Genomic DNA, 72089 nt, shown 5'->3' on the forward strand with positions numbered 1-72089 from the left:
AAAAACAAAAAAAAAAAAACAAGAAATGAATGAGTCTGCTGTCCATTCAAACAAACAGCAAAGTTAACATGCTGCCAAACACGAAAACTTGTGAAGTTGTTATCGCGTTATTCCTGGGGGGTTTTAAAAGTGACACACAAGAGCTAACTTGTACAAGATTTATTCTGGTAAAATTAAAGTAGAACATTTCTGCCGTGTTTACCAGGCTACAATGAAAACCTCTACTATTTTCTTATACAATAACGCACAGTTTTATCAGAACCTCTTCTGATATCGCTGTCGACTTCCTCGGGGAGCTGTGGTGGTCCCCGGACACCAGAATGGGAGCTCCCCAACATTCCCACATGGGTACCAAACTGACGCCTAGATATTGGCTAAATGTACAACACTTTCCATTATGTTAACCGACTGAATGAGAGCTGCCTTCATAGTAAATCCACACTTAAATTGCAAGCGCTTGTATCACCTTTGAGATCTGTTTAAGTGCGAAAGCAGCGTGGCAGTAGCTCGGTCTCCGGAGGAGGTCTGGGTTTTCAGGCGGCTGGGAGCGCGTATAACTCGGGGGTAAATCTCCATAGACGCCGGACCCTGGGACCCCGCGATCCGAGGCCATAGTCCAAAGAGGGTGAGCGACAGAGAGGCGACAGATAATCGTTGCGAGTTCACGAAAAGCGACAATAATAATCCAACATAGAAGAGGAGCGCATCCAGCAGAGCCGGCGACAAGTTAGAGGAACCGAGTCTAGTCTTCCGTGGACCCAAACAAGTCTCGAAACTCCATCCCAACATTATGCGCCCAAATCCGTAAAGGTCCTCCAGTCTTCATTCGTCCCGATAGTTTGTGAAACGACGTCTCAGAGCAGCAGTAGTTCTCGTAGGAGTAGTAGTTGTAGTTGTAGTAGTAGTAGTAGTAGTAGTAGTAGTAGTAGTAGCCTGTGTCTGAGCCGTCCGTGTCAAGTCTAACTCCCGTCCCGTAGCGGTAACATTTGGAGAAGTTCGCCTCTCGGCAAATCCTGAAAAGGGAGGTTTGATGGAAAAGTGCTCCGGCTCCCATTGGCCAAGGAAGAGGCAAATTACTTTGCAAACATCGCCTATTATTAGCTGCTAAGCAACAGCTCACCAAAGTGGAGAGAGAGGGGGACCACCCAGGCTGCTGCTGCCTGGGCTGGAGGGGAGGGGGAGGAGGGACAGAGGAGGGAGGAGGAGGAGGGGGGAGGGAGAGAGGAACTCTTTCAATAAACTCTGCACAGCCGCGCACACACGCACGCACGCACACACACACACACACACACACACACACACACACACACACACACACACACACACACACACACACACAAACACGCACGCACGAATACACGCACATGCGCACACGTTCACGCACTCAGCGAGCAAGCTGCCCGCCTCACTTGCTCTGTGAACATTAATCCCAGCACCCTGAAACCCTCCAGTTTGTTAGAAGCCATCACACGTCATCTTTTGATATCACGCACACAACAGCTTTTCTTTCCTTCAGGTCTAAAGACGTAAAGAAAAAGAAGAAGAAAAACAAACAAAAAACACGAATGTAATGTAAACGTAATTATTTTTGTTCTGTTCTGTATGATAGAATGACAGATCTGTCCACACTGCTCATATCTCTTCATCACATCTCATGCTTGAAGAGGTTTTTGAGCCTCACATTTGTTACAGTACATCCTAAAAAGACCTTTTTTTTTTATCCTCCCAACTCTCCGCTGTGAGTGCACTTTGTAAAAGGCAGCTGAGGAGAAGAAGAAGTAGCCTGGGCCTATATGTGTGCAAGTTTTTAGCACTAACAGCTGTAACCTCAACTCTTGTGGCCATGCTCTAAAGTTAGGTTGATAGGCCTTCTTACACCCTAGAAAATATCACCTTTAGCCCTTGTAAAAGTACCCTTAAAAAGATGGAAGGAATTATTCCGCATAAGCATCTTTTTCATAGACACTTAAGAGCTGCATGGTTCAGAGTGACACCCTTATCTCTGGGGGGATTTTTGGAAAGTTTCCACGCCTTGCCATGCATGATTTCATGAGTCAGAAAGAGGTTCACCTAATAAAGAAAGAAAGACGAGTTGGTACTGTATAGGGGCGAAGAACAAACAGAATCTGACCAGATTACATGAATTCTCTGCCTAAATACTCACCTGTGTTGCTGTGTAGAACATTTGTCATGTAGCTAGTGCTCATTTTGGGGCCTTTAGGTGCTAAAGTGAAGTCATTTGAATAAAGGTGATCCTTGAGTTTGTGTCATGGAGAGCGGCTAAAGGTTCTATCATCACCATTAACGTGCAGAAAAGGACACAAGGAACCAAGTATGGATTAGTGCTAATAGAGCCTAAATATTAAGGTCATTTGTAAATGCCATCCAGTTTATTCTTTGTGGGCTACTAAAATTGAAAATCTGAATTGAAAATCTCAATCACGTATTGAGTCCATTGTGACATCTGTAAACATCTCATTTTAATTTACAGTAATTAAATATTTTTTAAAAAGATGCCTATAAAGCATATATGATTGTCTTACATTATCATGACCTCGACAGATTTGATCAACTCTTACAGTTGTACAAAGTTCTCTGGATAATCTTGTTTAGTACACCACATATACTTTATATACTTCATACAGAATGTTTACAAAATGCACATATCAAAGTTGTTTAAAGATGCAAAGCAGATAGGGTGAGGTGGGAGTTTTGTTATCATTAAATTGGCTGTCGGGATAAACGTTAAGACCAAATGTTTACAATAAACGTGCATATAGCACATTTCATAAAAGTCGATCAGCAGTGTGTCTTAACCACGATCAGCTTAATGTGTTATGTCTTCTTTTCAGCGACAGAAATATTTAAAGACAGTGATGTCTAATTTTAGGCATCTCCTTTTCAATTTACACTTTAATAAGAAAATAAAAGAATTCCAATTAATTTAGTCTGAGCTGTATGTAGTTGTTCATTTGCATGTTTTTATATAACAAAAAACGTGATCAGCTCATATGAAACACTGCGATTCAAACTTAAAACATAATGACCATGACAAATTAGTATTAACAATCTAATGATGTTAAAGTTGGGGTACTTTTATCCAAAAACAGAACTCTATTGTGTCCATTTTGCTGCTGGTCGATCAATGTAATGCCTTTTCTTACTCAAGCTCATCATATTAAACCTGTTTGATCCTTTTTGTCAGATCTTGATCCTATTCTGTGTTCCCATCCTACTCAATGAAAGGTGAGCAGAAATTGGCATTTTGACTGTAAATCCTTTCTTCTTTAAAAAAAAAAAAAAAAAAAGGGACACTTTATTCAGTAAAGGTTGCCTGTTTGAAGTCCAAAAAAAATAAAACCAGAGAGAAGAATTTCTGCTGGCTTTGGATCTTTTCAGATCTCTTGTTATGACTTGATAACACAGGATTCGTCAACTGACTGTATAGTATCTATGTTTTCGAAATATATAATCCCAGGTTGTGTTGTTAACTTCTTCTTCACCACTACGCCGCAGCGCTCTGCAGTTAAATGATACTCCTATACAGATTCTCCTCCATCTGTCCAAACCGAGGCGACCAGACGCTCTTACAACCCTCTCACATTTCCAGACCAGTACCAGCCAGCCTGTTTCACTTGGTCTTTGTTGGACCTGGTCTAGTTTTCCTGGACTGGACTGGACTGGGTTGGGTCGGGTTAAGTGGTGCAGGGAAACAGGCAGCTGGAAATGGGAGCTAATGTGGAATGTGAGGAATTGGGTTGTGTGGTAGGGGGCCCCTTCAAGCCTAACAAACTCAGGGAGGTCCGAGGCCTGGTCTGGAGGCCTTGGATAAATAAACCATGTGAGATGACCATGCTCTATGCAGATATCTGCCATCACATCGCCCCAGCCTTCAAACACAAACCACCCTAGACCATTCTCTCTCTTTCTCTCTCTCTCTCTCTAATGTCCCTCCATCCGCTCTTTATCTCCCCTACTCTTCACTTTATCTGATTTTCGTCTTTACACCTCCACCTTTCCCCCTGTTTCATCTGCTTATGTACTCCTGCTCTTCTTCCCTCCCCTCCGTCTCCATTCCTCCATTTCATGTCTCCCCAGCGACTCCATCCATCCATCCGTTCATCCGTGCATGCATGGCTGCCTGTCCGTCCGTCCGTCCGTCCTTCCAGGTTCTGCATGCGCTGTAGGCAAAGCTACGGAACCGCTCTGGCATTCAGCCATCATCACACAGCAGCTGAGACGCCCGGGGTTCAGTCCTGAAGAGTGTTTATTTATCGAAGAGAGAGGGTGGGAGACCACTCACCAATGCATTCGTTCATATTCTATCTTATGGAATAAAGGAAGATGGAAAAATTAGTTGAAACACATAGAGGGATAAGATATATAAAATAGAGTTGGTGGATTAAGGTTAAGTGAAATGCAGCAATTTAATACTGTACATCACATGACCTAACATTGATGCTGTGTATCCGACAACACTGTTGCATTGTATTTCACTGTTAAGGTTGCACAATGAAACAGGAAATTTACCACAAACTTGCCTCAAATGTAGCTTCTTTCATTGGTGTAAAGATGAGCTTTTAAGATTAAGGGATTGATATTGTAAAGGACATACATTAAACTTACTAAGGGGAGTTTAAGGACATACTTTTGATAAGAATTTGAATAGGCAGATCATTTACATAAAACAAGAAGCAAAACATTTTGCATCATGGTTAAATGTGACATTATGTATTCATGTATCACATGGTGATGGTAACATCTGAAAATTCAAATCTAATAGGCCTATTCATTTTAAATCTATTTCAAAGAAAGGCACACCTTTGCTCTAAAAGTAGCTTTGCTCTCTTTTAATGTTCATTCTTCGCGCCTCATTAAGTGTGTCATATGATATCAGTGTGTCCCGACTGTGTTTGTGTGTTCTGGATGTCTAACCTGGATCAAACAGTTGTTGCACATAATTACAGAAACATGTTTTAATGTGCTTTCCAGTGGGTCCAAAATAACATATTCTAAGATAAGTATACCTTTGCACAATTTCCATGACTGTCTGAATGAATCATAACTCTTATACGATTAAAAAAAAAAACGCAACTCTTTGGAGCTGTGCATCAATGAAACCGGACAAGATGGATGAGATGTAAAGAAGAACTGATCTAGACATTATTCCTTATATGAATATATCATCAAAGACCAAAAAATGGAAAATAGAGTGTCGAAAATGATTTGTGAGACAAGTCTTGAATGAAAACAAATACTGTGTTCACATTTAGAATCATCAAGCAATCTGAAGGCAGTTGAGGTGAAAAGATTATAATTCTTTACCATTACACCCTGTGTGTATGCTACTTACCTTTGTTTCAGAGCAAATGACAAGATTTCCATTATGCAAGCAAGTTTAAAGAAGGGGAAAAAAAGAGAAAGAATCACAAACACACATCTGGTCAAGTCTTATCCAAATGAACAAAGAATTCTCTTGATAACCAAACAGAATATTTGACCACAGGCCGACTGACAAGACAAATAAAGCTGCTCGATAAACACAAAGAGTTGCGTTATTTGATGATGAGTGAAAATAAGCAGTAAACTCTAAATAAACCCAAAACTTCAAACTCTTTTTCTGTGTTCAATCCCAAGTTCACAGAGTTCTCTTACATATATCGGTGAGGTGCGTAGATTTTCTTCTATATGTAATTACACATTTGTCAGAAATCAGTCAAAAAGGCAAAAAAGTTTTTCCGATAGCAGAGTGACACTTTGTGCATGGAGCTCCTCTGTCAGTCTCAGTTCAGAGCTGAAGCTGCCACCCACAGACTCACACAAGATTAATTATGATAATGCATTTCTTTAGCCCTTTGTCATCGTAATGAATGGTTGCCTTTCTGGGGGAAAAACACACAAAACACAGAGAGACACAGAGAAACAAACTTTTCTTTAAGTCTTTGTTTGTGTGCTTGTAACAGAGGTATTGTCAGACACAGCTAGCAGGTGGTAACGCAAACTCAGACCTGCGGTTTTGAAAGAAAGCAGGGACCCTCACTACTGCGTTGGTGTGTTTATATGTAAAAAAGAATACGAGCACACAGGGCAGAAACAGTGCAGCTTCTCAAACAAACTCTACACTATTGTGTTCTGTTACAAATGACGAACAAACTCATCAAAAAAGCTAGTACCCAAACACTTTGAGACAACACACAGCTGTCTTTCCATCCACAGAAATTAAAACTAGACACATTTTTAATCAACAGCTGATCTGTTTGCATTTCCAGCTGCAGATGTTGCAAAGATTCAGATTAAAAAGGTTAGAGACAAAAGGTCACTCAAGGGTGTCAAGCAGGTCGGTCTTTTCGCCTTCCTGTGATTTTACTGCGAAAGCATTTTAAGATGTGATCCCAATCAACCACCCAGTCAATGTTTAGTTAATTAGCCGGGGGCCTCCACAGTGACAGACAGGGATATCTGGCTCAATGTGTGTGTCACTGAGGTTGTTATCCCATACATGGGATCTGTGTCTTTTTGTTGGCTCCGCAACTGTTGTAACTCTAAAGCTTGTGAAAAAGACTGTTTGTGTGTCTATGTATTCACATGTTTAAGTTGGAGATGGGGTGGTGTGTGTGTTGGGGAGGGGGATCTTGAAAGGTAATGTGTGGAAAAAAAAAAAAAAAGGAGAGGGAGGGAGGAAATTCATTTGTGGCCGGAGAACACAGAAGACAAATTGAGGAAGTGTTGTGCTAATGTGTAGGGGTCAGCAGCAAACACACAGGTTTCTGACTGACTGCCACTTGGGTGGCCTGTTCGCTCGCTGCCTCTCTCTCTCTCCTTTGCTCACCCACGATCAGCCCTCAAGCCATGAAGCCACCCAGCTACTCAGGCAGCCACCCCCCACCCCCCACCCCCACCCAACCAATAACCCACAGCTCCACCACACCTCTCTGAAAATCTATGTGCATCTGTGTATCACCATGTCTCCATGATCTTACCAGTTCATCTAACAGGATGTTTCTGTATTTTCTGTTTAACCTCCTTTAGGTTCAGTAGAAATTTAGATATCGTACATACATGAGGGTATCTCAGTAAAAAGCATGTGTTAAAGAACTGAACATGTAAAAAAAAATTTAAAAAAATAATTCCATGTGAATTGAGAGCCTCATTACATGTTACAACTTTCGTCAGCTATGATGTTTCACACAGTCCAACCCAAGACTCCACATTTTTGTGGCTGAAACTTTCAAACAAATGGGCATATGGATGTCTTTTGCATAATTTTAAACACAATTCCCCCAAACTCCAACATGACGTATTGGATATCATAAGAAACACTGTGATCTCCTTTAAAGCCTTAGATTTATTTGTAATGATCTGGAGCAAAATTTGGCTGAAATGATTGAGTTCTTTGTTGATTAACAGTCATTGTTTAACTGATTAAAATTCTATTTGACTTGAAAAGCAAAAGACACAACAGGAAATTGTGTTCCATGTGTTCCTTTGTTGTTCCTGTTGGTCCTTTATTCACCTCTCACTTCGTTTATCAAAGTTAAGAAAGGTCAAACACTTCCTCCCAAACGTTATCAGACTCTGTCTAGATATTCATCACACTTTACTTCGGACGGTTTTCAATGAAAGTTATTCCAATAAATACAATAACCAATCAAACAATTTCATATTTGGGTTATACAAAGTAACTGCAATACTTTAGTTAAAAATACAAAGCTGATTAATTTGTCAATGTGACTATTACCTAGTGCCCTACAAACAAAACTTAGCTGGGCAAAGCAGTGTTTTTTTCAGGGCCAGAAACGTTGCAGAAAAAGTTACATATCAGTGATCAGTGTGAAAATATGCTTGTTGAGATTTGGGGAAAATGAACGTTTAATGACTAAACAACCTTTGAGACAGTATCAAGATAAAACGTCCACAAGTGTCATTTGATGCATTTGTCTTGACTAAAGGCACCCAAAGATGACAGCCACTTGAACTTCTTCCAATCCATTTTGGGTCCCAGATTCCGAAAGTCTCTCAATCTCCAAACTTCTGTCAACTTTGAGGAAATTAATGTTCTAAATAAGTGATGTCTTTATGATTCACTGTGCACACAGTCACAACGACACTTCACACAAGAATCAGACACAAGCACCCAAGAAAAAAACAAAGAAATGTTAGAAAATAAAAATTGCTCTGCCGTTTTGCAAGAGCATCTACATTTAATTGATGCTTCATCCTTGCTAAACAGATCTTGTGGGCCAACGCTAAGCCAGCAAAATGATTAACTGATGATAATCTATGCATGAAAATGTTGTATTTTACAGATCACTTCTCTGTACTCTGATAGGTTGATTTGTTTAGGATGCATATTTAGATAAAAATCTTAGAATGGTCAGAACAGTCCATGAGACTGCAAAACCTCATGAAACTCCACATCTGCAGAGCAAACATTCACGTGTGCACTCAGTGCGCACAGACACACAGACACGCACACACACACAGGTAAGCTTGCCCATATGTGTATGCACACACAACAGCAAACACATGTATGTGCTGGGAGGCAGGCCTCCGCCATGGTGGCGTTGTATTGAGGGGACTCAGGGGTCTTTGGACAAATATACAAACCTTTACCCAAACACACCCGGCTGCCAGATCTCATCATGTGGTTGAAAAGAGAGGTCAGAGTGTGAGAGCGCTAAAAAGGTTAACACAGCAGAGACAAAGAGTATGGACAGAGTCGGCCTTAACTGCGGTTTTCACAAATTTAAACTTAAAACTCAGGTTACAAAATGTGGTTTTTCATTCCCTTATTTGGACACAGTTTTAGAGTAAAACAAATGAAGCGCCAGTTTGAAAAGCTGTTAAAAAATGTCTGCCATTCTTTTAACCAAAATTGCAATATAGAGGAAAAGGTTAGGACACATCATATATTCAATGCAGTGTGATGAAATGCGTAAGCCACGCCAATAGAGTAAAAAACAAGTCCAAAGTTACTTTAAATAAACAGATTACTAAGTAAAAGTAAAGTCAAGAACAAATGTTCATTTAAGAGTAAGATCTGTTCCAATGAATAATGGAACAATGCAACAGACGGACAAACACAGGTATGATAATGGAAATGGAAAAGTAGTGAACTTTGATGTATTTCAGTCTGTGAGCTGGGGCCACATCTGCAGTAAACAAACTAGGACGACAATTCTGTGGTGGGACCCAAAATGCTCTACAAAGAGACTTTGTTCCCTAAGCAGTTTTTTTTTCAGTTGAGGTTATACATTTATGGAACACAATATTGTAAGGAAACAAGTCAACCGAATGGTGACTGTGTTTGCATTGAGTCGGAAAAATGTAAAAAGCAGAAATCTGTGATGTTGTCAAAGTTGTATAAAATTGAACGGATGCACACCTGTTCCTGTGGCACATTGCCACTCTCTCCGTCAAAACCAATATTTAGACACAAGTTATACGAATTTAAAAAAAAAAAAATTATTTGCAACTTCTACAGCTATTAACATGCACGGTGTCTGTTTGTATGCTGAGAGATACGATCACCATCCTGCATGACTAGTTCATCCATTACTCCTATTGAACACATCTTCAATTGTATTGTTTGATATACTGTATATATTATTATTTACTGTTTACTTTTTCATATTTAAGTCAACTAACATTTGGAGCACTGCTGCTCACTAGTTTTCTACTTTTATATTCTACGTTTAAGTTCTTTTGTACCTGAAACACTAAGACTCATACCTTGGATATGTAATCCTAATTGGCAAAAAAAAAAAAAGATTCAGACTGTACGAGGTTTAAGTAGCTTTATCCCAAACACACATTACAAACTTGTCATCGTCATCTTTTAAAGTTGCTAATAACCAAATATCTCTTCATACTTCAACTTTCTATAACAAATGGAGAAATGATAATGGAAGATCCTTGGATCGTGGGTGAAGCTGTCCCACCAAAAAGCTACCTCAACTTTACTGTGGTGAGAAGGTTTTCCTTTTGGTTTTGTGGAAGAAAAAAAATTAGACAGTACCTACTGGTTTGAGTATACTTTAATTAGTCATTTATCAAGATGTGCATGTTTTTCAGAAATTAAGAGCCTGAATAAAAACTGCTCTCAGAAAATGATGAACTTTTGAACCTTCTCCCAGTAATTATGACATTAGGATCATGTTCTCATTATTACTGGGAGAAGGTTCAAAAGTTGCATCCTTCATTTCTATAATGCATAATGCACGTGTAGAAGTTACAAATGTCGCTACAAGGTTTTTTTTTTTTTAAATAGTGAAAACTGAGTTTTCCCATAAACAAAAAAAACATCATCAAGTTCTACTTTCAAAGATATCAGGGACGGAAATTAACTCAGAATTTGAGTTCCTGACTTACACTTTAGCACAGCATATTGTCCGTCATTCTAAGCAGTACATACCAGTACTGTCACGTTTTAAGAAATCTCCACACAGATAGAAGGTAGACCACATGACATCATAATCTCGCTCTCTCACACTCGTGTGCACAGACAGCAACATCACATAATAGGGCCACAAGAGACAGTCTAAATGACTGTTTCAAGGCCACAGACACAATAGGTAACAGAGGACCCTAAATCACACACACGCGCACACGCACACACACCAAGCAGCCCCACAGGCAGACATCCTCGTCCTCTTCCTTCGTGATTCAGGAACTTCAGACCTGTAATTTAAGAAATGTTCTGCTGAAGGAATGCAATAAATCTTGGGACAGCAAAGGCAGCAGAGAGGGGAAGAAGAGGAGAAAAAAGAGAGAAAAGTGTCAGGCGCGACTCAGCTTCCTGCTCTGCCGTGTGAGTGTGTGGAAGGGCGGGGTGTCGGTGTTAGTTGATACAGGATCAAACTGGGTGGTCCAGGGCCTGCACATACACCATTTTTGTGTACAAATAAACTTAACCCCCACGCTATTGTGGTCACCCCTCCCACTGCTTTTTTTTCATTTCTGGTCCTCACAGCTGCACAACGTGCACGTGTAAACAGAGATACACAATCTGACCTGTATTACCCTGCGCTCTCCACTCTCACACTAGAGAAGCGGGGTAATTGAGACCTGCTATTAGGTGTCAGTAACGATCCGATAATAACAAGGTTGGGAAAACTATTACAAAAATCTAACAAAGACTGACAGTCAATGAATCTCAGCCAAATGATGACATCATTGATATCCGTCTATATGCAATTTAGTGTACTGTTGAGCTGAAAGCTGAAAAGACTTACTCATTTTCACAAAGTTATAAAACATATCAATAATTTTTAAAAATGAAAACACACTGTTTTGTGGGTTAAAGCATTTGTCTTTATTTGGACACAAAGTACAAAAAAAACCTAGGAGAAGATCGGTTAGAACCTTCAGGCAGCATCCAGGCTTTCGATTGGGTAGTCAGCCAGTGTATCCGTTGTCCTCTGTGTTTTGCTGCTCTCTGATTGGTTAGTGAGATGATATTGTTCTGTCTTATGGGAGTTAGATCTCCATCAGCTGGTCCGTTCCAACGATGACCTCGTTAGTCCTCTCAGCTAAGGATGAAAGAGAGAAAGGGAGAACAATTGTATGAATTATCAAAGGCAAGAATGTAAAGCACCCAGGCCAAAGCTCTAAGCTCACCTTTGCCAAAAGCAGGTTTAATCATTAAATACTAGCACTTCCCACAGCCCTATTCAGATTTTCAAGCAATATTTAGTTTGTTACTAAAGATAAGACTGAACAAAAAAAATTACAAAGATGTTTCTTCCTAACCATGGATAGACTATAAATATAGCATTGGATACAAGTAATAACTGCAGTTACATTCACAGCTCTCAAGCTTTGTCTTTGGGAGCATTTTGGGGTGTAGTTTCTTGCCCACAAACACTTTTATACATTGGCTATAGGAGCCAGGGACTGAACCCCTAAACTTCCTATTGAGAGACAACCAGTTCTTTGCTGAGCTACAGCCGACCTGAACATTTTCACTAAACATATCTTAAAGGGGATCATCCCAGCTGGATACACAGTAGCACCTTAGTGATATGTATATCATTAAGGAGAGTTCTTTGCTTACAACTTGATCACAGTAGGGAGACAAAACATGTAGAAAGTACTGAAGGGTTTTTAATGGAATCCTCATTAAGTAATATCTATGTTTTCACTCTGATACAATTCTTGGATTGAGAGGAAACAGTGGTTGCCTGTAGGTAGGTAATACATGTATTTAGTAGTTAATGAGCTAATTGCATACCCATTGTATAAGGCTTTTTTTTCTAGATTTATTTTTGGGCTTTTCATGCCTCTATTGTAGAACTAGAACATTGGACAGAGCCGGAAACTAGGGACAGAGAGAGTAGGTAAGGGTGCGCTGGTGATACAGTGGCCTTGGTCCTCCAAGCGGACAGCCCAGGCTCGATTCCAACATGTGGCTCCTATCCCGCATGATGTTCCCTACTCTCTCTCCCTGATTTCCGACTCTATCCACTGTCCTATCTCTCCATTAGAGGCGCAAAAAGCCCAAAATGAAAAGAAAAAAGAAAAAAGAGAGAGTAGGGAATGACCCATGGGAAAGGAGCCACAGGTCTCCATAGCCTCCACACAAGAGGCGCACGCCCCGACCACTCGGCCACCGGTGCACCTGTACAATGCTTTTTAGTGGCAAAATGGATCAACCCTCATTGGTTCAGGCTACATGTGATCCGTGATGATGGAAATTCCTCAACATGGTGTAAAACAATGTACTGCTGTTAAATCCCTGTGCAGTCACAGTGTAAAGAAGGCAGTGTTTAGGTAGTGCATGTAGGTGCCATAAAGACCTGTTGTACAAAAAAGAGGAACATTCTGTGTTCTAAATATGTATTTATACTTTCCACCATCAACACATGTCGATATTTTATCGTGTCAGGTTGAATTGTTTTTCTAAATGCTGCTTTGACTTTTCTCCGTTTCATCTCACAGTGTCGGCATTTATCATGCAGGTATCAGCTGTTGGCTGTGTTTTAAATCAGAAACTTAACTTTAGCACTAAACGGCCTGCTGTATTCTGTAGCTGTTAACTAAAAAATTTTACAGAGCTCTGTGTTTGGTCCAAAAACTAAAAGGTACAGTCCCTAAACGTACATTTTCTGTTTGTTGTTTCCAGTGCATGGATACACAAATGTGTGTGTATGTTACCTGTTCATCATTGACAAAGCTCATTCCCTGAGTGTCATCTGGATTTGTAATGCTGTTAAAATGCACAGTTTGAGTCATGGCTAGCTGAGGAGTAGAACAGGTATATTATAAAAAGCCTCTTTTTGGGGGAGGTGTGGGTTATCTGAGAAACCATCCTATCCGTGACAAAAATCAGTGACACAATCCAAACCGTGAGATTTTTACCACTTATGCTCTCATTTATTTCAAATCATTTACAGAATGTTCAATGTGGGAAATCTTAGGTCACTCTGACCGCTACCGCTTGGACTGCCAACATTTTCTCGCTCGACGCAGCTGGGAGAGCTGCTGCTGCTGCTCCTCCACCCTACAGCTCTCAATCTGCGAGCATTTGTACCGATCCAAAGCAAACGGTGGCAGAGAGAAATGTTCCGTCCACACAGACAGGTTTTAGTGTGAAGGAATCTGTGGCTCAAAACGAGTTTATGCTCCTCTGTGTGGAGAGGAGCACAAATGGAGCATGGGACAGCCGGGGAGGGAAGGAGATGGAGAAAGAGGGATCTGAATTTGGGTCTGTCAATTCATCACTTACTCATTAGGTCTTTAAATGTATGAACACTATTTTTACCTGTGTCTCTTCAAACCAAATATAGCCGTTTGTCTGATAAACTGTTAAAAGTAATGAAAATGCGTTGCTGATCATAATATCATCTTTAAGAGACAGTGGAAAGACAAGCAGAAACAGCGAGTACTTCACTGAAATGTTCGCCGACTGTTTTAAAACATGCATTCAGTATGTGTGTCTGTAACTTTTAAATATAAACACCTGACATCTTTGTGTCTCTGAGAGTGTCTCTGTGTGTGTGTGTGTGTGTGTGTGTGTCTCGCTGGCAGGGTGGTCCTTAGCTGCTAGCAGGCTCAGCAGTAGAGTGGGTGTGTAATGGTTTTAGCAGCCTAACATTAAAGAGCTAGATTGGTGGAGAGACAATACTGTGCTTTCTTACAATATAAAATAAGCAAGAAGGCAGCTTTATAATCGGTGCAATGCATTTTATGAATCAGTTTAGTCTGATGGATGAAAGGTCTGAATCTACAAACAACTGTGACTTTAAGTCGGGATTACAGTGGACTTTTTTTTTTTTTTTTTTTTTTTTTTTTTTAAAGCAGCAGTGTCAACTTTTTAATTCAAAAGCAGAAAATAAGATTCATAACGTCCCCATAATCTCAGTTTCTGACAAAGTCACATTTTTAAGTATGAGTGTATTTATAGTCACATGATAGTAGTCGCACATGCTCATCTATTGTCCCAGATGAAGAGGAAAAAAAAAGATTATTTTATGTTTTTTGATTCTGCTGAGGGTGAAATGGTTATTGATATCAACCTCATGTTTCTGGAGGTGCAAGAAAGTTGACTGGCTGAGTTTTTTTTTTTCTCATGGACTCGAAGGTTATCAATAGAAGGCTGTTCAATGCTGTACATATTGTAAAGCCCTTTAATTGACAACTTGTAGTTTTTAGCGTTTTCATTATTTTGATATGAACTAGACTTTACTCAACTTTATACTTTGATTTCTGTTTAACATTTATTAAAGAGACATTAAGGCATTTTCTCAAATCATGATGGATGACAGAAAAAAATCGGATAAAACAACAGAGTGTCCGTGAGAAAGAAACTCAGATCTTCTGCCCGTCAGAGACACATTAACTGGAACTTTGTATTTGTGTGACTGAACTTTGGCTTTACAGTGTATGCAAACCAATTATGCAGCTCCAAGTTTCCAGTGTTCAATAAGTAAACAATAGCAGCTCATTGCTCGCCAGTCAGAAACATTTGCCAAAAACATCTGAAGCGAGATCAGTTTTGTTGCACGGTTTGCTCAATTGATGCTACAAAAAGCCTCGACCGTTTCAAACATTTTCGGACGAGTTTAGCTCATTTAGCTTGTAGCACGTAGTTGTTACTTAAAGAACCCTGTTGTTCACTCAATTAGGCTGCTCAGCCTGGCAGCAGAGCTTGTTCTCTCGTTCTCTATATGTGTTTGTGTGTGTGTGTTGGATGTGGCTGCAGGCTGCTGCTGTTGAATTCCGGGTGGTCCTGTTCTGGCCCTGCTCTCTAACCTCTCCATCAATGTGACACACACATACACACACACACACGCACAAACTTACACAGTGCTAGCTTTGGGGACAAGAGGATTAAGGAAATAAAAAAACTCTGACAAATCTCTCTATCACACAGACTCCAGAATTAAGAAACTTTCCTGGTTGGCTTGAATGCTTGGCACTTCCAACACATACCACACACACACACACACACACACACACACACACGCACACATTAACACCTTAACTGAGTCAGCTAGGAGAAGTGCCATGGGTAAACAAAATAACAGTAACAATAGAAAAAGTCTTTATTTGAAAAGAGGTGGTGTTGAATGGTTGCATAATGTAAGATGTTTCTGCTATTTTTTTCAGATCTTTGTAGATTCGGCTCTTTCTTTCAGAGTATAAATGATTTCATTTGGGTTGGTTGACCTCTGTTAGTTTTACTACATTTTAAAGCCTCAATCACACAAATGTCTTTCCAGTTGCTTTCTCAGTAAGTGAGAAGACCTTACACATCATGCACAATCAGTAAAAATAAATAAATAAAATAAAAACAGTAGGAATCCAACATATTGTTTGTGTATTCATGAGAGTCGACCTCACCCTCTGGTTCGATCCGTTGCCCGTTTCCCACCAGACAGTACTTGAGGTCTGCTCCTCGACCGATGACAGCATTACTGCAGATCACACTGCCCTGGATATTACACCTTGAAAACACACACACACAGATAAGACATGAATCAAATTTATTCCTTTACATTCCCGTTGTGGTAATGGTTCCAAAACACAGTGTTTGCACTCTCCAGAGAGAAAAAGATGAGTCTGAAAGCTCCATTTATTTCTCTTAAACAACCTCAGAAGAGAAAATCATTCATTGGTTGAACTGCTCATGTCCATCATGGTGGACTTAACCAGCACTGTGAGGACACAAGAAAATACTGCTCCATTTAAAGTCATTAAAAGCCTTGAACATCACTGGTTTATAGACTACATTATACCAATAAACACTTCCATCAGGTACTCCTGGTTACAAAATTAAACAAACCTGGTTCATCCCTTGTGCATAGAGGTTTATTGTTCAGTCTCTTGTTTCGTTTTCAAGAGGTATTGATTGAGTTTAATGGTAGAAAATGTACACATTAATCAGGAAATAAACTTTCACAGCCAATTAGAAATTTTCCAGAACCTTGAGTTGCTTCACGTAGATCTTAAAATAGTGAGCAGGTACCAGTAGCTCATTTCTGGTGCTAACTGATACTTTATAAACTCAAGAGTAATTAAAGAGTAATATTTAGCTGGGATGGCTTTGGTTCTGGTGAAACGGAATCTTTCTGACTGTTTATGTTTGAAGCCTGCTGGAGATTCAAAACATGTTTATGGTTCACATTCTGTTTTCTACCTCATACCTTCTGTACACACTCATACTGGGAGCTGCCCAGTAAAACCACAGCCTTCCTCTGTTGGCTGTTAAGCTTCAGTATTCACAGGGTTTTGGAGCGAGTGCCATACTGAAGGTCAAACTGACAGAAGCAACATTCAGCCTGTCTCCCCTTTAGGAATCCTACCACCTGCTCCAAAGACTCACAGTATCCAATCAACTGGTCTTAATGACTTGACATTAGCATTTATATTAAAGAACAGCAGCGGACCAAGTCGTTTCCACATGTGTGTGTGCGCGTGTGTTAGGACATTGTTGGCTGTGTTACACCTGAACTGGCAGTGCCAACCCACTGAGCGCTTACATTCAGCCAAACCATCACCATAAAATTCTTGGAGGGGAGACACAGACAGTCCTGACACAGACAGTGTGTCCTGTGTCAACTGACCATGGAAGGCGTGTATGTGAGAGTGTGGGTAAGACAACGTGTGTTTCAGTAGCTCGGGGAGCCCGGTGGAGAACACATGTCGGTCTTGCCCGGTCAGTGACGCACACACACTTGGCCCTCTGCGCCTCACACAGACAGGTTTGTGTTGGCTCATTCTGTTCAGGTGGTTAGGCCTGGAGGGCGAAGGGAGGAATGAGTGTGTGCGTGTGTGTGTGTGTCAGTGTGTGTGGTGTAAGTAACTACCTAGGAGGTGGCGGTGGAGGTAGTTGGTGATGGGAGATTACAAGATTCAAAGTTTTGTAACATTAGAGAGAGGAGAGAGAGAGAGACCACCAAAGAAGCCTCAGAGCTGAAACACCACTAATTACTAACACCAGGGCTCCTCCTTGCCATGACCCCCCCCCCCTCCTTCTCGCACACACACACACACACGCACACGCACACACACACACACACACACACGTACTCACACACACGTCGACCCCCATCCCCTGTGCCAACCCCCCCACCCCCACCCCTGTAAAGTTGACCCCTGCTATCCCCCTTCCCAAACACGCAGCGCTTTGTCAACAAGTTCTGGTCAGCTCCAAACAAAGAAAGCAGAAATGCAAGGGGTTTCTGCGACATGGCCGGGGTCTGCTAATCCCCTCACACTGGCTCTTTCTTTCCTTCTTTCGCCTTCCTTCTTATGTCTTCAAAAAAAAGAAAGAAAGAAAGGAAAGAAAGAAAGAATTGCAATATCTTTCTTGCGTGCTAGCTTGCTTTCCACCCGCTTCTTTCTTCCCTTCTTCAGTCTCTCTCATTCTTTCACGCCTTTGTGCGTGCACCTACATGGGCATGATGAGGGTCCCCATGCTCACTGGCTGGGGTCCCTGAAAGGCTTACGAGAGAAGAGATAGAGAGACAGAGCGAAGGAGGACGAGAGGAGGAACATGACGTCGAGGACTTGGTGAGAGAGAAAGGAGAGGGAGGAGTAAGATATGAAGATAAAAGAAAAGGAGTGAATGAGTGCATTAAAGTCCAGACTTGAGACGGAGATGAGTCTGTTTCCAGCAGAGTTTCTGGTTCAGCCTCTGAGCAAATCAATCAAAATGTTAATTCTACAGTAGCTAATGTGCTCGCTCTACAAGTCCTCATTTGTGGCAACTTTGACCACTTCAACTACTGGCTACATCGTGACACACCCCACCAAGACTCTTTTCTCTCCCAAAGTTCATTCACAATGAGGCAAATACACTTAAGCTCATGAACTGCAGAGCCCTTCTCATATCCCAAATCAAGTCAAAGACATTACTGCTTAAATTCATTGAGGTGTTATTCAGTATTTAAAGGTATAATATGTAGAATTTTGTTACAATGTTGATACATTGTGATCTATGTTAAATCATTTTTTTGTAGAGCACTTACTGTACATTACTCTACCTTTTCAACAGATTAATGCCTGTTTCATTTAGCTGATAGCTTGTTAAATTTTCAGTCTATCTATATATATGTGTGTAAGTGCGTGTGTATGCATATGTGTGTATATTTTATTTTGTTTTGAAATTGTGTAATTCGATTTGCTTAGTTGTTTTATTTGTCTCTTAAGAGGCGAGGTCCCTTGTATGAGCCTGTTGGCTTCTTGACCTCTCCTGACACACCTTTTATATTTTTGTTAATCCTATTTGATGTATTCTTATATGTGTGCTAAATGAATAAATAAATAATTACTTCAAATTGTTCCAACAGTTATCAAATTCAGAGAAATCCGTAACTGTATCGTTGTAATGGGATGTGGGAAGTGGCAAGCAGCCATGATGAGCCGCCATGACAGACATGACATGTTTATCGTTGCCAAGGAAACACAGGATGTTACGTCAAAGAACGCTGCATAAGGAAGTGGGAGCTGCTACTGAAAGCCGCCTCACTGTTGCTGTATGTGCTGCTGTGATAAAAACTTCAGGTAAATAATACATCGAAGGTAAACATATTGTCTTCCTCAGGTCGGTTCTCACCTGCTCGTATTGACTACAGTCAACTCGGAGTTTGTTTTCACCAAGGGTTGGGGGGGAGTAGCAGAGAGAACTCCCATGATTACCCGCCAGCCTCAACGTCATCTTATTGTTATTGTTTTGATTGAGATCCCCCCGGCGGCGGAATGTACATACAGTGCGTTTAAAAAAATTACAACGACGATTATGAAATAGAAAGTTAGGAAATGTGTCACATCTTTAACATGTTCTTTGGAAATATGTAGGAGACTATTTCTCTTCAACTCTGAATGTAAGAATATGTATGAATATGAATTACATGTTTTCAAAAGAGCATTCAAATGATAACGCACAACAAGGGGGAAAAGCAGGCAACAATACACAGTATTGTTTTAAACCTCTATTACCACCGTAATGAAGGTTTCTTAAATTGCACAGAACTTTATTTCCTCTGTAGAATCATCAACCTATAGGATACTAAATATCTCAACCTGGATTTTGAAAAAGACATAGACACATGTGAAATACTAATTTAATATTTTGGACTCATGAACTCATGTCATGTCTCTGTTTTTGATTGTCATTTAGCCTTTGGGACCTTTAAGTGACCCATGACGCAGAACCTGGAGAGTATCTAACTGCCGTGTCGAGACATATCTCCTACTGAAACGTGATACAACCATTCAGAAGATGAAAGGCAGGACATAATGTTGGGATGAATTTGATTGGATCAATTAGACAAAGCTTTTAAATTGGTTGAAAATGAGTAAACTCCCCTGGAGGCAAGATGAGTCAACATCTGAAACGTTTTACAGGAAGAGAAAATTCATCAGTTCGATGTAAAAAAAAAATACTCAGGTAACACTTTTATGATGAATGTATTTGGCAGATAAATGAACATTTAACACAAAAATGCTGGATTAAACACCGGAACATTCATTTTTTATTTCATGGGGACTTTAAGGTCCCCTTAATTTGAATGTAAAAGTTGTAACCTATAATGGATGACTTCTATGATGATTGTGACATTATGGTATGTTACCTCTCCATCAGGGAGGTCATGTTTGTTAATTTGATGATGTGTTAGTTTGTCTTAATTGATGATGATTTCTTGCAGGCTTGCAGCCACTCCTGGTTTAACATGGCCTGCCTCTTTAACCAACGGTTTGCCTGATGAAGGTCTAGTAATGAAATGTTGCCAATAAAGGGTTTTTTTGGCCATTTTTGATGGACTGTTTCTTCTCCTATATGTACGCAAATTATTTTTCTACTTTGAGGAAATATATGCAAGACCTGATCGCTCATTTACATTTAATGGCATTTCAATGAAACATAACTTCTCAAGAGAATGATCAAATAGCTCTGTCTGAAGTAGTCAGGACTATACCTTCAAACCTCTATGGTGATCTTAAATTCCATAACCAGTGGGAGCTTTAGTATAGGCGAGTAAATAAGCGGCTAAATTAAATATATGGACGTTGTGTGTTTCAGTTCAGTAACTTGGTGTTTGTTTGGAACTAATCTCTGGCTGGTTGCACACCAATAGATGTATTGTTAACTCAGCGCTCTCTGTTTGACCCCATAGAGGCCAGAAAACAAAACCTGCTACACCTCCCATCAATGGACACACACATCTATAAGCATCTGCCCAACACACACACACAGGTTTGCATGTAAACACACCAAAGAAATGTCATTGGACTGATATGCAATGAATGAATATCAAGTCAATTCACTACTTTCAAATGTTGAAAAAGTGTGAACAGATCAAGGGAGAATCTTTGTTTACCAGTCTCAGTCAGCATGTACTGATCAAACATCTAACAAAAGCCGCTGTGAGCATCAAAACGTTCATCTGTAAACACGCCTGGAGGTGAAATTCTTTTATAATCGTAATTAATGGTTATGTGAAACACTTCAAAGGTAATGTAATCAACAAGTGCGAACACATTTGTGTGTGCATGTGTGTTCTCACCCCTCCTCGATGGTAACTCCGTGCATGATGATGGAGTTGGTGACTTTAACCTTCTCTTTTACAGTGGTGGAGTTTCCGATGGTGGATCTCTTTATGGAGGTCTTCTCTGCTACCTGACACAGAGCTCCGAAGATGCTGTCTGATCCCATCTGAGGAAAGAGTGAACACACTGACTGTTACATTACAAGGACATAAAGACACACACGCACACACACAGACACACACACACAGGCGTCTCGAATCATGAAAAGGGCCAATAATACTCTGAGTGATTAAATGGAACTAGTGAAACTGCTTTTGAAGTGGGAAAACAATGAGAAGAGAAAAATGAGAACACACATAAGTGTAACTTCAGGACTGACTTCTACTATTTGTACAGTACATTTACCTGACATCTCTCAGAAATGACCGCTGATGGATGGACTGCTGGTTCGTCAAACAGTTTCGGGGCCTATAACAGAAAATACAAAGGACAGGGGGGCATGAGTCTGAAATCCCATTGAATTTATTGATGATTATATAACTGTAATCTTCTCTTAATGTGAACGGTGTGTATAATAAGAATAACAAGACATCCAAAAACTGGATACAACTCTGTCTTAGACCAAACAGAAATGTCATAATGTGAAAAAAGAACAAAGTAACATCTGATAGATAGATAAGTGGTCATAAGAGATACAGAAGATATTACTATTAGATATTTGGGACTGAAATAAACAAACATTTTCATTATTGTTGAATCTGACAATTATTTCATAGACATTGTCAATGAAGGCAAAATGGTTATCACAAAGAGGAAAAGTAAACACCTGTTATATGCTTTTTTGGCCAACTTAGAATCAAAAATTTCAACATATTCATCCCACAGAGTCATAGAGGACGGAGAAAAACAAAAACTAGATGTCAAATTTAAGTGGCTGGGGTTGCCGATAGCGCAGTGGTTAGTGCACGCCCCATGTATGGAGGCTGTGGTCCTCCAAGCGGGCGGCCCAGGTTTGAATCCGACCTGTGGCTCCTTTCCTGCATGTCTCTAACCATTCTCTCTCTATCTCTCTCCCTGAATTATGACTAGCCACTGTCCTATCTTTAAATAAAGGCATAACAAATGAAGAGGCTGGAACCTGTGAATGTTATCTTTCTGTGGTTTGATCATTTCATATTCAAACAATCTTTGAATTCCAGTTATTTCTTCAGATAAAGAAAAAATTCATATCTTGGAAATGAATCCCCTCCACAGTATGGTGTATCAAAGTACGTGAAATCTCCTTAAGGAGATGGAGTGTGCCTGACTCACCAGGCGGTTTGCGTCTATGTAAGCAGCCAGAGTGTTGACGCGGTAGCAGAGACCCTGGTCCATGATGTGAACATAGCAGCGCAGCTTTCCTCCATGGTAAGCCTCGCTCATGTCTCCCCGGTGGTCGTTCCAACACGAGCGCTCCTGGGCCAGCTGGATGAGAGACTCGTCTCGTGATGAGATAATGAGCTCTGGACAATAAGAGGAGACAGCAGGAAAGGTTTCAAAACAAAGTAACTGTATGAATTAAGATGATGATGATACGAACCTGCTGTTTGGGAGGGATGTTTTTTCTTCTTCTAATCAGACAGTTCTACTTTTTAGTCAACTTGCTTTATGGTTTTTGTTGACTTACAGAAAAGGCTAACCCCAGATGATCTCTAACTACAGTATAGACCTTTATTTCCAAAAGGTCACAGTGTTGTGAGTGACTTTGAGTTCTACAGTATGTGATGAAATGTGATGCTTTCAAATACTGACCGTGGTTTGTAGAGCCCTCGTTCTTCTTCTCGTTCTGTTCCTCTGCGTCGTCTTTGATTGTCTGATTGGTGGTCGATTTGGAAAACTGCTTCCGCACCATATACGGTACCAGCTCACCACGGATGGACGAGATGGACCTATGGTACAAGAGAATGAAACATTTAATGAGATGTATGCATGCTGCAAAGTCATCAGCATCACTCAGAAACATGAAGCCAATGATTCATGTGCTGTCTTCTTTTCTTTAAGAGGGTGTTATGACTGCAAACGTGTGGTATTTTGAATATTGAATGAACATTTAAATTGTCAATGTCAGTTGTCTCAGTCTGTTTCATAGGCAGCTTTAAATTGTTCATAATATGTTGAACAACTTTTAGGAATAAAATCAGTCAATGCCTCTGTATCATTTTACAAACTACCCAATGTGTGCTATCATGTTATTAAGTAGATTGTTAGAAGAGGACACATAAAGTGATAATGAATCACACATGATTCAGCTGAGCGCTGCTCTTATGTCTCTTACTGCGTCAGCCAGGAGGAAAACTCCCATCTTAATATCTTCCTTTTCTTTTCACAGCGCTCTGCTCAGTGTTCCTTTTTACCAGCCCACACATTCCCCCCCTCATCCCTTCACTCGCCCTCTCTTACTTTCTTTTAAAGGGAGATTAGAATTTCCATGTGAATGACAGGAGAAAAAACAACAGTTACTCTGTCCATTTCTCTCCAGCAAGTGACAGAGGAGGACGAAAGAGAGAGAGAGAGAGAGAGGAGCTGTTATAAGAGAGTCCAGGAGAGAGCTGAAGAAAGAAACAAGTGACCTAACAAGGGGGATGATATATGGTGGCAGCAGTGGTCATGAGTGATGTAATGATGTGAGATTTATGTCTGTGTCTCTACAGCAAATCACTTTTCTAAGTTTAACATTAATTCAGCAAGGATGACGAGATGAAGTAGGTAGGAGATAAGTGTTAGCTTGAAGGCAGGATTTAGGATTTATTTGTCTGTAAACTTACACTTGATTGATTGACACATCATTGACTTCACTTGTAAACTCAAAAGGGCTGACCAGAGTCTACAATAATTTTACTGCTCAACAAAATTGTAACTTTTTTTATAAAGTGATGTGTAACAGTGTCCATGGTGGTGCTTAGTATGTATTGCAGCATCACTTAGAAATCCATGTTTGTTTTCACGCATGGTGAACATGCTGCTTTTAAATCAACAGTACATTTTTTGCATCGATTTCTGGTTATGTTATTCAATATGTTTTTTTCCCCGAACAGCAGAAAAAATATGAGATCTTGGATTGATGTTTGCAGTGATGACAGGCAACTTAACTGACTTCCCCTTTTCTTTTGTCTTGCAATAAGGTCTGAACAATAATAACAATTCATTTTTCAATTCGTTTTCTCGACAAGGAAGTCTGCTACATATCTCATCAGTGCATGTCTTCATCCGAGCGTTGCATGCACAGTCTGTGTCTCATATTACTTTAAAATAATATTTTAGATGAGTTTTAAATTGATACAATGCTGTACAAAGTTTGAAGTTTTCTTCAGAACCTGAAATCGAGGCCTGGCTGACCAAGTAGCCTAATATTTTTGAGCGAGGAAAAATATATTTTCTTTTATCTACAGACTTTTGTATAAACTACCCCGTAGATGCGTTATCATTATTGTAGTTAATTAAGAGCATATCTAATTTTGAAAACTCCAGAGACACCGCCTGAGATCTTTGGTGACCCCTCTAGGGGGGCCTAGACTCAGTTTGGGAACCAGTGATCTAGGCAGACAGTTACATGGGATAACTTTTGAGTGATTGTATTCCTTATTGTTATTAGCAGCACGTCCCGTGCTGGTTAAGATGTGACTACATATGAACCTTGTTAGCCGAGTGTAGCGTTTACTTTAAGCGGCTACAACTCCAGCACGCGTATAGGTTTGGTGATGTGTGAATCGACAGGAAGTAAGAGACAGGGAGCTTCTGCTTTATATCAAGTTACAGTCACAGGGCTGGACACGTTATTAAACATACAAATGAACAATGTTACAAATGGTTAATACAACCTACAAGTCTGCTTGTTACGTTTTATTAAGAAACATGTCACTTCATGTGAAAAAAAGTATCACAATGTCGGATTATTATAAAATCATGCAGCCCTACAGGCAATCATCGTGCTTTTAAAGGTCAGATTATTATTTTAATTTAGGAAATTACTAATTCGTTTTTGAAGCATTCCACCTTCCAAGTTCCAGGGAGGATATTATTATTTTATTTTCTTATTTGTGATGAAGGTGGGGTAAAAAAATAAATCATTTTAAACTATAATTATACCTGAAACATTATGGGACTTTACGTACACTGATTTTTAAAGGAAAACATTTAATGAAAGCTGAAGTCATGTGATTCCTTTGTTTGTTCAGACACTAACCATGTGTGTATTGCTGGCTGGCTACAATAGTCTCCCTGTGACACTGCTACACTTCAGAGGCTAAAGGCCTAACAGCCTGCCTCAGTGGCACATAGTAAAACAAATTAACACCTCGCTAGAATACCCTGCTAACAGGACCGTTCAAAGCCTTACACACCGTGTTACCATGTTTAACACTTGCTTCAGATTAGGCAGCCAATGTGAATGTCTGTTTGACTGTGTGGGTTCACGTCCAAGTGTATGTCTGAATACCAACACTGCGAATAGAAACAGGTAGCTAAAATGACGCAAAAAACAGCTTGAAAGTTGGGTGTTTTTTTTTGTCGATCACTTCTCATACACAAACTGTTTAAAGTGAAAAACTCACTTGTTGTCAGCAAGGAAATCCACAACAGCTTTTTTCAGACAGTAGAGGTGAGCATCCACCAGGCCTGTTTTGATGAGCATCCTGGGATGTCTGCGGGAAAAAAGGAAAACAGACAAAAGACCAGAATGAGAAACTATTAAAAAAAGATATGCATTACATAAATGCCCATCCATATGCTATGAATACAAGCTAGCTCCAACTACCACTTGGAGGACAACTTGCTTTGATTTTTTTTCACCTGCTGTGTTTTATCTTCGCTTCTCATTTACTCAAACCATTTTAATTTACATCTGCTGAACAAATAAAACAGGAGCATTTGATGAAAACCAGACACCGCCAGAGGCTATCATTAAAGCTTGAGAACAGTGACATCTGTCTATTGTCCTCCGTTAGCCACCGTAGATATTGCCCCACTGAGCGGCTTGCTATGAGACAGGTTTATGTTGACTGGGCGGGCGGGCAGGCGGGCGGGGTTCTCCCACACACTCACTGAACCCATGCATTCACTCACTCACACATTAACTGGCACACAGACGCACGGTGGCTTGAGTTGAAATATGTGACATTTATGAAGCGAGAGCCAAAGAAAACCATTTGATCCTCCAGGTTTCAAAAAACAAATCCGCCGTCACTCCTTCACCCTCTGTGACTTCTATCCTCTTCTTCCTCTGTCCTTTTTTTTGGACAGTGAGTTGTTTCTAAAAGGTCCTCACTTCTGCTTTTACATGTTTCAGCCTATTCACGTTATTCAAAGCATACTGCACTGATTTTAGGTTTTCAAAGTTGTAAAAGTAGAAGGATTGGCTTAACATTTCTTTATGAAAATGTTCAATTAAAAATACATTTTACGTTAGGTATCTTTAATGACCCACGGATAGGATATTGAGTGAAAAGTGATACATGACACGTGATACCTGATTGTGATTGAAAAACATCTCCCTCTTTAATTCTACTTAAGTCTATTTCTTCTTCCCCCCCTGCTCTGTTTTCCCTGCTCTCTCCCTCTCCTCACCAGGCCCACAGTATAACTAGAGTGACTCAGGAGGATTTCTTGGTCACACGTTTTTAACAACCAGATGCTGAAAGCCATAAATCAAACTGTGTGTGTCCGTCTGTGTAAAGGTATTTCATTCAAAAGTATAAAAACACATGTGCATGCACACACAGACACGCTCTGTGGGAGTTTGTCAAATGTATTTATTCATAAAACATTTCCCAGGTGTGTGCCTGTGTGTGTGTTGTATGTGTGTGTGTGTGTGTGTGTGTGTGTGTGTGTGTCGTAGGCTTAATGTGAATTTCTGGGAACACCCAGCATGTGACATCACTGTTTGGCACTTGCAGGTGGGCAGCAGAGAGAGCGAGCTGGAGGGAGAGGGAGTGAGACAGAGAATGAAAGCAAGACCAGGAGCAGGTTCCCTTAAAAGGCTTTAGGGAGGCAGGGCCTTCTCTGACAAGACTTTGTCTATTTGAAAGCATACGTTGCTCCAAAACCTGTGTATATGGTTCTGCATTAAGGGTGCCTTCATTAATGTGCAGGTTAGCCATGCCAAGTGCACTAATGCACCACTTTAAATGGTAGAGTTTCAGCTAGCATTTTGTGAATTCAGCAACGAACTGTGTTTATAGACAATGGTTTTGGGATTGTTTCTGAGCCAATGCAGTGATGTCCACTACAGAATCATGTCTGTTTTTTAAATGTAGGGCCATCTGAGGGCCCCAACACCACAGCAATCCAATATTAGTTTTTGGCCTTGAACCCTGCACAAACAAATTTCTTCAGATTCTCTGAATCTTTAAATGGTATTATGTACTAAACATGCTTATGGTAATTCCCTAGATTCTTCGCATCTCTATGTAAAAAAAAAACAACCTATTCCTAAAATGTTGCACAATCTTTCACAAAGTGATGAACCCCTCCCCATCATTATTTCAGAAAGACTCAGCATTTGATGCTCTTTTTTTTTTTTTTACATGTTACTGACCTGTTGCCAGGTAACCTTACAAACTGAGATATTCAACCAGGTTTGTTTTTAAAAGCATTTTACAACTTTTCCAGCCTTTTGTTTCCTCTGTGCCAGCTTTTGAATCAGGCTGTGGGTTTCAATGTTTTGCAAACCATCACATTCTGTATTTTATTCACATTTTACAAACCAACCCGACTGAGCAGATTCATAAGATTTCAGATCTATTCAGACTGAAGCTCCTTTCACACATGATTTCCTGACAATTTCAAGACCAATTTCCGACAATCAAGGCCTGACGTTTTGACTTCTACTTCAATCGTCCCAAACATCAGAAAAATGTCTGAATCAGATGCCTTCCTATTGTGGTTTGATGAGGTGATTACGGGTGCGTGGTTAGAGCGACAAGTTTAAACTACAATTTTATCAGTTTACACTTTTTTGCATCTAAATCTGATTGCTGCAGACATCTTAAATTTCCCTCTAAATGCAGTTAAACATCTTGCTTTTCCTGCAGCACCATGTCATTTCTGGTTACTGTGAGTGCTGTAGAGCTTGTTGTGCAGGAGAGCTGGAATTTAGTGCCTCTGCAGGCAAGGATGACTCAACCCCTGGATTAACGACTGAATACTAAAGCACCACTAAAGTCCTCAGTGGGAGAGAGGAGTCACTCTCTCACTCTAAAACACATACACACAGCCTAATGTCTTATTTAGTTACAACTAAAACCCCACAGAGGAGGATGACTCAGAAGCAGCAGATTGACTGTTAATACCCTCATTAGTCAGCTTTCCACCACAGAGCCAACAGGCCTGAAGGGCTTGCGAATTATTTGGGGCCTTCGATTTTTGGCACCAAAATAAAATGTGTGAAACCCTTAAAACCATCCCAGTCCGATGGATCCTTTCCAAATTAAGATGACTCACATATTTGAACCTGTGTTATAAGTGCAAAAGGCTAACCTGCTATAGTAAGGTCACTTTACAAGACTGACAGAACCAGTACAGTCGGCAGGTGCTATAAAAGACACACCCTTCAAGAGAGCTATTTTTTTTAAGTCGAAAATGTTAAGATATATGAAAGAGGAAAGCAAAAAATAACAATAAATTGATCAACAGCATGCTTACCTACCAATTGAAAAACATATATTATGCATGAATTTTGTGTATTTAAATAAACTTAAATACAAGGAAAATAAAGATCAAACAAACATGTATTCTAGGTCTTATATGTTAGATTTTTTAAACCTGATATATGATGCAGATGATCTGATATTTTCATTCAACTATAAAGAACAGGCAGAAAATTCTTAAAATAAATAAAGCAGGCAAAGAAAAACTTATATTGAGTGTGTAGATACACCACACTGGACACCAACTCATCTGCAATGCAAACATTTAATGGATGATACTTGTGAGAGTAAGTAAAAGGTAAAAAAAAAGTACAATAGGTACTTCATCAATTACACCATATATCTGCTTGGATACATTTATATTGTTCCTAATATGTGCAACTTGATTGATGTTATTCTTCTCTTTTGTTAGGCTTTTTTTTTTTGGAAGGTCCATCTCATGTGTGAGTGTGAATTTCTGGCACAACTTCACCAACTACCAAGGTACCAGCGATGACCCTGATGAAGGCCACAAGCTGAAATGTGTAAGACTAATTTGTTAATAAAGCTGATCTTCAAACTACAAGTGCGGCTGGAGCTTTTTGACCTCTTCTGGTCCAACTCATGCAGAATTTGTGTTGAATACATTTTAGGCCCTCTGTCTAATGTCATCATTGCGAACAGCAGGCTATATGCCAAGTGTGGAAGTACATTTGTGATTTTATGCAGAACACAACTGAGGGCACTATTCAAATATGAAGCTCAGAGGTTTTGCTTTTAGGTGAGAATTATCTTTTTTTGATTCATCCTGCATCCAAGAGGATCTGACAGGTGGATCTGTAATGTACGAGGGGAAGCTCAGCTTGAGTCCTTTCACACTGTTTAAGCCAGTTCCAGGTCAAATTATCTCACATGTGCAGAATGTATTGAGCTAACACACATGAACCATGAGGACGTTGAAGAAAAAAAGAGAAGAAAGGAAAACATTACACAGGACTGAGAATGAACCAGGATGGATGGGCAAAAGAAAGAATGGATGAATGGCTTTACCGACGGGTACAGAGAAGAAGGAAGGAACAGCTTAAAGAATCTAGGAAAGTCCTAAAACTTTACAAAGAAAACAACGACTTTGAACAGAGACAAAATGAGTTAAAGACAATGTATTCATGTTTGAAGAGTGGATTAAAAGACATCTCTGAAAGTTATACATTATATACATATATATGAATCAAAAATCCCTGTTGTCTTTTTGTGTGAGTGGCTCAAGATTTCCCTGTGCAGAGAAGCAGAAGCATGCGAGCAGCTGCTCTGGCCCCCCTCTTATTGGCCAGAATTTACAGTGGCTTTGGCTCCATGAAGTATTTACGAGCTCCCAAAACACCCGGTCTCACACATACATGCATATGAGGACTAAGAAATGAACACTGAACGAAAAGAAAGGAATTAACCTGCTGTAGAGTACTCTTCCTGTGACAAAGATCCCCCCCCACACACACACACACACACCACAAACCTTCAGACTAAAACACACACACTGATTACAAACCAAAACATATACCCTCCTCCTAAATCTAACTTTAAACTACACATGTACAGATCATAGTAACCATCAATCAGACACCAGCACCAGGTGCTTATATCCACAGAGCATGTGATGAGAAGCTTTCACTGATGACATACTGCACAGGTAGAGCAACTTGTGATTTATTTTCACTAGATACAAGTGATATAATTAGACCTTGTTATTTCCACTCGCGCTGATATTTGGCAACAGCATTATCATATGTAGTGTCAACGATTACTGCTTATTTTCACTTAGAACGTTAAATAAGAAATACAGACACAGCCGCCCCAACAGTCTCTTATCACAGACACATTGATTATCATGAAGTCATTGTCAAAGGGTATGTGCGACTAATTGTAAACTTTTTTTTCCAGCAATAGTCGGCCTTAAAAAGAAGCACAAAGCGGAACTTCAAACCTACACATAGACTGCAGAGAACAGATTTGATTGGAATACCTTTCTACTGAAGATGTGCTATCACAATAAAACAAGGAGTGTGGACATTCTAGAGAATGGGCATTTAAGTTTTTATGTGATTTATAATGTTGTGAGCACAGCAAACAAAATTCCATTCTCCCATTTTTTTTCTTTTGGGATAGCGAGATCTGTCAGAGATGCATTTTTATTAGGCTTTTAATACGACTTACTTCCTCATGATAGACTTCCTAATCGACAATCCGTCCTCCAGATCTGCTTCGTTGGCCATGAACAGCAGCCTCTTGCCCGACTGGTCCACTCCCACAAAGTCTCTCTGCTCAGCTGGAAAAAACACACAAACACAAAACACAAAACTATTAAAGGTCAACTGGAAGTCAGACATTAAGCTCACTCATATCAATGAGGAAGCCTGTCTCCTTTCTTTGATATTTGGGGAGAGAAAAGTGACATATTATGTCAAAGCTTTACTGACAATTATTGAATGAATATCTGAGGACAAGTCATGCATCATATCAGAATCATGTCAAACGTGTTAAAGCTTCTGTAATCTACACACACAATATCCTGTGATTTATCTCTCCTGTTACCTGTCTTTTTCTTGCCCTTCTGTCCTGGGACAGTCTCTGTGAACTCATGGGCTTTGCTCATAAGCATGGCCAGCGTTGCATTGTGGGCTCTGAAGAGATCGACTACCTCGTGGAGAGCCACATCTGTTATCAGGTCACAACTGACCACCAGGATGTCCGTCTGAGAGGGGAGATTAGAAAGAGAAAGACAATGATTAAGACTGACTCTAAAAAGCATGTTCAAGGTGCTGCGTAATATTCAGATGTGTCAAAACATCCAGAACTAGCTGGATACGCTGTAAAGAGGTTTCTGGCTCATATTCTGTTTTGGAACTAAAACTGCCTACCTGTTGTGATTTTAAAAACATTTCCAACTTCACTCCTGCACACACACATTAAAGTCTAAAAAAAGAGAAATGCGTGAAACATTGTTTTCATGGTGTTTACAAAGTGAGGTCTGCTTACTCACGACAGTCGAGCACCCAGACTATACAATAATGAAAGTGGCGACATTGTTCCACATAAACAGCCCAGGACACGAGAGCTTGGATTAAACTATTTATCAATATTCAGTACAGTAACTAGCTCATGGTAGAATTTTAAAATAAACATATGAAGGATGGAAAGTGAAGGAAGGACTGTTCTTGGTCAATACTGAGATATTCCAACTTTAGCATCATATGTATATAAGCCAAACAATAGATAAAATGATGACAGGAAGAAATGAAACCTTCTTGGTTTATTCTTGTTTTGTTTAAGAATGTGTCTGTTTCTCTTCAGGTGATCAGTAAGCTTTATTCTAAAATGTTAGAATGAGAGTTTCCTTATATATATATATGGCTACAGGTAGAGTAAGATTATAACTGAGTGGAAACAAAATGTTAAACTCAAAATAGTGTGGAGCGCCGATAGCCAAGCGTTTATGACATTTACAGAGGCAGTGGTCATCAGTGCAGCGGCCGTTGGTTTGAATCTGACCTCAGCCCTTTGCTGCATGTCTCACATGATGCTCCCAACATTTCCTGTCTCTCTTCAGGCAAATGGACCAAAAAATATATTTTAAAATGAAAATAGTGACAATACTGAAGAGTTAAGAGTCAAACACAGGTTACAGAAGTATCAGAAAAACAAGCATAAAGGACGTTTTTAGATGTTTAACAGCTGTCGGCCGTCTAGCTGAAGAGAACTTCATAGAAATAAAGGCATCAAACAAGAACATAAATTGAACAACCCATATTTAGCTTAATTTGTAGAACAGCTGCAAATATTTATTTTTTGTACTTGTACTCTCTTAAATATTGCATGACAACCACAAACGGTAAATAAAATAATAACTCTTTATACCAAATAATTTCCCTTAATTGTAGAGATGTCTTTCATTATGACATACAAATACAAACTCACCTATTGAATAAGTTCTGGACAGAAGTCAAGAGAAACACAAAATCTTATCATGATGTGGGAGGAAACAGCAAACCTGTGTTTGATATCTGTATATAAAATCTTCATCCTCTCCAGGACTTGTAAGCATCAGGCCAAGAAACTGTGACAGCGATATGTAAAGGTACAAGACCAGCTTAGCAAAAAAAAAGGAGATACTTGGGAACCAAACCAGTTGCTGAACCAGTAGATGTTGTTGAGACTTGGGATGTTCTGCTGTTGTAGAATTGGATGGAGAAGGTGAGTAATGTTAGCTTATTGCTAATTGGATGTTTTTTTTTTAATGCTAAACTGTTGTAATTAAACTGCCTAGCTGTTTTAATCTCTATTACTATCTATCTACGAGCCTTCTACTACTACTACTGCTAGCAACTTATACCATCACTACAGCTTACTACTACTTTACTACCGAGTCAGCCAGTTATTTTTTTCTTGTTGCTGCGTTGATTGCTATCTCACTGCAAACAAACACCTACAGGGTTTCGATTGGAAGTGAGCTGAGACCACATCATATGGGCAATCTCGGCTCACTTGCTTTGTTACACATCGGAGTGCAATTGCAGTGTTCACATACTGTATGTACAATCAACAAGGGCCAAAGGGGGAAACACGTCCTGATTCTGATCAAGTTCTCCAAACGATCCAGGTGTGAAAGCATCCTAAAATTGAACTATTTTCAGCATCTCAGCTATGTAATAATATACAAACCTTTAAAGTGAATAACAATACACAGCCTGTGAATTCCATTGAAGTATCACTTACACTTACTCCAACAACAGGGAGCACAAAGCCTACATCAGTTATTTTAACTAGCCTGTGCTGATGTTACATGTCTGCATGTGTGTATGTGTGTTTATATGCGAGTACATCCACATTTGTGTGTGTCTATGTGTGTGCGGTATCCATCTGTCTGTCCAGTGATCAAGGCTGTCAGCAAGGGCACTAATCCCACCATTAGCACCGGCTGCCTAAATGACAGCAACATCTTTACTCTGTCTTTTAAGGAGAGGAAGAAGAGAATGGAAGAGGAGGGTGAAGGGGGTATAAATATAGCATGAAAACTTTAAAAGGAAAGAATTAACAAACACTCTCAAAAGTTAAGGAAATTCAGAAAAAGCAAAGATGGATGTAGACTGAAGTGAAAAGGGTTGAAGGAAGGCAACCCTGGACTAAACTCTATCTCTCTGTCTCTCTCGCTGATTTTTATTTGCATTTCCGTGGATCTGTGTGGATGTATAATGTGTTTGTATTAAATCTTTTACTGCAATCTTTTACCCCATACTTTGAATGATGGAGACCCGTTTTTGGATGATCTGGAGAGTACAGTAAATCTTCAGATGGTAAGGAAAAAGTAAAAATCGTTGTTTGTTTGTCAGTGCCTGACAGATGTGTAGATTGTGGCTGCTGTGGTGGTTTAATCTGCACACACTGGGCCGTCAATGTGTGTGTGCCTTCTGTATTGTAAATGGGCATGTTTAGTATGGTTATAAGGTCACCATAATGTAGACTTAATGAGTGAGATAGATGGAAGGATGGATCGAGCCCTATCATACAGTAAATGTTAATCCACGTCTAGAAGACAGATAGTTTAAGGATGTGGTTAATCTTTTATGTTGCAAATGAGAATTATGATCAATGAGAAGAAAAAACCAACAACAATAAATTAGAAGATCAGTCGACGACGGGAATAAATCTGACTAATCCTGTTCGATAATGTAAGTCCTTTGTCGGGGAAAGGTCTAAGAAGGCGGTAAAGTACTTGGTGATTAATGGGAACTTTTGTTTAATGTTGAAGAGCTCAGTAAAGTTTTCTTTGTGTGTGTGTGTAGAGAGTGCTGGTATCCGTCGGGGTCAGGGATTATGTAGTTGACCTCGAGGTAACTCCCAACATAACCTGGTCTGGACCTGGCGACGGGAAGCTGCCACGGCAGAGCTGGAGTTGTCTGCAGGAGATCTACTGACACTGAGACTCTAAGACCTTTCAACTCTCTCCTCCCTCTGACACACACACACACACACAGGCAAAATTTAGCGTCTGCACAAACCACACACACAGTCACACACACAGACGGGCGACAGCAGAGTGGAGTCAGCTGGAGAGACAGAGACACTTTAGCCTTTCAACAGCCAGAATCTCTGGACAGGTCAGGACCACACACACAGCCACACACTGGGGTGGCTGACAGAACTACTGCTTACACAATCCAGTTCCACTTTCTTTGAATACATGGTGATGGTGGCTTTTTTGTTTTAAGCTCGCCTGATGACGGTTGTTCATTATAATCAAATAATGCTCCAGGTCTGTTGTCTCACCATTTATGGTTAAAGAGTATTTAAGAGTGCATTCTGTAATCTTTAATATTATTTGTCAGAGTTCATATTTTATAATAATATTGTAAAATAGACTCCAAATAGTAATATTGTCTCTCTACTAACACATGTAGAAATCCATGACAAATTGCTTCCTCATTAAGTCCAATCTCTTCTTAGTCATTTGTTTAATGCCCATCAAGCTCAAAACTGCTTAGACAAGGGGAAAAATGATCTGATGGTTTATATTTGAATGGGAACTGGTATCGAGTATTAATGTGAGTCAGTTTTACCATGCTGTACCAATGGATCTGATACATATTGGTTTTTCATGTCTCTAGCAGATTCCAAACAAATGCATTTTAACCATATCAGATCATTTTTAAGTTTGATTGGCTTGTTATAAAACAGCTTTACTCCTTGATAAGGAAACGTTTTATCCCCACCTTTAAAGTTGCTTGTTTGAAAATACAGTATATGACTAGGTAGCTTAGTGCTAAGTGCACGAGACCCATATACAGAGGTTACGGTCCTCCAAGGGCGCGGCCCGGGTTCAAATCTGACATGTGGCTCCTTTCCCGCATGTCATTACCCACTCTCTCTCTCCCCCCGAATTCTGACTCTGTCCTATCTCTAAATAAAGGCACAAAAAAAGCCCGACAATAAACCTTTAAAAACAAAATAAGAGATATGACTGATTGAGATATGACTGTTAGAAAAAGACTACCATTTATAATTCACCATAAAGCACACAAATGGTATTGTTATTAAGTTCTTCATAATATAAAAATGAAAAGTGTTGCATTGCACATGAATAGGGAGAAAATGGAGGGGGCTTAAGCGGGGAAAGACGGGGCTCGGCTCCATCTTTCATTCTTCTCTCTCTCTTCACCTTTTGTCCCGAGTCTTACCAGCAGACTAACAAATGTAGACAAAAGGTAAACCTGGTGAATCAGCAACTCCAATGTATATATGTATTTCCTTAAGCCTGCATACACTCAGGTGGTGAAGCCTGTATGATAATAAAAACGTCAAAGAGGCTTAACGCAAACAAAGCAAAAAGTGCATGCTAAGAAGTCCTTTCACTAGTTTGGCTCATTGTGAAAGACCTGAGCAACAATCACTCATATCCCTCCACGTTTGTGTAACTTCTCTTGTTTGAAGAGCGAACAAAATAAAATATGCTGCTTGTAATCTCTCCTTTCAATAATCAGGAGGATTGACCCTCTCTGCTCACACAGAGTGCACAGTGATTCCTGTAAGTATTTTGTTTGATGGTTACACCAAATCCCATCCTGGGAGTGTGTTTGTGTAAAGGGATGAGTGAGTGAGTGTGTGTGTCTATACTGTACTCATGCATCAATTTGACAGTTTGAGTGATCTCTGTGCTGGGACTTGGCAGGCCACGGTTACAGTTCTTCACTCATCACCCTCCAGTGGGTGAATGTGTGTAACTCAATGCTTCTAATCTAGCTGGCTGCTCAAAGGATTAGGGACCAGACTATTCTCAATGGGAGCATGATGCAGCTAGTCCTGTTGAAGTGTGTGTGTGTGTGTGTGTGTGTGTGTGTGTGTGTGTGTGTGTGTGTGTGTGTGTGGTTTTACTATGCATCTTTTGAAAAAAAAAAAAAAAATCTCGGGCAGAGAGAATAAGAAGAATCGTGCAAAGACTGATTCAAATAACGGAAAAGAAAACATTTAACTCACTTGTCAAAACTAATTCTGCATTTAGAGTCTCTGATAAAAACTGCTTTGAAAAGCAACGCTGGCAGGATTTACAGTGAAGAATGTTACGAGCTGCAGTGGCAGGACACTTATGTCTTCAAAATGTGCGTTTGATGTGGCGCACTCTAAAGAGAGACTTCTCTAGAAGCACAATTTAAACTGAGAATATTGGGAGTGTATTTCCTTGGGAATTGTCTGATTTATTTTGTTGCTCTTTGGATGGTCATATAATTCAAAATACAACTTTGAACTAGTTGATGTTAAATGATATTGAAGTAAACATGCAGGACATGTTTGAAACCTCTGCAGTTAAATTAACATATTCAAATAAAAACTCCTCCACTATTTTCTTGGCCTTGTACAAAACTGGTGTATCGTCTGTTCTTTAGTATTTTTTAAAATGTACTCAGAATCAAAGAGAATTTAAATGGTCATACAAATCTATCAATATTTCTCTGCACTCCTCTAAACTGCAGAGAAACCAAAGATTGGGCAGTAATTATAATTAAAGTATGAAACTCTCAACCTGAAGAAACCCTCTGCAATCATTGATAATCCAACATTAAACATGAGCAATAGTTTGTGGAATACATCAACAGCCCTAAATTACACAAAACCTTATACAAACATGTCTTCGTGGTCTCAGGGGGTCAGTCAGAGCCATGGCATATACAGAGGGACGACATATACCCCTACATACCCAAACAAATGTTGCACAGATGTGCAGGATGAGAATAAATGGTGCAGTGGGTGAACTGGCAGCACGGGGAGTTTGAGTCCTAACCATGACCTCATGTGTTTAGACAGAACAGGATGAAGGGAGGGGTGGAGGGATCAGCGAGGGGGTCTGTAAAATTGGGCTTTGGGGTCATGTATAACATGGAAGTTTGTGTTAATGTGAGCACCTGAATGTGTTTGTGTGTATTTTAAAAAGGTGAAATGAGGCACTTCAGTAGCCTTGACCATTCATGGGAGGGAGAGGCATGGATCAGTGGTCACCCATCATTACACACAACGCCCGCCTTGACATCCCCCTCAGTCTTTGTCCTTTTGATACTCTACTCCAACCTCACAGCATGTTTTTCTACTAAAGAATTAAACAGGAACACAGCCCTCTTATTCAAAACAGAAAATCTATTGGTATTTTATAATGTATAATAAATTGTTGAGCAATGCTCAATTATGCAGCATCCTTTATTAAAACTGAACTATTTTATCTTGATCTCATTAAGGTCGTTATTAAATAACAACTCTGGAACACTACAACATTTCGGAGAACCTGCAAACTGTCAATTTATTAGCAACAGTCTGGTTTCTGTTAGAGCTTTGAAACACCACAAACAGAAAACAACATGGCCGGTCAGAGTGACCTGCACTCACACAATGGGTGAATAGCAAAAACATGTAAAGAATTGTCAGTAGACTGGCTTCACAGGTTTTATGTGCCTTTGCAGGTAACAAAGCTTGCTTAAATTTGCCCAGGTGAATTCAGCAGTATAAAATACAACCAGCCAATAAGGATGAGACTTTATTTGTTGGCTTGTGGCTAAAAGTGTGTATGTAACTGATTCAATTTGAGTTTTCTGTTTTTGTATTATTTACTAGTTATCTGAAAAAAACACGCGGAACATATGAGAATATATTCTGATCTGTTTGTATGAAAAGTTTCCAGTCAGTTGTAATGAAGTGAGTTTTATTCCAAGAAAATAATTCTGACTGTATTCAAATGACAGTGATGAGAAGTGAACAATTCATTTGTGTTCCAGTTTCTAAACTCAATTTAACTGTTTATTTCTAAATGTATTTGCAATTGATGCTCTGTTGTAGAAAACTTATATTTGACTGGCACATTATTAGCTATACCACAAACCAGTTTAAGATTAATCCCACCTTGAGTCTACAGAGATTAAACACACACACACCTTGATCTTCTGATGAATGTGTCTGAGAGCGTCTGCTGTCCCCATGTCTCCGTCCTCCTGGATACACACCACGTCCAGTTTCATCTTCACATCCAACTTCATTTTAGGGTCTGTGGTCATCATCTTCTGGACCTCTTTAGTGGTGATCACTATCACCTCTGAAAACACAGTTCACAGAACACAGATATTAGATATAATTTACAGTAGACAGCAGTAAAGGGTCAATATAGTTTTTAAGTCCTTAACGGAGAATAATTTCCTTGTTTTGTAATCGAGCTACTCTATGTGTGATGGCTTTTTAAAGCATTATTCCTCAACTGAAAGTCACATCAATCAGCACACCTTCTGAAGCAACAAAAACATTACATTGCGAACCAAACTCAAATCTCCGCATCCTTTTGTTTGTCTAATAGAAAGACAAATATTTAGGAAAGTTGAGACATTTCTTAAAGTTTCCGACGTCTGTTTTCACAACAACAAAAAGTTCTAAAAATAATAACTTTTCCTCTCATGAATGAGAGAAGTCAACAGAACACATTCATTGAATCTAAATGTGTATTACTGTCTGCTAACATAGAGTAAATATCATTTTCTGCACAGAAGAAACACGCTGAGTTCCGAAAGGCACTCCGAAGATGTCCATATAACAAAGCTTGATCCCTCAACTTGAATCTCTTTAATCAGGTTGGGACCACTGCGCTGCTTTTTATAAAGTTGGTAATAACATTACAAGACCATTTTATGAATGTAGAAACATTGCAGAGTCCCTCTACTTTAATTAGCCTTGTCTACATAAAATGTTTTTTTTTTCTACAGGGCATTTGTTCACTCTAGCTGTGTCAGCCCAGTAAAACCAAATTGCAGGGCTTTGGCTAGCTGGCTGCACACAGTAAACTGCTGGCCACACAGGATGATTATGTCTAGCTAGTTTTATTTAAGCTAGCGAGGACCAGAAGGCTTTTATAACAAAAAGCTCTGTTAACTGGCAAGAACAGCACACTGCAACAAATCCCTTTATAAGCCCAGAGTTTCTGGACCGACTGCAAGCTGCAGCATGAGAGGCAAAAACCTAGACTGTAAATCCAGACAGGAAATGCACACCTGACAATGGCTGATGATGTGATGACAAGCTGGGCGAAATACGACTGGAAAAAGAAACACAGTTGTAAACTCGGAGCATTTTAGGCAGTGAAAGGAGCAACACGATGTCGCTTAGGCAACATGGTTGTGTATTTGCCTGTTTTCTGGGTAACATCGTGACTAAAACTGAGTCAGAAAAAGTCTTAAAGTATTAAAATATGGACTTTGTTGTTCAACAGTGTCAAAGAAGATGCATGACATTAGTAAAGGCAGGAACAGGAAAGGGGACCTCCAACATTTTATTTTGCTATTTATCCATCACAACAGATAAGTACTTGTCGGTAGAACTACAGCTGGTAGTCGCTTGGCTGTTCTTTGGTTTCAAAAGCCAACATGAATATGCAACACAACTTATTCGTAAGTCACACCAAATATAAACATTGCAGTAAATGGTCAATGGACTTGAGCTTGTATAGCGATTTTTCTCATCTTCAGACTACTCAAAGGGCCTTTACGCTACAGGACACACCTATCTATTCACACACTGATGGTAGAGGTTACAAGTGACCATCAGAAGTAACTTATCCCAGTGTTTCCCCTGAAGGTCAAGTAAGGCTTTTTGTGCCTTTATTGTAGGGATAGGATAGTGGATAGAGTCGGAAATCAGGGAAAGAAGTCATTTAAGGACACCTTTCCGATAGAAAAGGACAGCTGTCATTAAAAGTAACGCATGAACACCAAGATTCCTTCGAGCGTTTGTGTCGTCGTGTCGCCACCCCCCCCCCCGACCCTGTAAACCTAGGGGAAACACTGTATCCCATTCATGCACTTCGCCGCTGAAGCAGCGGGAGCAACTTGTGGTTAAATGTCTTGCCCAAGGGCACATCGGACATGTGGCTGCAAGAGCAGGGGATCGGACCCCCGACCTTCCGGGTGAGATAACCGACTCTACCAACTTAGCCACAGCCGCACCTCATGTCCAATGTCCAAAGAACATTAAAACTTATTTACATGTTTTAATGTTCTTTGGACATTCTTCTCTTCCATTGTGTCATGTATCATCATAGGGATGGAAAAATGTGACACATTCTTTCTTAATTTAAGTATTACTATACAATAGGGATGTTTAGAATAAAAAACCAGTAAAGCGCTTGGGTTTGAGATCATCTGCTATCCGCATAAACGTTATCATGATGAAGTTAGCACACTTTTTAGCTCCAGATCTTCCACGTGGGCCACATAAAGTTACACTCCAAGAGAAGGCTATGATTTTTGCTTCTATATATTTTATGTGGAAACCAACCAAGAATGCCAGAGCTCCCCTGTAACACTTTCCACCCCTAACACTGACACACAGCATGGAAGAGAGCTTACAACTCCCATGAGGCCAATATCACCAAACTCAATGACAGTAAAGCTCATTCAAGGAAATATAACATGATGAGAAGAGGCTGACTTTTATCTTGCAAATCATCTGAAAAAATAAAAATCTGCATACATTCAATAATATTGAAAAATAAAGAGCCTGAGGGAGGAAGAATTAGACTGTATTTGGAACCACCTGCTACATATATGTTGTATGTACTTAAAAGCTGCAACACATTTTCAGTATGAAACTGTTACATGATTTCTTTCACAATATTCTAGGTCAGGATTAAACAGTTTCTTGTTTAAAAAGCTCAAGTAAACATTAATAGAGAAGTTACAACATTATTTTTTGGTGATTTCAGAGATATGGACATTTACCTTAAGATGACCCACACCTATTCTACAGAACCAGATTCACAAGTTGTTGTTTTTTTGCATCGCTTTACTAGAAATGTAATGCTAGCTGAAACTAGTATACCCGTTAATGGTTTTCCTTTGGACACTTGTGTTATCATCGCTTCAATGAAACGTGTATGCTGTCCTAAAATTCTTGCTGACTGGGTGAAGTTTCATTGGACTTCAATATCCTATAGGACTTCAAAAATGATCTTGTGTCTCGTGTATCATTTCAGTTTTACAGTAGCTTTGATTTTGTGCAAACTTCATAACATCTGCTAAATTTGGGCCAAATAATTACATTCTTCAGCTATAATGGGCATGTTTAGATGGTCCAGAAATGATGGTAACAAAGTATGACCTTTAATGTAGATTATAATAAAGAATTGTAGTTCTCAGAAAATGAAGCCAGTGGTGGTGGTAGAAGTTATTGAGGCAGGTGTAGCAGTAATAGTGGTATAGCATTTCATAATAGCATAATAATAACGTCAATGAAAAGTTTGAGATTTCACCTTCAAAGCCCACCCTCTCCAGCAGGTTCAGTGGGTACCACATGAGGGGCTTGTTACCAACAGGCAGCATTGGCTTGGGGGTGTTGTATGTCAGATCAGTCATACGAGAACCTCCACCAGCTGCCATTAACACAGCCTGGAGCTCCATGATGTCTCACGGGGATGGCTAAGAGAAAGGAAAACAGAAGGATAAACAGACAGTTACATTCATATGAACAAACATACCACAGCACTGATTAACACATGCTTATGTGTACATGCTGTAGGTGAATATAAATGACATTTGACATGGTTTTTTTTTTTCAAACAAAAAAAGGACCAATACTAGTTTGAACTTTGAGTATCAACCTCTTTTAATTGGTGCAATCATTTCCTCGACAGTAACATGGAAGACAATTAGCACATTTTATACACATATTAGTCATACACTTCTTAAGTTTGCCACTTAGATGAGTTAATCTAAGTGTGTTCCCCTTTTCTAAAAAAGCAAGTGGTCTTTCTCTGCCATAAGGAGCTTATTTTCCTTTTCCCCCCTCTTCTTTAATTTGTTTCTTTCTTGTTTTGCTTTCTTTTACACCTTCTTGAGTATGTGTTCTTGTTAGCTTTATTGTTTTTGCTTGGACTACATTAATAATATGTCTGTGTGTTACATGTTTCTCTTTAGGAGGGCCCCTCTGGGTTTATTTGGCTCCTCCAGCACATTTCTTTCAAAATGTATAGCTTGTTAATTAACTAATCGTTATGTACTGTCTGTTTTTCCATTGATCTATTATGTTTATGTTTTTTTTTGTGCAATAAATAAATAAAAAAAAGAAAAAAAAAAGTGGTCCTTTAACCCATTTTAACACACAGTGCATACTGTACATACTGCATTGAGCAGGTAGGACGAACAGACTCACATCAACCAATCAATTAATATTTATTTGTATATATATATATATATATATATATATTTACTTATTTGACAATTCACAACAAATTTTATCTCAAGACACTTCACCAAAAGAGCAGGTCTCCGTACTCTTTGTTATATTTGAGTTTAAACAGGACCATTTGTGTGAATATGGCACACAGGCCTTCATCATTACTTTGTAGTTTAAATAAAACAGGTCAGATTATCACAGCTCCTTTGGTTTCTCTCAGGTAATGTTAAATATACCTGATGTGAGCAAGGCTCGCTGTCTACTAAATACACAACACGTTACTGAAACGAAGGTAATATTGTCATGCTGTCACGCTTAATAGTCGAAATATACGAGTTGAATGTACCTGTCAGTTCTCCTTGTTGATCTGAGGCCACTTCAGATGACAGAGACGATACACATGTACTGTTGTTAGCACCTGGCTAACTATTAGCACTGAGCAGGAAACGATACCGCTATTTCAAAAACTGCTCACAAGCTGCCGGATGCGTCCAAACCTTCTCAGATAAGCGGTGGTATCAGACGTGAAATAACTTGTTTTAAAGTGTTAATGAAGTTTGTGTTAAACGAGCTAATAACTAGCATCGTATGATGACACTTGCTGGCCTACAGTGAAATACGTCCGTGTAGAAATCTACTTCCTCCATCAATTGGTTCCTACGGAGAGAAGATGAGAAAAAAAAAAGAAACAACAATTATCCAACTAAATCTGTACGGGAACTGAACACCTTTGTGTAATTCTTCTTTCTTTCCACTGGGAGGTATCTTAAAACACAAAATGCATATTTAATTATATTGTTAATGATTTAATGTAAAAAAGAACGTAGGACAAGTACGGTAAGTAATTTAGTCAAATTAGTTTTTTTTTCTACTAATAATGTTATAACATAATTATTACCTTTTGATTGTATAAGAAATTCCAAGGGGTTACACACACACACACACACACACACACACACACACACACACACACACACACACACACACACACACACACACACTTACACAAAGTGGTGTGAGCCTATTAGCAGCCAGCAGCCACCCAGCTACTCCTCCAGTCCAGACTTCAAGCATGAAAACTCCCAATTCACAGAGCTGAGACGTAACAGCAAATTGAGCTTGGGGAATGTGGCTTTGGTTTTGTTTGCTCTGGCCAGGAGATGAGCTTCACTGCTCGTTGCTGTTTGCTCTAAACCAGAAGAGCGAGAGAAAGGAGGGAAGAAGAGGAGAGGGGAAAAAAAGAGAGAAAGAGAAAAAACAAGGTTGTCTGTTGTTGCCTAAATGCCAGAATAATGAAATAACTACGATAACAATGGAGGAGTATAAGCTGGGGGATAACATGTTGGAGGAAGAAGTGAGAGGAAGTGAAAATAGGTAAGATAGACAGGCTCCTGGAAGAAGAGGTCATTAAGTAATGAGGAGAAGAGAGAAAAGGTGCTAAAACAGATCTGAAGAGGAGGGGAAACAGCTGGGGAAAGAGAAGAAGAAAAAAGAAGATGCAGTCATGGAGGCAGTGATTTGGACCAACATAAGCAGAATAGGGATTTCTTATGAGATGTTACAAAATGTGGAAAAGCTTCACCTTTCCTTCCCATGTTGATCATTTCTGTCATGAGTTAAGTCACTCTTAGTCACTCAATCTGAATGGTGATGAGGCAAGTCAACAAAATGATCATAGGAAAATGTTACATACAACAGATGGATACTTTTTCTGAATGCAACAGGTTTGAGGTTTGACAGGTTTGACTCCCAGCCATGTCACTGTGATCCTGTATGTGTGTTGTTATGGAGGAAGTTGCATATAAAGTTATTTTATATGTGAAAAGATGCCCCTCCCAAAATGTTATTCCTGCCTATGCCACTGCTCCAGGGCAAATCTTAAGATAAGATGGCTTTTATACAACTAATCGTGTAAATCTTGACTATAATAAATACATTTTTTTTTAAAGTTTTGTAAAGCAGTTTGTCTATCGCCATAAACTTGAATTTGGAAGAGACACATTCATTTAATGTAAAACTGAATACAAGCCACATGTTTAATACAGATACTGAAATGAAGATAATTTCCCATATGACTTTAACAGTGTGGCTTTTTAAACCAGCTGGTCTGCAAAGTTATTCTTGATGGTGTTTTAAAATTGTAAACAGCAAAGTAAAAGTAAAAAATAAATATGGAATGATCTATATAAGTACTAAAATGGACAAACAAATAAAGTAAATGTCTAAATTTCAAACACATTTCTAAGAGATTTCAGTTTGCAACATCCTCAAGTTGAAATTGCTCTTTTAGGTTTTCCTTTTTCTCCTTTTTACTGCTCAATTTTACAAGGTGTTGTCAATGTGCAGGTGGCATCCCACTCTTCATAAAAAGGGCATCTGGCAAAAAAGAGACGCAGCAATAAAAGTGAACCAAACCTCTGACACCCAAAGATTACTACCTGATCACAGAGTGCTGGTGTGTGCAAGACATTCAACATAACTAAACTGAGCCTCAGCTAACGGTTGTCACTGAAAGCACACGGGACAAGAAGGAAACAAGTCAGTGAGAAATAAAAAAAAGTTGATGAAAGTGTCTTTAAAATATGGCAGAAAGCTGCCATATGCCCTTTTCCTAAGAAAGACACTTTTGCTTCAGCTTGTTCTTCATGTGGGTTGCCATTTCCAAAAAGATAATAAGTGCACATGTGATAGACAGGAGCAGACATTTATCATACTTCCACGTCTCCCTTTTCTGTGGGAAATTAGATAATAAGAGGAAAACAAAGCTGAGAACGAGTTTAAGAGTCTTCACAGCCAATTGAAAATCCACTGATCCTTTGTACCTAGCGTGCCCCCAAAGCTCGGCTAATTTGTCAAATAAAGACATCTGTCTAAGCGATGTGTGGGGGGGGGCAAATGAAAAAGACACAAACACAGAATTCACACAGCTCTGAAGCGCTGATACAGGACCAGATGGGGACAGGCATGAGACCAAACGCAGAGACAAGTGTGCAGGTCGAGTCGCAGAGTGACTTGAAACAGAGCCCTGAGATTTCCTCTGATTTTCTCCTCCTTTCTCGGCTGGTCCCTGCCTCTTGTAAATCATTCTCAATTCACTGAAACAAGCCAGTTGGATTAGCTAGGTTTAGATCATAAACATTCGTAGCATGGACCACCCAGGGAGAGAGCGGAGCCAAGGCAAGAGTGTGTTTGTGTGTGTGGTGTGTGTGCATGCATGCATGAATGTGTGTGCGAAGACTCGCTTTGAGTTTAGAGGTGGGCACTGCAACACCCACATACACACACACACACACACACACACACACACACACACACACACACACGCACACACACACACACAAGCATATTGTGGTTATACTGTGGTTTGTATTTGCGCCACTTCCAGGGCCAGTGCACTGTGGGGCCCTCACCGCTGCTGTGGAAAACCATTTCAGATTAACACACACACAAATACACACACACGAGCCCCAAATGATCTCTGCATGTCTGACTAACAATATATACTTTACTTATTCCTTACAGACACTTGAAAAATAGTTGATCTGCTTGTATATGTGTTTTAGCACCATCACCTCTCCAAACCAGCTGCAGAACATTTGGTGTCATCGACCCAAACAACTGTGTTATGAAGTATGTTTTCCAAGGACTTTCACAAATAAATTTTTATTTCTCTTCCAAAAGTTCACCAGTTTGCGTCACCAGACCTTGAAAGTCATTCTTTTTCATCGGAGCACAGTTGGAGCGATTCTTCTCTTGTTTCTCTCCCCACATGCAGGACTGATCTGGTAGCCAAGCTGGTGTCAGAACCAGGAAATATCTGGGCTGGGTTTAGAAGAGCCAGGGAGGGAAAAGCTGGGCAATTCCCAACCGCAAAGCACTGACACTTTTTTCTGTGTCTCCCTGACTGTGTGTATTATTGACTTCCTAACTTTAGAGTGCTGATTTACCTGTCTTTTAAATCTACTTCCTGTATCTTCAATCATGTCTCACAGCTCATTATTCATCGTACCTATCTTAATTATATTCGCCAAGTGTGGTTAGTCATATGATCCTTTCTCATTGAAGAATTATGAAAACTTACGGACAGAATGTTGCAGTTTACAGTATAATGCTTACAAAGCTTTAAACACCTGAGCGATGGCTTTTGTGAAACAATCAACCTATTTTTTTTAAATACAAGTATTATAAAGGTGGTTATGAGATAACACTAGGGTGTGTTTGTGTCTCTTCTATAAATAAAAGGAGGGGTTTCACCCTCTTTGCATAAGTGCACAGAATGCAAAGGTGTTCTTTAATGATGTATTCAGCTGCCTTTGCTGTGAAGTCAGACAATGTGAGGAATAAAGAGAACATAAGATACAAGGCAGAAAATATAAGTAAGGAAAATAATACCATTATAGTTTGACTGTACAGTTCTGACAGCAACTACCCTGAGTTCACTGTGTGTGTGTGTGTGTGTGTGTGTGTGTGTGCGTGTGTGTGTGTGTGTGTGCAATTGTACGTGTGTGTGTGTGAGAGTACATGTTTGCCCTGTGTGGTCGATGGACCTCCCAGCCAGTGGACAGTCTTTAAACCGGAATATCGCCTGGTAGGATGCGAGTAGCGCGTGCTGACACACACACACACACGCACACGTGCACACACACACACACACACACACACACACACACACACACACACACACACACACACACACAGTTATTCAGTGTTCAAATAACAATTTTAAAAGGTCAGACTTGGAGGAATAACCTTAAATATCCTCAAGTCTGCTTTGTTCATTTCAATCATATCTGTTGCATTGATGGAAACAATTGCATTTCATGTGCTGTTGAATGTGCTAATTAAGTAGAATTATCAGGATAAATCTTACTAGAGATTCATGAATCTAGATTAAGAAAACCAAAAACAACATATTCATTTAAAGAGATAGATATTACGGTAACTTATCGTCACTTGATTGCATTTGCCACCTTCTATTCTGACTAAAGACAGCTTAAGGTAAGCCTCTTCTTTCCTTTTAAAGCATTGAATGTGTGAGCTATGACTCAGCAATGAATTTAGCTCTTTTTATGAACAAGCATGTCCCGTTTATGGACAAAACACCCAAAATATTTGGTCATGTTTGATCTCTCACTATCTGGTGGCCTGCGTGTGTAGTTAAACTCTCCACTCCTTCAGTAAAGACAGAGCGGGCACACACATAGAGACGCTCACACACACACCCATGTACACACACACACACACATAAAAATCTTCTTTTTGACTGAAATAAATGTTTATAGCATTCCAAACATTTTGTGTGTGAGACTGTATGTGTGGTCCTGTCTGCACCTAGCATGAGGTTTGAGGTTAAGGTGCTTGTCTTCTGCTGTGTGTGCGTGTCAGGGATGCCTGTGTGTGGGGTTGTGTGTGTGTGTTTGTGTGCAAGAGAGAGAGAGAGAGAGAGAGAGCGGACAGTGAACTAAGGAACACCCATCCTTTCCTCAAACAAAAGAGAGAAAAATATGAATTTTAAATTCTTCTGGCTCCCATAGGTTCGGGCAAAATGAGACTAATGTTGGTGGTGAAGTTTGGTGCAGTGGACAGATAAAATGAAATGAGTTCATCTTTAGAATAAGATAAAAGTTGTCAAAGAAGAAAACGCGAGCTGTACTGTAGGAGATTCCACAACACAGTGGGCATCCTGCTCTCTACTGAGACATTGCACTCATGAATAACGGAATAATTGAATGATTAACATTCTACAGTTTACTGTGGTTATACTGTATAGACATTAAAGAAAAACTCAAAATGGATTGGATTGTGCTGCTATTGCTAGCTAAACAAATCTTTCCAGTTTTTTCTTTGTATTAAGTCAAAGCTGAGCAACCTGCAGCAGGTTTTTCTGTTTTGTTATTCAGCATGTAAAAATATAACTAACCAAAAAAGTTACAATTATAATCAAGTACAATAACAGCGAAGCTATTCAGTAACAAAAAGCACACCATGTCTACCAAACATTTTATAGATATCTGTGTTATAGTGGTTTTTATTTGAATGTTGTATATTTTATCCACTGTTAACCCAATGGCCCAACTAAGGGGACACGAGTTGGAAGTTAGAAATAGCTATAAACTCTCTATATATGTTAAAATGCATCGTCTCTATTGAATACAAAATCATTCAGTTATACCCCTAAAGTTTTGTTATAAAAGACACATTAAGTTACGTGGTAAAAGTTGCACAACTAACACATATTGTGAACTACTGTGTCACATACAGATGTAGATTAAAATTCTGAACACGGCTATGCTAACTGCATGTCAACAACACTCAGTCTCTGGTTGGACAATGGAGTTTGAGTGTTCGTTTAGAAACATCTCAACAACTCTTGGGTGGTATGATTTTTTTTGTTGCAGAAAGTCATGTTCCCAAAATATGATTGACTTTTCCTCTGATGACATCATCATCATCCTCAGGCTAAAATGCATATGAAACCTATACTTTGGTGGATGAAATTCAAATAGATGGCATTCCTTCCAACTCCAGTTGTAGTCAACATTAAGTCCTTATAACAAAGTGACAGCATGCTACATTGCTAGCAGTGTAAGCTGAGATAGTGCAAATAATGTATTCTGTAGTTTGACAAGCATAGAAGTAAGCAGATAGGAGAGTCCCACCACATCCATTAGATTTCCTCAGCTCACTTTGCAATCAAATGTATAATGTGAACAAGAACACAGAATAAGGGGGTTGGAGACAAGGAGCTACCTTTAAATGCAGACTATATGTATATGTAGTCATATCAGAGACCCAGAGGAAAGAAAAGATTAAAAAGACTTCTAGCTCCTTATAAAATATGCTGTTATATAGCACAAGCATAAGCTAGAACACAACACATACATAGACACACACAAACACACACACACACACACACACACACACACACACACACACACACACACACACAGATGTACGCGTCTGCTCCAGATGTTGAGAGTATTGTGTTTCAGTGAAGGTAGAGCAGCCTCACATCGGAGAGGAGATAAATCTGAGCTGCTGGACAGCAGCGAAGACACTTTTAGAGGCGTCCGTAAACCCACCACGCTCATTTCACTCCCATACGGCAATATTCACAGACTGTTTGGGGTGACACTTTAATAATACAGAGAGTAGAAAGACAGGAGGCGTAGAACACAGAAAGCTGCCCATCAAACGTTATGTTCTGCTCTGGAGGAGAAAATAAAAAAGATTGCACAAAATAAAAGAATAGATGCACAGGCTGGTTCTTAAAGTCATAGCATCATCAGATATAAAATAAAGTGACTAGGATGATGTATGAGATTGAGGATGCAGTTCTTCTCTTCATGCAAAGACAACATTTTCCAACCATATAAAAACAAGGAGAGCTAAATCACTTCATTTAAATATAAGTTACACATTGTATAGCCTAGAACTGTTATCCTTACCGTTGTTTTTAACTAATGATCTCTTAAAAAAAATGAAGAAATGTCTACCTGTGATACCTGTGATAGCCTTCAATTCAGGCAGGAGCTGTGCCCAATACAACAACAAAACTAAGACATGTACTCTAAACATAAAAAGACAAAAACAATGACTTTACTATTGCTCAGAAAAGGCATCATGCCTTTTATGCATGTGTAGGTTATGACATCATAATCAGAATTAATTAATGAGCCGTTTATTTGAATCAGGGACAGTGTACAAAAAAAACCATTAGTCTCAGAAGAGAAGAGATGCTTTGTACCAGATTTAGCTAGCTATCTGTTATCCCTGTTTGTATAAACCCAAAAATCTTTGAACTGTGGCTTTTCTCAATCAAACAAAACCTATACAACTCTTAGCGGTGGAAACAAGTTTCAGGTTACATAATTTACATATTAAGCAATACTACAGCTCTGTTGGGCAGTGGGCCCACCAGAGAATAAACCTTCATAGAGGCAAATAAGGTGGTGAACAAGATGTACAATGTATCATCCTTCATGACCATCATGTATTTTGGTCCTTTTGTTTTTTGGCTGCGATATCTGTCTTATTACTTTTTTCTTTGAACATCATAGGCATCACACAGGACGATACAATAAGACTCCCTCCACTGGGTATTAGCCTTTAGGAGACACTGTGACAGAGGCTACTCCTTCATGTGGGGGATTCAAAATCACTTTTGTGGTTTCGTGAGTGACAGCAGCTTCCTGGCCTTGACCGCTAATATAGTTGTTTCTCTTCTCATCTTGATATTCAGCCTTTTTCAACAGAGGGGGTGTCATCAATCATGTGTTCACATGTGGTTACGCTCTCTCTCACACACGGACACACAATTCTCCTTTGTGGTCAAGTCTAAAAAGCGAAATGAAACAAAAAGGTTCCCGGTAGTTTCTCATGAACACATATTTCATTGTGTTTGTGTGGAACAGTCTCTACCTGAGAAGATAGAAGAAGGCTGTTGTTATTTGTTTATATGCTCTAAGCATTCAAGTGTGAATAACGTTTCAAATGGAGATTGTGGTCATCATTAGGGCTAGTTTAAGACAAATTTAACACATTGATTTTAAATGAAATTATAATGATTTTTTAATCCAAATGGATTTTAATGGATTCAATTTGAATGGATTAGAGGCTGACGACGCCTCCTTTCTCAATCCACCCACTGTAAATTAAGGGAACCTTTAGTTCTATAAATATTTTTTTATTGAACACTGAACAAATAAAATCATGGGTAAGCCCTTAGGTCATACTATTAAAAATGTGGGCTTATAACTGTGTTGTAGGCCTCTAGGGACATCCTCTTTCTGCTTGTGCCAGTGGATGAGCACCATCTGCTGGTCGTGTGAAGGTATTGCTGTTAACTGGGTAATATGTGATTAAAAACTGATGCGAGTGATTTAGAGAATATTTCAGTGGACATGAATGAGGATGTGCCAAAATGTGCTGCAAACTGCACCCTAACAAAAGGTTTTGATTTCTGTCAAAGGGGTCTATTTATCTCTTAGCTGATCCGAACTGATCTCATACAACTGACAATGGATCTTTTGAGTGGACACATTGACACTGCAGCATGCGTACAACACCTCAGCTGAAACATACCCTGTGGCAGGGCTGACAAGGCTCATAATAAAGAAATAATCCATCTTCTCTCTGATGGTTTGTTTTGCTTTTGTAGGTCTGTAGGGGCATCAGCATTAATCTAAGTCTGTTAAACAACTAGCTCAAAACTCCTCACAGGAGCTTTAACGGTTTAAAGGGGGGTGGGGGAGGGGGGGGGGTGTTACTTTGATACTGTAATTGTAAGATGGCACTGCTCCCTAAGATGTAACAGTTTTACCCATATTTCAGAAGTTGGGTTTTTTTTGGCAGTTTTCTATATTAAAATCAATAGCAAAGCCCCACAAGATTCAATTCCACATTTGCATTTCCAGCTTGAGTTTTGCTTTGTAGATGTTGTATGAGCTGCAGAAATGACCACAATAACACAGCAAATTCTTAGTTGTTAACCATTTTACACATTCAAATATGTAGCATATACAATAGTTACTAAGCCCCAAAATGGACAACTCAACAATGCTGCATCTCAGACTAAAATGAACAAAATCTCATGTCTCATTTACTTCTGGCATGAATGCTTAAGCAGGGCAACAGCAAAGAAACTCGCTGCTTAATTATGAAAAGTGTGCTCTGTCTGCTCCGAGGGGGACATTCTGTGGACATGATGGGACTGACCTTGTTGCTTTCAGCCCATTCACTCTGCTGCCGTGCTTCACTGGTGGATGTCACAGTGTCACCCACAGGGACGAGGGAGAGGGAGAGAGAGAGAGATGGTCGCTGCACATTCCTACACTGCTTGCTACTTACAAGCTCTGCATTAACACACACAATACCCCCAAGAAAAACACACACACACACACACACGCAAAGCAAGTCACAGCATCCTCACGTAGATCCCTGGCAAAGCCAAAGCGATGCAACTGCTCCTTCTTTGTGGGACCCCCCTTCCCTCCCTCCCTCCTTCTCCTACTCTTTCTCCACACCCCCCCCTCCCAATCTCAACCCCAATCTCTGCTAGCTGGCCCCGCTCTTTTCTCCTGGTCGCCAAGGAGACGGCTAACAAAGCCATCACTTTTACCAATTTCCTCAGAGACAGGTGCTGGCACAATGACTGTTTCCTCGCAGGCTGAAAGGGGAAGGGGCAAGAGGGGTCCATGGGAACTCCAGGCGGACACTCTGAGGGCTGTCCAAGTGTCCTCCTCCCCGGGCCCTGCCGAGAAAAGAAGGCTAATTTGTTGTCCCTGTTTTCCCAGGGAGGGGGGATGCAGGAGGAAGGAGGCGGGGTAGAAAAAGTGAGTGAGGGAGAGAGCAAGAGAGAGGCTAGGGGTGGAAGGAGGGCGAGTGAGCAAGAGAGTAGGAGGCAAAAAGAGAGAGAGAGAGAGAGAGGGAGTGTGTATGCAAAGAGGTGTCTACCAGTTTTCAAAAACAGACCGCCTAATATCAGTCTCCTCTCACTTTCTCCTGCCAATGGGTGGCAAGGTCCTTCTTCTCCCCCCTTTGTTCCTCCATATCCTCTTGTGTCTCCCTTTCTCCTGCTACAACTCTTTGGGCCTGGAAACAAAGGCGAGTCATGGCATCATGACTGCAAGATGTTTCAATTTAGCTTTCAGCCAGCGTTCACTTCCCTGTTTGTGTGTGTTTTATGAGTGTGTGCGTTCATGTGTCTTGGTTGTAATGAGTTGAGCTGGGGGGGAAAAACTAATTCAAATATCTCTTTTTAATCACTGCGTGTATTACAGTAAGTACCTATGTTACTGTATTTCTTTGTATTTGTTTTTTTTTTAAATGTAGAACTTTTGTGTCTTTTAAATGAGTTACTTCTTTTTAATATAAAACATTTCTTAATTGTTCAATTATCGCCTAATTGTTGTTGTGAGAGAACATCTAAGTCAAAACAATAATAATAATACCTTGATGTGGTTCAAACATGAGTTCTGATTATCTGATGTTTTCTTTTTGTCAATGTTTGCTGGTTTCTTTTACAGCCACCCTGACACAGAGAAAGAGGGGCTGTCTGTTGGCACAGCTACAAAGTATTTATTGCCCCTCTAAGGAGAGAAACCATGGGGCTTTCAGTTGGAGGGAGGGATATATCTGTACGTGTGTGTCTAACTATAAAGTTGTGACTTTGTGTGCGTGTGTGTGTGTGTGGGGGGGGGGGGGGGGGGGCTCTTGTTTGAATAGGCCATACAAACTTTTTGTTGGGTGAAAAAAAACCTTTGGGGCAGCATGTAAAGCACTTACCTTCTGTAAAAGATACGTCATTCATCTGCAAGAGACCCTAACCACTGTGTGTGTGTGTGTGTGTGTGTGTGTGTGTGTGTGTGTGTGTGTGTGTGTGTGTGTGTGTGTGTGGGTGTGTGTGTGTGTGTGTGTGTGTGTGTGTGTGTGTGTGTGTGTGTGTGGTTTATTTGACTTGACTTAATATATCAAACTGAAGTTGCTGCATGAAGCAAAAAATGAATTGCAAAAAAAAGGGCTGTTATTATAAATTACCTTGTTATTAGATTTGTTTGTAAATGGAAGTAAAAACTGAAAGTGACTTAACTTGTCAATACTGAAGCGTGGAATTTGAATGTGAGAAACCAAATGTGTGTGTGTGTGTGTGTGTTTCATCGAAGCATGGCACCTACATTTAACCCCCAGCTAGCTCAAGAATCAACGCTTTGGAGGGCTTTCTTTTCTGAAATGTTTTTTTTTTTGTCGAATAATACATTACAGTTTCTACAACAATTCTACAATTCACTTAGCAGACGCTTTTATCCAAAGCGAGTTTTTCAAGCAGTTGGAAAATAGTGCATTAACCTCTTGTTAAACAGAACAAATCTCTCGGGGCAGCAGTCACCTGGATCCCTCTGAGGTTTAGGCAGATGCCCAAATGTTACAACATCTGGACAATAATTACAGTGTAATTATAGACTTGCACTATCTATATAGTACAATATACTTGTGCACTTATACTGTTTAATTATACTCTTGTTATATCTTACTTTTAATACTGCACTTTGTATATATTGCTTATTTTCTTCAACTCTTTGTGCTTTTGTTCATAGCTCATTTCTTTATTAATCTGCGCTTTAGTTTTTTCTTCACTAACATGCGCAATAACACTCTTTCCTGTACTTATTGCTTTATCTCCTACTTACCGTACATTCCTTATTTTATTCATATTTCTATGTATATGTTGCCTATATTTCTTTATTTCTATATCCCCTGGGGATTAATAAAGTATTTCTGATTTGCGATTCTGATCTTGATCGGGCTCCATCCCGTTTGTTTACCTGATTTTTCTCATTTATCTTACTTTGTTAAACTCATGATCAAATGTATGTTTGAACTTTCATAACTTATTCGACAGATTTAGTTCAACTTGCAAAATTAGCCAGGTGTCAACTGATGGACATTATTTAAAAACAAAAAACAAAGCTGATATTCCTTACAATTTGGGTATTAAATATTGTATGAATGAATGCCATGTAGATGGGCAATTCTTTTGTAAAATAAATATCAATAAATGAAAACACACTAAATTAATTTGTTGTTAACTATTTGGTAGCTTACAAAGTTATGCTTCAAAGAATATTCCCCCAAAATATTAAAAACCCTCATCATCATCAATTTTTGGCAAGGACACAAAATGTAAAAAACAGATTTACAGTTGACTGTTTCCAAAATTCAGTGGCGAGCATCAAGCCTCTTCACCTCCAAGAGATATGAATTTACAAAAACAATACAAATATATATTTCATAAAGTTATCACTTTGCCAATATGATTTGATATTAATATGATATGATTTTTTTCCCCTTATTCACTTAGCAGTAAACCTGCCCTTTACTGTGAAAAAACATAGTGGCACCTTGTCACATTTCCTCATTTATGCTTGTATTCTAGAGATAATTCCAAACAGAACAAAATGTTGAATGCCATTAACCACAGTGTTGTACTTTCAAACCATCACAAGAGGGCGCCACAGTTTATAACTTACACACATTGTGGCATTGGATAAACCTCCACTTATGCCGTGATTTCTTCATACTGTGATTCTGCATATACAGTATAAATATATATTTAACAAACCTTCAGAAATAAAACATTCTCCTTACATTTTATATTCTTATTCTTATTTTTATTTTATATTTCTGTAAGTTATCTGTAGTCATCTTTATTTAAGAGATAAGTAACCTTTTAAAGTTGTATTTCAACTCAAACTTTTACTTTTACTAATACTTTATATAAAACTTTAATCCTGCACAGCTCTGTTCCTTTAATTTTTCTGTTTTGTTATTCTATTATGTCCATCATTTTGTGTTTTATTTGATTTTAGCTTTGGTAATTTAAACGTATGTTTTCAGTTTAAATAAGGATTTATAAGATTCAGGGTTCCTCATCTACAGTCAGAGTTGCATGAAGTATGCATCTTAGTTGCCATAAAACACATCAGCTGACCTACAGGAAGTTTCCCAGCTGTCAGGGAAATCCTCGTGTGTCATCCTCAGTTCTATGTTTAGTATATACCGCCCCCCCGCCGCCCCCCCCTTGCCCGTCATCGTGACACGAGGAGTGAAATACCTCTCTCAGGGATGAATCAGGGCCACAACATGAGTAAAACATGAGCCCTTAGTTTTCACAGCAGAATCCAGACAAGATTTGACTATTGTTTCTGCAACATGGTCAACATTATCTTAACAAAGCTATTAATGACACTCAAATTATAGTAACAATTAAATAAAAGAATATAATGTATGAAACCCAGGGGTCAAAGACAGTTGATGTAAGAATGAGAAAAGATCAAACTTCATGCTTGGAGTCTGGCCGACAGGTTTGAAATAAAATGATTAAATTAGTAGAAATTCTTCAGATGATGATCTGGTTTACCTGAAATCTTAATTAGAGGTTCCTGGTCACAGACTAAAAAGGTCACTGTAACATCACTTCTGCTGTTTCAGTTGCTCATTTTTCATCCGTTGCCATGGGGCTGGTTTGTTGACAGGGTTATGTCATTTTATAATATTTCCCATAGTACATAAAGTCATGTGTAACCCTGCTGATATGTCACCTCCCTTAATAAACTCATCAGTGGGTGGGCTGTCACTGATACCATTGCAACATATTCTGCCTCTGCAGCAGTTTAATGACCAAACACCCAGCATGACAGGAAACAGACAGTGATATAGAGGCTACTTCTCATTTCCACTTGATTCTTTATATTATATTAATTAATAAAAAACAAAAATAAAAAAAACCATGGTAACCAGCTTTTCAGATAAATGTTATATAGATCATTTTCAAACACTGTAAACACTGTGATACATTGTCTATCTTCAATCATATAATTGAGAACAAAACCAGTCAGAATCTAAGGAATGAGCCAACCTCATAAACTTTATGATTTCAGTAGGCCACATAAAAGAAATAAAAATAGTGGACAGGGGACAATATTGATTTGATGTATGTTTGTTTAATATACTTCTTGACTTGAATCGATAAGTTTACAAAAAATTCCTTCAGTAGATTTTATAATTTTGACATGAAAGTTTCATCCACTTGATGTCAGCAAAACTGGGAAAATGAAATGTCACATCGAAGAAACTAATAACAATTAACCGGCATGTGTCACTAGAGTCAACAATAGTGTGAATCATTTATGTCCACTTGACTGTCAAGGACTACAAATTTTAACCACGATGAAAATTACAAAAGTTCATCATGATTAATTGTATTTTGAATTGCATAATTGAAATTCTATTTTTTAGCATTTAAAAATAAAAATGTGGATTTTTTTTTTTTTTTTTTTTTACTGTCTTAAGCTGTTAGTACTTTATTTGCTGTTTGAATTCATTCCTGCTTTTATTTTGAAATAACGTAAGGACCTTCAGGTAGAGGTTAAGACATGTTTTGATTCTTTTTGGTTTAAAAACTAAAAGTAAAGGAACGCTTACAGGTCAACAACAGGGAGACACTGTGAAGGCTTCTTTACATCGCGCCTAAAGGGAAATCGCATGCAATTAATCGTGATAAAAGAATGATTGCAATAATTTCAGACCTTATTAATTGCAATTAACTTGCTGACAGCCCTAGTTGTTGTATAACATGATGGGGATATTTAAATGGAAAATCTTCTACATAATAAAAGCTCTATTGGTGTGATTCTTTTAAAGCTTGGTGAACACATTTTCAGTTGTGTGATTAAGTCTAAACAAAAATCTCAGCCTGCCAACTTTCATGGGATTTGCACTGTTGGCTCGATTTCTTTCGATACTCCACCCACAAATCTGCCACACTAAATCCAAAAAGCCAATGAGAATTCAAGAACAAGAGGGACATTTTCCCCATGCCCTCCAAAGTTTTTGGAAACTCACACAGACATTGAAAATCAAGACATATCCAACATCTTTTATGGAATTCTGACAAAGCTACTCTTCTCCCCTAATATTAATTTACTTATGACTATTAAGAGACATCATTCAAATCTGAAATACATTGTTATATTCTGGCCATGACCTCATAGAGTTAATGTGAAGTCTGATGTAAATCCCAAGCTTTAAAATGTTGCACAAGGGGCGCTGGTGGCACCGTGGTTAGTGCGCGCATCCCACATATGGAGGCTATAGTCCTCAACGCGGGCGGCCCAGGTTCGAATCCAACCTGTGGCTCCTTTCCCGCATGTCATTCCCCACTCTCGCTCCCTGATTTCCATTTCTATCCACTGTCCCATCTATCCAATAAAGGCACAAAAAGCCAAAAATAAATAAATTAATAAAAATTTAAAAAAATAAAATGCTGCACAAGAAGACACAGAGGAAACTAAAATGCTCAGGTTGTCTGCTTTATTTTTAAAGGAACAGTTTCAGGCTTTTTTTTTTCTCTGCTTCATCATGTAAATGCTGTCTACCACTGGACTACAGAAAACGTTCCCCCATCAGGGGGAAGCATTGTGCAAGTTATTTCTCAGTCTTTTGTGATTCCAGCTGTTCAGCTTCACTCCAGCCATCCGTCTCCTCCCTGTCTCACTCCTTTGTGTATTGAACTGTAAAATGGACCTTTTTTTTTTTTTTTCACGAGCTTTCCCAGTGCCAACAGTGAAGTGACAGTGAGGGGATCTGATGGGAGGACGATGCAATATTATATCCGTGGCCAACAATACTTTTGTGTGCCAAACTTTACTCTGTTGGCTGGTTTACATCCTCTGCTCCTCTGCTGCTCTTGTTCCTAAAATGAGATTTATTTGCTCCAGTGGAGCAGAACCTGCAAGGGTCAAACAGTGACAGATGTGACCAGCTGTGACCATCTACTGTAAAATGCTGCTGATACAGTAAGCCTGATTTAGCATGGGAACAACCAGCACATCTCAAGTTACTATCTCCTGATGTTTTCTGCTTCTCTCCTTCAAGAGGATTCTTTAAGGAGAGTCTAATGAAAGTTTCTGCTGCAGCTGGCCTACATACACAGCCTGCACGTTTGCATGCTTAATCACAGGAAACTGATACTCAACAGTTCACTGTTTGCAATGAATGACTGGATTTACTGTTACACATGCAGATTCAGATTAAGCTTTGTGCTTACATACATGTATGTATTGCTGAATCCTGAAATAAGATGAACAGTTAAAACATGCTAAATGAACCCACACAAAAACAAAGGTCATAGGACTGCATGGAATGCACTCATTATTTCTAACTACCTTTTGTACTCATCTTTTGTACTCTTCTTTATAGCTGTAATGTGAATGTAACAGATGTATTTATTTTATAGTATTTATAAAAATTGTTTTGTTGTTGTTTTTTGTGTAAAAGGATGCACAGCAAATGTCACTGTACAATGTGCAATGATAGCAGTGTTTGTTAATGTTGAAAATGACTTAGGCCACAATATATTTTAAGCTCTACATCTTCACTCTAAAGGTCTGTCACTTTCAAGCATATAATCTCACAGAACTAACAAAATAAATGAAGTAAAAAAAGGTTGAGCGTAATATACAGTAAACACTAAGTGCAGATTTCATCCACATGTTGTTCAAGGTTTCGTCATAACATGAGACTCAGTCAGCTGCTTGGTCTCTCCCTATTTAGCTTTGAAGAGTGACTCTAATGTACATTTTGGCTAGAAAAAGGACCTGTATTACTTTTTTTTTTTTTTTTGCTGTTCCATTACTGTAATAACCTCTATCCTCCCTTAGCTCTAAACCTGCAGAGTGATTCATATACGCAGACAGTACAAAGCTAAAATAGCAGCATTCAGTCCGTCACACACTCAGGAGATTATCTGACTGTTGCCCTGCAGGACCAGAACACATGGACACTCATTTTATGTTACAGTACTAAAGGATGGACTTGATGTTATATCACCAACACGATTGTGTTGTATTGGACGATTAAAAATGACCAAGTTAGGAAAGGCAGCAGGTCTTTTTATGTTAAATTGGCAGCTTGGGTAAATCCAGATGCGTCTATGTCTGCAGATTAATCTGCAGACTTGATTTGCTGTGTGGTGATGTAATCAGTGATGTGTTGATCTTTTTTTCTGAGCCTTTTAATGTGGACCTTTGTATGTACAATTTGCCTTTTCCTCTATAATCTATTCACATGCGTCATCATCCTGCTTTTAGTTATGCATTGTTCTATTCTGGTAACATACACAGCAGGCAAGGGATTCACACAGCACAGGCAGGCCATTACACTCAGAGAGACTGTTCTAATGTTTGCAGAGACTCTAAGTGCAGCACATGTTGAGGACAAATAAAAGTTAATCACAAAAATATTAATTATTATTATTATTATTATTATTTAAGTACTATAACGAGTCTTTATAATGCCAAAGCTCAGAGTTCAATACAAATGTTTTTATTGTTGTTATTCTTTCACCACAGCCTCATATCTCAGTTTTAGTTTGATTTGAAATGAGAATATTTTGAAAACTGAGGGGAGAAAATTGGATTCTTGAACAATAAATCCATTAATTCAGCCTGTTCATTTGATTTCTTGGACTACTTTTCAGATTGTTTTCTTTCCCTTCCTCAGTTTTACCCTTTGGTATGAGATTCGGATAGCATTACGTCTTACATGTAGCCAAAGAAATAAAGTCAAATTTATAAGAATTATACAAACAGTATATAAACAATAAGCTGAATTGGATCAATACAGCTACAAGAAATAACATGTAAGTAATATCAATCTTTGTTTAGTCTGCATCGACAGGATGCAGTTGAGGTGAAGGTTACAAAGCAAACAGGAAGACAGCTGTGCTGTCAATTTCAGAGAATTTTACTGCTTTATGGGTTTCACCTCATCCTACACTACTGTTATTTATCTTCTGTCTGTCAGTCCTCTTTTTACATTTACCAACTTTGTTCCTCTTTTTTTGTGATTGACTGTTTTGTACAAGTAGCCTAACATCGATTGATGTATCTTACTTCATCTTCCTTTATCACCCTTTGTTCCACAGAAAACAATAGTGGTGCTTTTATTTTCCCTTCCACATAATGTCTTTACACACACACACACACACACACACACACACACACACACACACACACACACACACACACACACACACACACACACTGTATCACTGTATAGACTGTATCTCACACACAACACTATTGAGCCATAATTGATCAGTCTGCTGGCTCAGCTCCAGCATGCTGTGTTTGTACTACACCGTGCAGCAGTGTGATACGATGCAGTGACGTTCCTATTCACTACAGTTGTAAAGTACCAATATACTGAGTGACTTAAAAAGCTGCAGATTACGCTTAACAACCGAAGAACAGTTTCTTATTGGTTTCTAAATGTAAGGTTAGGACATCTGAAGTCTGTTAATTGGATACACAACTGCCAAACCCTTTGTTGTATAACATGAGTAGATCTCTATGAAACTGTGACGATAGGGCTTTTAGCAGAGGAAGCAAAGAGATTCAACACTGCTCTGGTTTATATCTCAGCCTACATCCACTCAACATTGACTCCGTTTTTTTCTCTAAACTGTGAGCAGCATGCAGAAACTGTCAGATACTTTAATTCAATTGTATTAAAGGCCTAGTGCAATGCTCAGGAAAATGCTGTTGCCATTTTCAATTTTTGGGATATAGCCGTTCTGTTCATATTTGCTTTAAATTGACTTGTTGCTTTACAGTTTAATTCACAATACAGGACATATCATACACATGGTTTGTTTTTACATTATTCTGAGAAGTGTTACCCACATCTAAGGGGAGTACGGGAGGGGGGGGGGGCATTTGCCAAAACTGACACGTGACAGGGGCCTCCACAAGTGATTTATAGCCACAACAAACATAAACTTGTAGATAAAACCAAACAAGACTTACAGCCTTGATTGTCCTCCTGTCCTCTCATCTCTGTCCCCTAACCAAGTTGCAGTTACAGAGTTTCCCATAAATGACAGTTATGAGGATGAATTGTAAATGTAAGTTAAAGTTAAAACAAAGCATTACTCTAAAAAATAAACAGCATCCTACTTGGGTTTAAATAGTAGAGGTTATACCATCTCTCTCGTTCTCTCTCACACACACACTCTCTCTCTCTCTCTCTATATATATATATATATATATATATGTGTGTGTGTGTACAGAGCATGTTAAGAAGACAATGCTTGCAACAACATGAAGTAAAAATCTTGGACATCTTGGTTCCATCAGACTGTTAAAAATATAAACAAAATCAGCAAAGGACTGTTGAGGTGGTGATGCAGATTTTTAGGGTTTTGTGGTTGCTTATGCATTCTGTCATGATAAAGCCCTAATTGAAACAGCCAAAAGGACAAAAAATAGATCTACATATGTTGATCCTTAACCTGGCCACAGCCCATGTGTAGGTTCCCCATGAAGACCTCTCAAATCTTTAAGTTTATCGTTTGACCAGAGACCATCACTACACTGTGCTCATGATGGATTAACATTGGCTCTTTGTAATATGGAAATTTCACTTTTTATAAAGTGTCTGGCGATAACATTTGTTATGAATTGTCGCTATACAAATAAAGATTGATTGATTGATTGATATACTGGTAAAGCCCTCCAAGAGCTGAAATTGTGCTTCAAGATTCATCATCAGGGCCTGAAGATGGGTGGAGGAAATATCTAAGGCTGAGCTCCACTCTTCAACCAGAGGATACATCCCAACTTGCATACATTAAAGTTGCGGGACAACATCTAATGTCCTGGGTGAAAGTCAGACCATAGTGAAGGGAGCGCTTAAAGATAAAATGTTGTTGTCAGCAGAAGAATCCAATACAAACAGTTTCCCAGTACCCCATCAAAAACCTGGACATGATTGTACGATGCAAGCTTCAAAGACAAAGTGCAGGTTGCAGCATTTAAGCAGAGACATCTTAAAAGTCTCTAAAACATCATGGGGACCCTGTCTGAGTCTGGTACAAATGGACTCATAATCATGGTCCAAATAATGCCAAGTACAGGCTCCAAAGTCCTAATTACAACTGGGAGAAGATGGAGCAAACACATTAGTGGAAAAATGGATCAGTGACCCAAGCTATCTGACCAAGCATCTAGACTCTAGAGCAAAGGGGTCCTCTTACTAGTCAAGCAGGAAAGGACTCTAAAGAAAGACTTCTGTTGAAATTAAAGGACCACAGAGATAAAGCATTCAGCTACAAAGCACCACTACCATCAACATCACTAACCCTAATGGATGCAATCCAACATAACGCAGCTCTACAAAAGCCCTAAACATTGAGACATCTTATGAAAAAGCAGCCAGTGGATATGGCTCAGGGTGAAAGACCCTTGCTTGGTAAGTAACTAGCATAAAGAAAACAGCAAAGAAAATAACATAAAGAAAACATAACTAGATTTAGGCTACCAGAATCCACATTTCAGCACTCCAGTGGGGATAGTCAACGAAGCACTCAGGATGGAAGATGCACACTTGATAACCACACAAGTCATCCTTTACCACTCCAAACACAAAAGCAAGCCCAAGTTACCAACCACTACTACAGTATCTCATCCTGACTTTACTGAAACTTGTTTTTATTCAGGATGTTATCAATTTGCATGCACTGCTTTGCCACAAGACTGATGAGATGTGAGGTAATAGTGACCTTGACTTTTAACTGCCAAAATATAAACTGATTTTCCTGAGTCCAAAAGGAAGTTTGTGCCAAATTTCCAGATATCCTTGAGGTATTGCGTTTACAAGGTTAGGACAGAGGGAAGGACACACTGAAAAGTAAATGCCTCTGGCGAAAGTTATCACCAGCTTCCAGCTTGTAGGCATAAACACAATCTCCTATTGGTTGGCAAAATAGGCACTAATGTTTCCCAAACCTCATGGATATGTTGGATATTTAGACCTTGACTTAAACATGCCAATTAACATATTTTATGGCAGAATTGTTCCTAATACATTGTGCCTAGATAAAGACATTTTTTGAACCAATGTCACAATTCACTTTGCAGATGCTTTTATCCAAAGCGACGTACATCAGAGAGCAAGTACAACACTAATCCATTCATACACCGCCACCGAAGCAGCGGGAGCAATGCAGGGTTAAGTGTCTTTCCCAAGGACACGTCAGCCATGTTGCTCAGCTGGGGATCGAACCCTCAACCTTCCGGTTGAGAGGCGACGACTCTACCAACTGATCTTTCATCTTGCCCTGAAGTCAATTAGAGGAGGACAAGCTTAAGTTTTCCCTTTGGGTCAGTGGTGAGAATTAAAGCTATTGTACAAAGATGACTGAGAGGTGTGAAACCAAAGAGTCCAGGCTTTAGAATGAGAAATAAAAATGCAGTTACAGTTTATCTAACATTTTCCATTCACTAAGCTGTGTGGTCAAATATCCAGGCTGGTTTGTAAAATCCTGCATAATGAAGAATTATGATTTAAACACAGCCTTGTTATGCTATACAAACGCAGTTAATGATGATTGGCCACTCTTTCTCCTGAATGTTATGTAAGACATGAATGTGTCATTTGTGCTTTTGAAAACAGATAATGGAGCTGAAGCTTTACAAGGTGAAATGATCAGAGCAATTAAAGCCTCTCAATCGGTTCAGTAATGAGAGCAGAGTGTTTTCACTTTCAAGTGTGCACTCACAACAGCTCTACACTTCGCTCTGTCTCTCTATCTCAAAACAAGACCATGTGTACAAACACAAATGTGCTGACACAGAACATGTGCCCATACAGATATGAAGCTCACATGCAGACTTATTATAAGGTATACATCTAGTTTAAGCAACAAAACTACATTTGACATGTCACACATTTTTAGCAGTTATAGAAATTGAGTTTGCTGTTCTGATATGTATGACCACTTCTGTCCCTATGATGAAAAAAAAGCATTATACAGGGGATAAAGAAAGATTGACATGATATTACACCCTTCAAACATGAGATCTTCATCAGTCATGCAATACTGCATTTGCACATGTGTCTGTATCCTTGGCCTTTGTTCACACAGACACACAAAACCACACCAAACGGCAGAATAACGGTTGTCTTAATGATGACAAAAGCATTTGCATGCTCATCTCTGAATATGTTTTATCCCCAGTCTTGACAAATTTTTACTTTAATAGCTGTCATTGTCCACACATAAATGAAATTACATTTCAACCATAGAAAGTAACTTATCAACAAGTTTAATCGCCCTGAGCCTCTGAACCCATACGGTGTCACCTGCCGACAATGTATCCTGTTGATTGCCAACTTTTTAGGGCTTCTGGTGTAACCAGCGGTCATTGCTATAGGACTGGCAATGAATTCCTTTTCTGTTTTATGCCATCGTTTACATTCTAACGACCACGTTGTTAGCTGCACTTGCTTTCAGATATCTGTTAAAAGGCACTGATTAAAGCTAAATCAACGTTAGATGACCACCAAAGGGTTAACGAATTACATTACAGCGGATTGCATTCCACCACTTTTGCTCTCCACATATGGTCTGTTTCCATGCATACAGTCAAAGCCTGCATAAAACACAATTGTACTTTGACACCAAATTAGTACAAGAGTATGTCTGAGACCAAAATCTGTAAATCTGTATTTTTATTTAGGATCTGAAAATAGAGATGAAATGCGTCTTTAACTTAAAGAACACATGGGGACAATCACAACATCACATCAACAATCTCAAAATCTCTGTTTCTTATGAGCTCACACAAGCACAAGTCAAAGCTCACATGGATGTTTGTAGCTCAATTTTGGGCGGTTGCTCTCTGTTTCCCCTTCTAATCTCATTGTGTATGTGCTGGCCTCTGATCTTTGGCATTTTCTGCATTCCAGCCATCTGCTGGCCTCTCATTTGCCTGGCAGGAACCCAGCTGCACTAAACTAAACAGTCTGCTAGCAGCCTCTGCTTTTATTTCTGTCTGTCTTCTCAGAGGAGAGGAAAGAAAGAATGAAAGAAAGAAGCCTTGCTTTTAAAAACCAGCCTCAAGGAACATTGCTTATTTTTTTATGCATCAGTGTTGTTAGTATATGTTTTTTTGCCAAAGCAACAGATTTCTCAGTGAGTACATCTGATTGTGAAAGCTGAATTATTCTTCGTTTGGAACCATACTAAGAGTGCATACATTTACCATGATCTCTTTGGGCTCACAGTGGATAAACCTTTCACCATTTCACCATTTCACTTTTTCACCGTTACTCTAACTGTGGTTAAGTTCATATCATAACCTTCGATCTACCAGAACATCCTTACTGTATTTCAAAATAACAACGGATTGAATTCAAACTCTCAGTCTAAAACAGTACAAACATTTTAAATGAAAGCCTAACAATTTTTTAAAAAGCAAAATAAGGGAATTTCAGACATGCTATTAAAGAACTATTGAAATTTTGCAATTCAACGCAATTAGAAATTTGAATCGTTTAACAGCCCTAGTTCAAACATGACAGAAGAATAGTTGAGTCAGCCAATACAATGTCAGATGTATTCCAATTTAGAACAACTCATGTCATTTTTGCTGTTTGGTGCAAAGGGCAGAGCCTAAACATAAAAGTAGAAATAGCTTTCAGGGAACCAATTGTGACACTGTTGGTTTTATGGCAACAGATACTTCATATCAACTGCATTTCTTAATCTCTATACCTACCTCGGATGGATGATAAAAAAAAACGGTTTTATTAACATATTCCATGGCGTGCTATGTCAGCCACAGAAAGTGGTAAACAATCAATCGAGGACAAGATGACACATCACATTGGAGATTTATTTTGCCTGGTTTGAACCATGCAATGTGTCACAGATTAATACAGAAACGGGGCAAACACGATATTAATCTGAAAGTGAGAGTCAGTGGGCAGCATTGTGAAGTAGGGGGAGCGACACATGAGAGAGTCACAACCACACAAATGAACACCACAAAAAAAGGACTGATGAGCAAAGAAAAGCTACTGAAACGTCAGACATTTTCCACAGAGAAAGGTTATGTGTGCTTCCTGTCTGGTTGGTTGAAGGTGAAAAGCAACACTGTGGTTTAGGTGGCAGGATGTTAGAAGGTTAAACAATAGTTCCATCACTTTCACAATCTCTCCTATTGTCTTCCATTATATTGCGTCTTTTCTCTTCTTTCACATTGTCTTAAACCTTTCTATCACACACAACTCTACTTTGTTGATAAGCTTGTACCGCTCTCCTCAACCTTATTTTTATTCCAGTCATAGGAGGAAGCTTTTGCAGAGCTTATCCTGCTGCTCAGAAAACTATAAGCTATCTAGCTAATAAAGCGTAGCATTTTGCTACTTATTAGTGGGAAATTCTCTGAGATGTTGCGGCTGATGAAAACAGAACTGAAAGTAAAGGGATTATTGGTCAGAAGACCAGATCAGATAACCAAATGAATGCTGATGTTGCTTCATGGCTGCTTATTGTTCAAACATTTTAGTTATTTGATGAATGTTCAGTTTAAAGCTTTTTAAAAAGAAGCTTTAAAAAAGCTTTTTAAAAAGCTTCCACATCTGTACATGTATATTAAACAAAGATATGATGGATGGATGTGGTTCCATGGAAATCTGATAAAATGAGAAAAAATAACTTCATTTTCTTTCAGAAGGACCACCTGACTGATCAAAATCACCTCATATGCTATGTTAGACTTCAGGTAGTAAAAAACAACAACAATAACATCATTCAGTGACGGGCTAAAGTGAACAGTAAATACCCAGATTACAGACAGTAATAAATAACATCTTACCTGAGGCACATGTGTGACAAGCAGTCTGAGTATTTGATCTGGTAATAATTGTTAGAAAGGCTTTCAAAGGTCAATCTTGGACCTTTACCAACGATCGCTGAATCACAATTTTTATAGATAGGTCCCAGACAACAGACACACTGACTAAAACACACACACACACACACACACACACACACACACACACACACACACACACACACACACACACACACACACACACACACCTCACACATTTGCTAAATGCAATCAGTGTCACTCGGTGCATAAATACATTTCCTGTGTGCTAAAGCAGACTGAAAACACCCTGCAGTAAATCAAGGTACTCATGATTTATGGAAGAAGCAGAAGAATGACAAAAAAAAGAAGTTGGGTGAAACAATAAATCAAAAGGGCAAATCAACACTAATGTGTGAGTGTGACAGACAGAGAAAGAAAAAAAAGAGAGACAAAAAGACAAAGCAGAGGACGGAGAGGAAGAGAGGGAGGGGAAAGAAAGGCCTGGGGTTTCCTTGTCTCGCTCCTCTGCAGTCTAAACGAGGCAATGACGCAGGAACAGGAGACGGTTCTACACACATATGCATGCAAACACACGCACACAACGCAAGTGCCCCAAACCATCACCCAGCATTTTGCACACCGCCCACGGCTGCTCTACTGCATCACTCTCTCCCCTGCTTTTACCTCACCCTGATCAAATTCCCTCACAACTTTCCCACTTGAATTATTTCTCTTTATTTTATAGACATTATCTACTTCCCTTTACCTATTGCTGCCTTGCTCTTGTAGTATGCCTCTTTTATTGCTTCGTTCTCTTCATCACTATATTCATTCATCTTTTATCAGCTCAGCCTTCTAAAAACCACTTACAGTGTGTGTGTGTGTGTGTGTGTGTGTGTGTGTGTGTGTGTGTGTGTGTGTGTGTGTGTGTGTGTGTCTATAGTCCCTACAAGTCCCCCTTGTTCTGAGCTGAAGTAAATTCACTGCAGATGAACATTCATCTGTGAATCTTAATGGCATATGTGTACATACAACCCATAGTTGGCATCTTGGCCACACAGCATTAGCAAAAATACATGAGCTAATTTCAACAATTGTAAACTGAAAGCCATTGTTCAATCAAAGCTTTCGCAATCCTAACCTGTTACATCAGGGCCGGATAAGCTTTTGGTGTGCAAGTTTAAACAAAGTTCACTGAGCTGTTGCAAAAGAGTGTGGCAATCTTCTCTCATGTAAGATGATAACATTAGCCTGATCTGTAAGCTAGCATACTGCTCACCTTAGCAGCAGAACCAGCTAGCATCCAAGGCTAAGTCGTTTCTTATTTGTTAACTACTTTTTGGGAGCTAAAGGTTGTTTAGGAAAAAACATCCATAATAGTGCATCTACTGTTCAATATTATTTTGAATATACAGGTTAGTTCTCTAAATACTTGTCAGAGTTTAAAGTAACTGTCTCTTACCAATCCATAAACCTCTTCAAACATGTTAGCCAGGATAGCTTTAGGTTTGTCAAACACATATGTAAGTTGATAATCACACTCAAATCCTTTTCTCTTGTTGGTAAAATGAAACACAAGCTTTGAAAATAACAGGAAACAAGGGAGCCTATTCAAGTAGGCCATATGCTAAGTGGCTAAACAATACATGTAATAAAAGGGACTAAAGATCACTCACTATATTCTCGTGACTAAACTTTTTCTCTCAAATGCATTCAAATAAATGTTGTTACTTCTTACGTCTTCGTCTTCATATCATCTTTATTGATGCTAACTTCTAGTCTTGGATGTGTACTTTAGCCTCCATATTCTAGTAGCCTTTAATATCGTGTAGGCTTCAGTAAATATTATTGAACACTGAACTTTTTTAAACAATTCTGGTGGACACATAAAAAGTGAGATGGTACCATTATCCATGGAGCTATCCACTAGCAACAGCTAATAAAGATGTGAAATCATCAAAATTGAAAGTTGCCAGACAGACATGATGAATCAGTGTGTGTCTTTTTCTGTTTGAAATCTAGAACTCATTGTTCTAAAGTTAGTTTGTACTATATTACTACTATTACTATGAGTTATTACTATTAGGGTATTAATACTCTACTTTTGGAGTGGTAAACCTGCCCTAATAATACTGTACATGTTCTATGTTCTGTATATGAAAATGGAAAGCTAAGGTATAGCAACAATAATTACAATCAACAAGTAACAATTAATTATTTTGTCACCTGTTCAAGCACCAGAATTGATTCCCATTTAGCTACGTAATTATTTCCTTGAATGTATGTTGACAGTTGTGGTTAATTTGTGATATCTTCCGAGTTTTTTGTGTGGGTTTAATCACTCGGATTGTGTTCGACAGACACGTGGAAAAATGTCAGTGTCTGTGGAACATTTCGAGAACAGGTGGTGACAGACAGGTCATGCTCGCTATCTCTTTCAGTCACATACAATGTAATGGGAAAGATTCCTAGACATTTTTATCAGTGTGTTTTGTAATGTTGCAACATGCGCTGTGTAACCACACAGTGTGCCCTCTCACTGGGTGTGCCGGTGATTAATGGTTTTTGTGGCATGCCTCATAATCTTGCTCATAACATTTACTGTTTCCCAGCATAGAAGAAGACGAGCGCAGGCCAAAATGATATCATATGGTACAACTCGACAAATCACCATTCTCTTCATTTAGTGTTTATTACAAATGTGCATTTTTGTGACCTTCAATAAACATCCAAATAACATACAGCATATAAATGATGTTCAAAACCAGGTAAGCATTCACAGTACACCAGTTTTGTAAAAAGTCATAACCAAAGTCATAAAGAATGGTGTAGTTTGGCATAATCTCAAACATTAGGAAACAATTTTAGAGGTCAAAAGATATTGAAAATGTTATAAATATACTGAAGCTAGCTAGTATGCTAGTTCAACTTAAAGGTGCACTATGTAGATTTGGTAGTGACATTTGAAAGTTGGAGAATTGAAAAAATTATACGTTTTATTTTCTGAACTTAATACACAAACTTTATTCAAAGAAGAAAATGGGTCCCTGAAACACTGTTTAGATCTTAAAAGCTACCAGGAGAGTTACGCTTTTCACTGTTGCGGGCCCCCCACCATAATGTCTCGCCTAGAATTCTATCTTCAAACAGTGTTACTGGGACAAAATATTCCTCTGAGGACAGTTTGTGTATAGAATTATAAACATATATCATAAATCTGTACACATCTCAAACTTTCACATTTCTCTACCAATACTACAAAGTGCACCTTTAATGTAAGAATCTGAAATGTTGGGTATTCATAATGCACCTACAAACTACAGAGTACTGTACCAACTGGATAACAGCTGGTTGTATTGAATGCCATTTAAGAATCTCTATTTATTTATCATTTAAATCTACATTACACATCGATCTACCTACACAAACACAGAGACAACCATCTTCTTTCTTTTATATCAAGGAGGTTGGAAGGATAAGATTTAAAAGCAACTAATCTGCACTAAATTTAAAAGAGAAAAAACGGTAACTCATATACACTTTGGTGAATAACTTGTTGCACTTAAGTGTGAATAATAATGATTGTGTGCTGACCTACTGTACTGCTGCTGACCTGTAACCCCTACATCTCTAATCTCTTTATTTCCAACACTGTATTCCAACAGGGCTAGACACAGCAGATTACGTGTTTGCGTATGATCCCCAGTAATCGCACAAAGACGGCTTTTGTTTCACCTTAGATCCTTTTATAAGACTAATGCATTAGACTCAATCTCCCTCTCGTATTCTCTGCCTCACACTCCTTTAATGAACTAGTTTCTACCTGTCATATTGTTTTATTGGCCTGCTGGCATCTCTGTACTTCAACACTTGGAATGAATTCCAAGTGTTGAAGATCTGAAACACACAAATTAGCCGCTTTATTTTATATTGTTGCACTTGAAAGTGATTCCAAAAATTCCAAAGG

General features: G+C 39.1%; 2 protein-coding genes across 2 annotated transcripts in view; both read right to left on the reverse strand.

Annotated features, from left to right (window-relative positions):
- The window catches only part of ptch2 (patched 2), a 29211-nt gene extending 28239 nt beyond the window's left edge, over positions 1–972 (reverse strand). The window contains exon 1 of the mRNA XM_061044648.1: positions 467–972. Within this exon, the coding sequence (XP_060900631.1) occupies positions 467–613 (147 nt within the window). The 5' untranslated portion in view covers positions 614–972. The remainder of the gene's footprint in view (positions 1–466) is intronic.
- A 10318-nt stretch (positions 973–11290) lies between these two features.
- eif2b3 (eukaryotic translation initiation factor 2B, subunit 3 gamma) lies at positions 11291–43532 on the reverse strand. The gene is made up of 12 exons (XM_061044656.1): positions 43246–43532; positions 41977–42142; positions 38621–38778; positions 31245–31404; positions 30867–30978; positions 25584–25673; positions 22786–22922; positions 22306–22496; positions 21400–21462; positions 21012–21160; positions 15844–15947; positions 11291–11531 (listed from the first exon to the last, which is right to left on the reverse strand). Exons 2-12 carry the CDS (start codon positions 42122–42124, stop codon positions 11479–11481), a joined length of 1365 nt encoding a protein of 454 aa, XP_060900639.1. The 5' UTR covers positions 42125–42142; positions 43246–43532; the 3' UTR covers positions 11291–11478.
- Positions 43533–72089: the final 28557 nt, after the last annotated feature.

The sequence above is a fragment of the Labrus mixtus genome, chromosome 8, assembly GCF_963584025.1.
Source record: "Labrus mixtus chromosome 8, fLabMix1.1, whole genome shotgun sequence".
Taxonomy (NCBI): domain Eukaryota; kingdom Metazoa; phylum Chordata; class Actinopteri; order Labriformes; family Labridae; genus Labrus; species Labrus mixtus.

Bases quoted from the DNA above. Each gene is read 5' to 3' on its own strand.
- eif2b3 (XM_061044656.1), bottom strand. From the start codon at position 42,124: ATGGAGCTCCAGGCTGTGTTAATGGCAGCTGGTGGAGGTTCTCGTATG. The intron at 31,405-38,620 runs GTGTGTGTGTGT...CTCCCCTCTCAG, and splicing joins ACATTCATCAGAAGATCAAG to ACGGACATCCTGGTGGTCAG. The intron at 30,979-31,244 runs GTAACAGGAGAG...TGTTTTTTCCAG, and splicing joins GAAGGGCAAGAAAAAGACAG to CTGAGCAGAGAGACTTTGTG.